We start from the raw sequence: 60,948 nt of genomic DNA, 5'->3' as shown, positions 1-60,948 counted from the left end.
CGTGATAGAATGCTTGGAATTTGGGGTTGTTGAATTGTTTGCCGTTGTGCGAGACGAGGATCGGTGGTACCCGAACTCGTAGATGATGTCGTGCCTCGGGTGCAAGCCGCGCCGGGTGTGGCCACACCTTGGTGGGCTGTGCCTCGTGCCGTCGCGCCTGGGTGAGAGGCCGCCGGGTGTGGCGCGCGTAGCGCTGGGGTGGGGGGGGGGGGGGGGGGGGGGGGGGGGGGGGGGGGGGGGGGGGGGGGGGGGGGGGGGGGGGGGGGGGGGGGGGGGGGGTGAGGCCGCTCTGGGTGCTGGCCGCGCTCGGGTCTTGGGACCCGGTTCGTTCCCCTTGGTTATGGAGCGGGTCACCACGTGACACGTGGCGCCCGATTGATTGGCCGGTGAATATTGGATGTATCGGGAGCTTTTATATTAATAATAGAGGACTTATAAAGGTTACATTCAAATATTTTTTCCCCGCGGCATCATTTCGTATTGACTCATAAAAGTACCGACGCATAAAAGTACCGACGGGAGACTATCAATACATAAAAGGATCTCTTGGGGGTGCCCAAGAAACCCTACCAAAAAATCTGCACAGCAGTTCAGCTCCCGTACATGGTGCGCAAAAGGACAGCTCCTAAAGGAGTCCCGTAGCTCGTGAATGTCATCCACAATGTCCAGAACATGCCAAGGAATCTTATAAACCCCCGTAACCATCTGAATAGCCAGTAAAGAGTCCGACCTCACCTGAACTTGGGCCAAACCCAAAAATTTAGCCCTCACATTTTTCACAATACCTTTCTTGACCAAAGCTGAAGTTGTTCACTCCAATTAATATTTTCTTCATAATCATCACAACCCTCTTTGTTCTTTCTTACACATTCTTAATTTTTGGCCTGGATCAGACTTTGCTGAGTGTAGAGTATTATTCATTTCCCCCCTCTTCTCATGTCTGGAGAGTTTTTTGTTTATTTCAGTGTCTCGTACAATCCAGCATTCCATACATATGTTCCATTTTTGTATATGTCTTTATCCTGATTAGTATGTGACTGCAAGACCAGGGCATTGGACATGGCAATGTTAGTGATCTGGTCTAATTTATGAGTTTATAGACAAGTGCCTTGAACACCACAAACTCATTGGTGTGCAGATTTGATTATAGGGTACCTCATTCCTCCAGAGTTGGTGGATACCCAAAGCACAAATGCCCATCAAAATGGCATGTGGGGGGTGGAGTTTGCAGCCGATGCATTGTGAATTGTCAATTTTCTTTCATTATGCTTGGTGTTCTAGAGTTGCAATGGGCTTTGTGGCACTCGCTAAAGTTCACAGACTTGCATGCTATGCTAAGGGTTCTGCCTTCATTCTTTCCTATTTTGGATATAAATAATTGAAAGTGTTGCTTCTAAATGGTACCTCCGGTGACCTTGCTCATATGGTCAGTTTGTTAACTGGATAAAACCTCCTAAAACTCATTCCCCCTATCTTAGGGTGAATTCACTGAGATAGTATCCACATGACCTGGAAACCAGTGGGGTGAGCCAGACATATCTAGTTCCCTTAGCAGTGTTCAAACATAAATACTTTTACAATCTGTAAAGACAAAGCAAGTCATCATCAGAAGTTTCTGGCATCAATTTCTCAGATTGGGTTATAGTCCTAGTGTGCTCTTCTGTGACTGTCTGAGACAATTAAATAATTTCAGTCAGGCAAGAATTCCAAGGGGGGGAAATTGTAAAATTTTGCTATCGTATATCTGCTAGTCTTACATGATACAAAGTACTCACATGCAAAGCCTGCCTGGTCTCACAAACAAGTATTACACCCATGCATTCATTCTGAGTGCACCTGCCCCTGTATACTATTGAAATCAGACATTGACCCCCAAACAGCACAGCTTTAACATGCCTAAATTTTCATCCACTTTTGCTGACCGAAAAATGCAAAGATCTACAGCGGCTGAGGGAACGATAGGAGCTGTACTCTGTAAGCAGGGGGACTGAGGTAGCATTAAGACTCTTCTGCACCATCCCCAGGCAAGCCAAAGATTCGGAGGTTCCGGTCCATAGATCCCACTGCCATATATTTTGCATCTGAACCAAATTTAACACAAGTTGCTTTCCCTGCATTTAGCATAGGGCAGGTGAGTAGACATGTAAAGAACAGATTTATGATGAATCTACATAATTTCACATAAATAACAATGCTCGGGCACGAGGACTATATTGTCTGAGAGAGACCTGTGCCAGACAAATCTGGGAATGTTTTGATGCAATTCCATTCCGCTTTGACACTTGCAACTTGGTATACTCTGCAACACATGTAGAGAGTTCTTCAGCACCAAAATGTGGAATTACAAGGTCAAGATAAGAACCACTGCCACCGGAGGGCATAAAATATTAAAAAGGTAATGAATAAAAGAACTCTAGAAAGAGCTGCAATATTCCTCTCTCAATCTCGCATGATCAATAAAAGTCAAGTGATTCCGCTTATATATGTTAGGTACTTATGCCTATAACATTGTCAAGCAACTAATCGAAGGATAAGAAACAACGGCTGTGTTCGGTATGCATGCTAGGTCGACAATGCATTAAAAAAGTCATAACAAACACAGCCTTAGTCTTACACGGTTCCACCTATGATCTTAAACATCTGGACCCACTAATTATTTAATGTATATTTGTCATCTCATCTTCTCAACCTCAACATTGTGTGGGTCCTGGGCACCCCAACCCCTGAAGATCTCAACTCTAAATTGTGGTTAAAGAGAATAAACTATACAGCTATACTTTGAAAGCTTTTGGAATCATAAAGTGGACTTTTTGAAATTAAGGCATTGTTTGGTATGATTTCTTGGATAGCATTATCAACCTATAATGCATTCCAAGAATGCATACCAAACGCAGCATAAGAATACAATAAATGGGCATTCTGAAAATATTGCAGGACACTGACCAAAGGGATTAAGAAAAACCCGAGGAGACGGAGCAAGATTAGCTTAAACAAAAAAGTACATGGGCAGTATTTGCCTTTTCTTCCCCCTCTGAAATGCAAACTAATCAGCCAGTACTAAAGGAGTTTTTGAAATCTCACCTTATATCTGAACCAGCAATTGCGAGGTAACATCCACTATGGTCGAATTCCACTGCAAAACCAGAAACAGGGTGATGTATTATATATTGTTTTTGACAAACTGGTTTCATATGACTTTAAAAGGCAATGGAAATAAATAAGCTCCCCTTCCTGGTTTGCACACTTTCTAGGAAGTTAATGCCAGTGAGCTTTACAAATGACTTAGAAAAAAAAAAAATAGATGAAACAAGTTTCCTTAACTTCTGAAACAAGTTAAATTTGAGAAAAGATGCATCTTATTCTAGTAACATAAATCGTGCAGTTTCATACCAGAGCTTGTTGGTGTAACAGAATCATAGGGAGTGAAGGTCCGGAAATTTTTCAATTTACGTAGATCCCAAAGCTTGACACCATCATGAGCTGATGTCTGATCAGTTGAAATACACAGGTTAAAATCAAGCATAGAAAATCACCACCAGGCTTCTTCAGTTTTCTTCTTATCAGCGAGTACAGTTTGTAAGTACACATACCGCCAAGAAGTAGCCATTTTCAGAGAAAGACATGGCAGTTACTGGCCCAATATGCCCATCAAACTTTGCAACATTTGACTGCAAAGTGCCAATATAACATTAATTTAGAAGAATATGAATAAGATGAATAGACACTGGAGGAAATGTTCTTAATGAGGCATACAAAATAAAAGTAGAGTTGTGCTGGCATGACCAGCAGAATGATGGAGATTTTATTCACTTCTGAAGTTGTGAAAACTGGAAACCAACTAATTTCTATTGAACTTTTGGTTTGTAACCTCTTCTGACCAAACTGGTCTAACAAGTTACTCCATTTGCATAAACATATTCATCATCATTTCATTACAAGGATGGAAATATCAACCTCCCATGCATCATAGTACTTTTCTTAATTAAACTGTACCTGACTTTTTACATCCCAAATTCGAACAAGTGAATCCGAAGTTCCAGTCCCAAGGATAAGACCATCGGGATGAAAGGCAGCTGATGTATAGCCGCCCTCTGACCCTGAAGCATCCCCAACCTGCAAAACAATCTCATCAATCAACTAGCTGTGTGTGTGTGTGTGTGTATGTGTGTGAGAGAGAGAGAGAGAGAGATTGATGCAGATTTATCACCAAACTGGGATTCTTTGTTTGGGAATAAGTCTAGGATTGGGATATATATATGTTGGGCCTTTGATCCCATGGGTTTTCTATGTAATAGGCCACTTTTATGGGCATAAAATCTGGGCAATTAGGTTGCATACGAGATTAGCTGTTTGAATTCCATACTTAGTTTTATTTTGGTGTTTTTGTTCTTAAATTGAACTAGTTCAACCAGCAGCCCAATTTAAGAGATTTTAGTAGTTTTTCTTTTGAGTGTTTAGTTGAGCTGGATTAGGACTCTATTTTGAGTCTATTTCAGTTTCCTAGTCAGTTTAGGTTATCTAATAGGTTAAGAATTTGGTTAGGCCTTTCCTTTTTAGTGTAGGAGTCTATTTTTGTGTCTTATACAAGGTTGTAACGGGGGCAAGTATTGGACACGAATTTTGATATTAATGAAAAGTTTTTTTGCTGCTCTTCTTCTCCTTTGAAGATTTGTCATGTTTGATCAAGGCTTGTGGGATCAGTATATGATCCGATTGACACCTTGCAGTGAGAATCTTGGGTGGTTCGTTTTGGTTACTTAGTTTTCTCCATTACTGTTCTATAGTCAAGCTATCTGATCTCAAGGTTTATTCATCATCAACAAGATCAAACCCCCAAACCCTTGAAACTGCAGAAAGATGGAAGGGAATGCTCTTCCCAAAGATGAGAAACTTGAGCAGTACTTATGATTTATTACCCCAAATCCCTAAACTAATATATTTGGGTTCCCAATGTTCTCTTGGTTTCCTCATACGATTTAGTTCCCATTGTTCTCTTGGTTCCCTCATATGATTTCTTGTTTATTAGGGTGTTTTCCCTGACCTAATATTTTTTCATGGTTTTAAACCCTAAATTGAACCTATCCTTTGGAAAAGATCCTGTTTTGGTTCCGAGTTTGAGCAATTCAATTTAGGACTACATTTGAGAGAGAGAGGGGATTCAGCAAACCTGAGTGAGGCATAATCCAGAAGAAAGATCATAAAAGCACCATGTATTATCGAGAGAAGCAGTCACACAGTAATTATGGGTGGCATGGATTGTGATAGCTTGCACCTGGCAGAAACATGAGTGATTATTTCAAATTAATAGCATACATTGCTGAGACTTGAAGAACAGAAAATGTGAACTTTAGTTTACTGTGAGCACCAAAACAAATCTTCCACAAATATCTCAAGAGTACTAACAAATATTTGAGCATCCTAGTTTGACAAAGATGTGAGAATATAAAAAATCAAGAACACAATTCCCCAATGGGAAGCAGGATAAATTAAACCAGGAGAAAGAAGCACTTTTTTTCTCCCTTTCCAATTACATGTTGACATGTTTCTCACTAGTCACAATTTCTTGTAAAAAGGACTACAAAGTTATTGTGATATTCTGCATGAACATTATTAGAGGCCACATTTCCCTTCAACCGAGAGACAGTTAATAAATTCTATGAGAAACAGTAGGAACATCCACAACTGAAAGCAGTCCTGCATGGTACATGATGGAAAACTAATATGCTTACAAAGGGGGAGAATACAACCACCATAGCCAGCATGCTGCTTACGGATTATTATTATTATTACATTATTGTTATTATTGCTATTATTATTATCATCATCATCAGCAGCAGCAGCATCCTCAATTAATAATAATAATAATAAGAAGTGTTAAGAGATATGTAACACGATAGGGGGACTCCCCCTATCGTGGTTTCCTTTATTAGTTTACGTCTTTAGTTGTTAGTTTCCTAGTCTAAGTAAGTTTCTTGTTTTAGGCTGTAGGCTTAATTAGGTAAGAGTTATATTCCTTTTGTAAGTCTGTTTTGGCTTAATATAAATACACGTTGGTTGGTACGATAGAACACACATTCTATCGCACAGCCCTTTTCTCCCATTGTTCTCTCTTCTCTTTGCCAGGCACTGGTTACAGGTTCTGGGATTCTTTACAATAATAATAATTTGAAGCAAAATAAAGTTATTGCTAGGAAAAATGCTAGTCGTGCAACCAACCCCAAAACAGATTGGTAGAAATCCACCCCTTTCAAACCAAACAAGCAGCAAAAAAGAAGTTAAATCATAATTAAGATGTATCTTATTTTGACACTACAACCATATTAATCATGGCATTGGCAACTAGCAGTATCTAACATAGGAATGAGGAAGAAGAAATTCAACCTCTGCTGTATGATCCTTCAATATGTGCCGACAATCATAGTTTCCATTTTCGGATCCTTGCCATACCCGAACCGTCTGCATTGCAGTGAAGAAATAAATCAATAGTAGTTGAGACTAAATAAAGAAACTAAACTTCTGAATAGAAGACAATAAACCATACAGCCAAACATTAAACAACATTTTCTAATATTAACATGAAAATTTCCCACAATAAGAGCTGCCCCGCGGGGGGGGGAGGGATCCATTTGATGACATCAAACATTTTTAACCTCTCATTATATTGTTTGACTATGTTAAATACTAAAGAATAATAAAGTAATTAGAAACATTCCCTTAAATAATAAATTAAAACAAAAAAAAAATCCAAGGGCAATCTAAGACTTTCAAGAACAACCATTTTCATGGTACAACCCCCCCCCCCACCTTACAGGTCGTAGCAAATATGTTTATTTCTAATTTATTGTTTACGGGGATTTCCCTATATTATTAATGGGTAATTCGGCAAGGCTTATTTCATTTTATTGAGTTTTGATGTATTAAGCACAGTTTATCTTCTCTCATTGAGGTAAAATCATCAATGTGGGAGCACTTACGGAATAAGGACTAAGATTATGTACAAGGTGGTAGTGGTGGACGAGGGGGGAAATATCAGGCAAATAGCTTTCAGTTTTTAGGTCTCATATCTTTCACAGTGCAGTTCAATACATATTACTTCAGTTCCTATTAACAGATATATTTCCAACAATAAAAAAATAATTAAAAAAAAGACCATAACAGTAATAGAACAAATTATAACTACTAGTCACTGAATGCTTACTTTATCAGCTGAACCAGTAATAAATAGTTCGTCCCGAGGTACAAACTTGACACTGGTAACCTATAAAAGAAAACAAGACTTGTCAACCTAGAGAATGTGACTGGAAGACAAACTCCAGCAATTAAACCCAGGTGAGAAAGAACACCTTCTTCGAATGGCCACTGAGTGTGGACAATATCTGACCAGATGGATGGTCAAATATAACTGCACTTGTGTCAACACCTCCGGTCGCAATAACGTCCTGTAAACCATCCAAGGAGAGAATACTGATGAGGCTCTGTGCAGCTAAGCACAGAAATTAAATTCAAGATGTGAGTCAGTAAATAGTCTTTAAAAACCAAAACGGGGGTTTACAGAAAATTCCTCACAAAACCTACGTACAGACAATGAAACAAATAAAAAAAAGGCAACTTAAAACTTGATAGATGGACAATATTTTCTGTGGACAACTTATTCCAATGACTATGGACATGGCTACACGCCTACACTGATGCAGCGAAATTTAACAATGTACTAACCTACCTTCAATCTATTTATGCATCTATAAATCACTAATTGTTATAGATGGGAAAAAGTGGCAATTAGATTGCATACTGAAGATGCCTAAACGCATGACTATTGCACAAACATGGTGGATGCATAAACTCATACCTTAGAGGGATGAATATCAACAGATAATATACCCGGCTTGTTAGTTTTGTGAAGAGGATGACTGGAGAGCTGGGTGTACCTCTCCAGTGCATCAACGGGTGCTAATGTCGGAGGAATCTGCGATCAAAGAAAAGCATATACAATTAAGAATGACCAAAAACATATAAGTAACAAATACCCGACTTCATTCCTTTTCTTCCATCAGCAATAAATCAAAAGAAATAAACATCAGATAAGAAAAAATAAAAAGGATCCTTTTCTTTAAACAATATGTAAATATTCAAAACAAGGATATGCTTCATATAATCATACATAAGACCACCCTCAAAAATTTAGATCCAAACAGATATAATAGTGACCTCACCACTTATTCCACTCCGAATTTATTGAAGGGCAGTCAAAATGAGACCAATTTTCCACCAATGCCCCACCTGGTTGAAAATGAGGAAAGGGAAGGAACAATGATTTAGGGCTCAGACCTGAGGATCACATCGGCCACTGCTGATCCCGATACGATCCCAAGTCAACTCAACCATAATTCGGATGACTTGGCCCAAACTTGGACTAATGTAGACCTATGTAAAGCAAGTTATCAAGTGGGATCAGCAAGTCAACTCAGATCGGTCCCAGCTGATACTGAGTAAACTAGGCTGATATGGCCGACTGATCCCCATCCTGGTCCCAATAATTAAATATATGCAAAGCAAAAAGGATTTAAAACAAAAACAAAAACAAAATGGTAATGATTAGATTGTGTAACTAACTCAAAAACTTACCAAATCTAGTAATTAAATTTTGTCTTCACTTTTCAACCAAATCCCCTAGTTTAAATTGGAAATATGATAGGGCAAAGGAATCTCTTTGACAACTTGATTAGCTTGGAATATTTTTAGTTACACAATAATGATTACAAAATGTTCCATTGACTCTTTTCATTTAATTTCAATTCTGTTCAATTCCCTTTACTTGTAACCAGATGAAACTTAACTCTATTTCAAAACAAAACACATCAAAGTAGCCTTCCACCTCCCCCTCTCTCTCTCTCTTTTGGGTTCAAGAGAGCACCTTACAGCAATAAAACAATACTTGCTACTTTTGAAGAAGCCTTCTGTAAGATGATAACATCTACGAAGGTCCATACTCCAGGCACAGGTTCAAAACCCTTCCTCATCTACAATTAAAATTTTACCACCAACCCTCTACCCATTCAAACAATTAATAATAAATAACATACCTGCCGCTTTTTCCGCTCTTGTGAGAGTTTACTGTTGCAGTCGGTCAACTCCACAATGATATCAGCAGAAATACCTGGACGAATTTTCTTTCCGCCAGGGCCGAGCTCCTCATCTTCAGCAGCTGCAAGCATGCATGCACAAAATAATAAAAATTTAACAAAAAAGCAGCAATCTGTATTAGGAAGAAGGGAAAAGAGTATCAAACACATATTAAGATATCAAATTATCTAAGTGCATTTAAAATGATTTAGATGCATCCAAAGCGAAAACCTCTTTTCCCGTTGCTAAGAGCCGAAGCATTTGCTGCGGCAACAGCAGATGCTGACATAGGAATCTGTCTTTCTGCCTGAGACAATAACAATCTTGCTTCATCCCTTTCTTTCTTCAGTCTTGCTATAACACGGCAAGCAGCATCGTGCTGTCAAAACATAACAGACTAATCAATATAGACAAAACTTCTTTCTACCAACAGGCAACAGGATAACCTTAAGGAAGTAAGATTACGAAAGCACACAGGGGTTGACATTCAGAAGGATAAAAATAATAGTAATTCATTATGTTATTGCAGATCCGCAGAAAAGAGCTGAAGTAATAAATAACCATCTCCGTTCTTTGTTACAGATTTAGAATAGCTTTTGCCAATTTCCTGCTCCTTGGAGAATCGATGGGATGATGCTCAGAATCTCAAAACCCTAGTAGATTGTATCCCTCAAAGAACAGGAGCATGTTCCCTATCCATAGTTGTCAAGGTGTCAACGTGCCCAAGCTTTATTTCCCCCCACCTTTTTATCCCATTATCCCATCAATTAGTATGCTATAACATATAATTTATATAATATAAGTTTTTTCATATAAAAAATCTCAGCATTATGCCACATCAACTCATCAAGAATCACTCAGAAAATAAGTGTAAGTGTATAACCACTAACCAAAATACCAGATACAAAGATAGATACAGTCAATCTCAATCATAAAATCATACAACAGTGCAAATTGCAAACCAAGATTATCAGAAGTTGAAATCAAGTAATCATTAATCAACATTCAGGGAGGATGGCCACACACCGGAATGTCGCCGCTCATCGTGGCAGGTCGGAGTTAGGGGTGCAGCGTGCGGTGAAGAATGAACATCGAACAAGTGAACAACAAAACAAGGTACTGTGTACTCTTGGTTTTAATTTCAATCTTGATTCTTCTTTCTAATTTTTTAACTACATATGAATCTGTGCATCCCACCTTAAATATGGTATCAGCACGAACAAATGATATGGTTAGAAAAGGAATCTATCTACTTTTAAAAAAAAAAACATCAAGGTGACTGCCTAGGCACCAAGGCATCCCAAGGCACTCGCCTTTCATGACTATGGTATGGCGACCAACCGCCCAGATGCACCTTGACAACTATGTCCCTATCAGCCCAAATTTTATGCAGAACGATGAAACAAGATGAATGATGCATGCTTCTCATGCCAAAATAAAAGCATCATAATGTAAATACAGAACTTTGGCAGAGGAATATTTGATTTGGTACTAAAAAATGAAGAATGAAATGGCAGTCACCCAAAAATCTCTATTATGGAGCAAAGAACGATAAAGCATAGTTATAGTTTTAGTGAATATATCTGCCAATGGATAGTACCTGGTACAGAGCATGACTTAGCTCTTGCCTTGCCATATGAAGCTGCTGCTCTAATGCAAAAGTGGATAACATCAAGCCATCCCACTCCTATTAATCAAAATAACAATAGTAATTAGAAACATTCTTTAAAATAAAAATAATTAAAAAAAAAAAAAAACAAGGGGACTACTACTAGCATTTACTATCATCACAATGTCACACTTCTTTGCCATGTGTCAGTAAAAGATAGAAGGGTGGGTCCATGTGATGGAGGACCCCAAACCCATCTCACTCAAGAAATTTCAGCCCATTAACAGCCATTAAAAGTGTGTTCAAAAGTGATTTCAAAGCTGTGTAGGATCAAAAGAATGTTGCTTAATAATAAGTTCTGGCTTCCTGCACGGCCCACCTAAGAAGGGCTTCCTGTGCCACCCAAATATCTGCCAGGCAACAGCTCAGTTGAGACCCAAATTTTGTGGACAGACAGACCCCAAGGTCCACTACTCATATATCAAATTTGAGCCCAAAGGGAGTATGCCAAGTGGCAAAATAGAGCTTTGAAAATAAGGACCATGGGAGAGTGCACAATAGTGGTTGGAGTACCAGTAGGCGTGCAATGCATAGACATACATGGGGACACATGCCCATACACAGAGGGTATTTGATTGAGCTAAGTTCTGAAATTTGAAATGTGGATAATCCAGATGATGTCATCTCTATCCAAAGGTCTGAATAGCCACATCACTTGTTCATGCAGCACAATGACAATGGCGGTGCAAGATTCCCTTCCTAAGTGGGTAGCGCAAAGAACCTTTTCTCTTAATAATAATATGGAATCTAATGGCATTTGTCTAACTTCTTGTCATTTAGGACTCTCTCTAGACAACTCTCCACTAAATTGATACAGAAACTTGACCAGCGAATGGGTGTGGAGTGTCCTTTATGACATGGACCTACTAATTTACCAAGTGGAAAATTGTGACAATTAGTAAAACCCAAAAATTAATAATAACTAGAATAATCTCTTTCCAACAATAAACAAACTTTCCTCCAATTTTTTGTCCATCCATAATTGTGTGTCCATTGTACAAATGAAGTATTGGATTTAATAAGCTTGCCGCATCTTCCCGTGTCATTAATTACCGGATTCCAAAATTCAAAAAAAAAGGAGAGGAATATTGGTAAATAACTACGTCTCAACGAACTAATTGAAGTTGGGATTCTCACAGGAACTGTTATTACTACGTCTTTGATGATTGAAGTAAATCTGGGATTTTCACAGCAAACAGTCATTGTAGAGGAAGAAAACTCAAAAAGGGTGTTCACAAACATATCTGAAAAATAAGTGATTTTAAACATTCATAATCTATACTCCATAAAAAACAACCAAGATTAACCATAATTGACACAAACGGAAACAAGAAGAACAAAAATAAAAAATCAAGATCAAATAGATGAGATCATTAAGAATCACACGCTACATGTGCTTCCAAGGGCATATTTATTCATGAAGGAGAGAGACTTCTTTGCAACTACAGAATTTTAACCTAATGTATTGAAGTAGCAATGTACTTAAAAAGTCCGGGGATATGGAAGTAAAATTCGATGGAATATAACTTTGCAAGGCCATTATTCAGGAAATATTGTGGTAGTGATAATGTAGTCCTAGATAGGTAGAGACCTACTAGGAGCCAAGCAACCAGGACCCTGTTGAGCTGCTGGTTCGATGGGGGCAGAATTGAGGTTTTAGGTCAAGTTTAGGGTTAGGGTAAAGGTAATAGGGTAGTGTCTTATATGGTAAAGCTAGGCACATTTAGAGGAGTCTAAAGAGCTAGGTTTAATGATGTTTGAGTAAGAAATTCAAGAACAGAAAATTAGGGTTTTCAGGTTTTGGGTTTTGGGAAAGAGGAGAGTGATGGAATTTAGGGTTTAGAGGTGAGTTAGGGCTAGGGCTTTAGGTTGAGCTCTCTAATGGTAGAGAGGGTCACTCGGCCAAGGTTTGGTGAGTTTTTGATGGTTAGATATGGCTGGACATTAATTTAGGGTTTTAGGGTTTAATGGAGGTTGAGGGGAATTAGGGTTTAGCAGATGGGATGAGCCAGAAGTTAGGGTCGAGTGTAGGGGGTGGTGTAAAGGAGCTAAGGTTAAAATATTGATGGATTTGGGTGGTGGATTAGGGCTGGACAGGATGTAGATGGTCTAGGGTTTGAAGGATCGATTGGGTTTAATGGGGGAATACTAATGGGGATTGATGGGGCTTAGGTTAGAAGATTAGAATAAGAAGAGTAATGGCTAACAATGTCAAGTACTTACTTGGAGTTGCAGGTCTTCAATGGCAGCAGCTTGAAGACTAGAATTAGGTCCTCCCGATCTACAAGATGCAAGGAGTCGATTGGAGATCCACCAAACCCTTCACCTTGATAGGATCCACAAGGCAAACTCATGATGGAGCAAGGCAGCAGCAGAAAAGGCAGCAAGCAGAAAGCTTAGTTTTTTAAATCTGAATTGTGGGGGAGCCTCCCACGATTGTTTTATTTATAACTTGGAGGCCAATGGCTACCTATTCAGCCTAGGAATTTGAATCCTTGGCTGAATGCCTGAATTCCTATTACAAATATAAACCACTCCCTCTATAGAAATCCTGAAGGGGTATGACAACTTAAATAAAAAGCTAAAACAACTTAAATAAAAAGCTAAAACAACTAAAATAAAAAGTTTCCCTAACAACCAATAGAATTAAATCACTTAAATTGGACCATGGTCTGAACCGGTTCAATTTAAGTTTACAATTAGACTGAAAAATATACTAAGTATAGAAACGGCTCCTAACACTTGGCCCTAATGTTAGGGCTGCTGCTTCTCCTTGCGGATGTTTGGATCTGCATCAAGTGACTTACTCTGCCTTGACATGGTTTGAGAAATAATAGACAAAAAAATTAGTTGTAAATTCCATTAGACTGTTCGAAGAACAGAAAGAATACAATATGAATTAGTTTTGGAAAACATCAAGAGTAATGTGTCATTCATTTCATTAGAGGCTTTAAAGTATTTCATAATGTCCCCATATAAAATTTTGGTCTACCACCGGTTTGATCCAAAGTTATCACAGAGAGAAATAAGAAGGAAATGCTTGGACAACCAGAAAGAGAAATGATCATTAAATTGGTGCTCAAGCTTGTTAAGGGGCAAACACCCCTTGAAACGAAATTGGAAATGCTATAAACTAGGTTTCCTTGAAAGTCTATCACTAAAAATACAGGAGTTCTGGTAACTATGTGGTGCAGGGCCAGTGAGAGAAAAGGGAAGATATCTGAGAAGGAACTAAGAGTTGCAGGGGAGAAGGAGAATCACATAACCACACACCCATGTTGAGCAACCCAATCACTTTCTATTTCAGTTCAGTTTCATCATTGGGTACATGGAAATATACAAAGAGGGAAAAAAACAAAGACTCCTAATCATATATCCTAACGCTGAAATAAAATGGAACTCTATCACTAGTAGCATACCCCAAAGTAAAACATGATAAAATAAAAGACATAAAGACTAACTAAACTACTACCAGCTATTATTAGACCAAAAGCCCGGGTTGGGCCGGTTCCATCTGGGTTTGGGCTTCCAAATCCATTCATACTAGTCCAACCAATCGAATGCTATTGCATCAATTCTCCGCCTCTGAAAATAAATCGACTCCGTCGAGTTTAGATAAGGATCAAGGAGGCCATCTGAGGCAACACGCTAGAGGAGGAATGATCCCGCTACCTTCATGTGCTTAATTTCGAGGAGATCTTCAGCGGGAAGAAACTTCATTTCTTCGTTGCCGTGCTTGAAAGAGTAGGTATTTGCATACCCATAATGTCGTGCCTTCTTATCAAACAGCCACGGTTGACCAAAGAGATTATGACACACCTTCAGAGGGATGACGTCACATTATACTGTATCCACGAAAAGAAAAAAAAGAGTGTACCAATGCACGAGGCTCCCGCCATTGCAAGGTCTGAGGAGGGTCATAATGTACGCAGCCTTACCCCTGCTTCCGCAGAGAGGCTGTTTCTAGACTTGAACCCATGACCACTTGGTCACAATGGAGCAACCTTTACCGTTGCAACAAGGCCCACCCTCATACTGTATCCACAAATAAAGTATGTGAGAAAACACCTATCAATAATCTTGAGATTAGTGTTGTTCACCCACGCAACTTTATAGGGATTTGGATGTGGTGTTGAAGGGTCCAACTCAAAACCTTAAGGCATTAGATGGATAGAACTCCTCAAGTATATGAAGGCACCAAGGACCCAACTTAGAGCTGATTTGGTTTGATTTCTATTTCAGATATTGTTTGGTTTGATTTTTGCACCTTATTTCAGTTAAATAGAAATCAGATGGAATAGAAATTCTGAAATAGGTAACGAGTCTTTTCAATTTCAAAATTGAAATCACATTCCATCCTATTTCGCGCTGCTCTTTAATGAGCATGTGGTAAATGTTGGATTGTATGGAATTGTATGGGCTAGAATACCGTGGGGCTATTCTGGATTTTTTACCTCTTTATTGCTCTTTATTATTCATTCTAGTATGTGAGGGCAATTCTGTCCATGTAATGTTTTTTATTATTATAAATATAGAGCTTGGGGTCAGTCTTAGACATCCAAGCATTCAGCTCTAATTCTGATCCTGTTAACAGAGCAGGTTTTGAATTAGGGCTCTCCTCTCCTCCATTCTCAATCTCCTCTTTCTCTTCTCTTTCTCGATCTCCCTTTCCTCTCCTTTTTTTTCTTTTTTTCCTTCTTACTTCATAGGGCAGCACTGATGAGGTGATCCATATGATCTAGTTGCTGCCCTCCATCACCTCAGTCCATGCTATAACAACTTCACTCGATAAGGGCTTGCTCTCTATCTGCGAAGTTTGAAGACTTCATATTTTTGGATTGATTCAATCTCCATTACAAGGAATCTCTCCACCTCTTTGAAGATCAAGAGCTGCGACAGTCTATTAGCCAAGCCTCTATCTCCAGCCAGCACTTCTGAAGATCCCCTCCGTTATCGATTTTTTTCAGGTTTTCTCAAAACCCTGCAAATATCGATCTTAGGGGTACAGCTTTCTGTTGGTGCTGATTTTTGGAAGAGTAATTCAGCAGCCCTACAGGGCCACTTGATCCCAATTTCAGCATCATCCATTGCTTTTTTGACAGCCTTCTCCCAAAAGTCGATCTCAACATCATTAGGCTTCTCTCAAAACCCTGACAAAAATCAATCTCAAGGAATTACTTGTCAGTTGCTGCTGTTTTTTTGAGGCACATCTGATCATCTTTTACAAAGTCTCTCCTCTTTCTGGACATTATATTGGAGTATTTAGTGGGTTTCTCATCACCACAGCCCCTCTCTGCTGCAATTATGGGTGACTCTGTTACTTCCACTACTACTTCTGATAATGATGGCCTAGGCAAAACAGACTATCACACTTTTCCTCCTAATCCCATCAAACTGGATGGCTCAAACTACCTAATGTGGTCTCGGTCTGCCTCCTTTGCTATTGCTGGCCGTGGCCTTACTGGCCATATTGATGGCACCTGTGTTATGCCAACTGAAACTGGTCCTCTTCAAACTAGGTGGCTTGCCAACAATGGGGTTCTTATGTCCTAGCTGATTGGTTCTATGACTTTATACCTTGCCCATGGGTTTCTTCTCCTTAATACTGTTTTTCACATTTGGTCGGCTTGCAAGGAAACAGATGGGCAAGTTGGCAATGATGCCCAAGTTTATAAACTCAGGAAGAAGGTCCTTCATACTACTCAGGGCGAACTATCAGTCTCCAAATATTAAGCTACTTTGTGCAGCCGTTGGCAGCAATTAGACCACTTCTCTAATTACCACTCTACTACAGCTGCTGACATTACTTCATACAAGAAACATGTGGACAAGATCAAAGTTTATGATTTTTTGGCTGGTTTGAATGTGGAGTATGACCAGATTCGTGTTCAAGTGTTGGGCCATAAACCTTTTCCCACACTTGAACAATCCTATGCTTTGGTCTCCTCTGAGGAAAACCGTAGGGCTGCTATGTTACATCCTCCTATCACTGAAAGATCAGCCCTGCAGACTGCTGCCCCGACTCCTACTGCACCTATTGGGAATCTATCTCTTGGTACTCCTACTACAGGCACTGTTACTTGTGAGCATTGTCACAAACCTTACCACACCAAAGATAAGTGTTGGAAAATTCATGGGAAACCAGCTGACTTTGAAGCTAAACGGACTGCCAAGAAGAAGACAAAAAATAAGGCAAACCACTCTGAATCTGTTACTACTGACATTGGTCTATCCCAAGATGATCTACAGGCATTCCTACGTGTGCTAAGGTCTTCCGCTGTTGCTGCCTCTAATACATCTACTGCTACTGCCAATTCCTCTGCTCCTTCAGGTTCACACTTGGCCCGGTCAAGTATTTCATTTGGTGGTCATTATGCTTCTGTAGCTTCCCATCCTTAGATTATAGATTCTGGAGCTACAAATCATATGACCAGTTCCTCTAGCCTATTCCATCGATATTCTTCCGCTTCTGGGAAAGACAAGGTCAAAGTAGCTGATGGTTCCCTTTCTTTCATCTCTGGAAAAGGAATCATCAACTGCACTTCTTCCCTTCCTTTGTCTTCTGTTTTACACATTCCTAATTTTACTACTAACCTTCTTTCAATTAGTAGTATTACTCGTGATCTTAACTGCAAAGTAACATTTTTTCCTTTCCATTGTGTTTTTCAAGATCTGGCATCTAGGAAGAATATTGGATTGGGTAAAGTGCACAGTGGATTGTACTTGCTTGATGATGGTCATCTCTCTCCACCACCATTACCTTCTCCGCTACACCAAAACTCCTTGGTCTCTTCTGAACTTTACCAATGGCACTCTAGATTAGGTCACCCTCCATTAGGAATTTTAGCACATTTATTTCCTGCTTTGGTCACCAAATGTAATAAAGATGACTTTTTTGTGAGGCTTGTATTTTGGCCCATACAATCCAACAAACTACAATCCCTGTGAGTGCATTTTTTCGATGACATAACAAAGAATTTGAGATAAAAATAAGAAGGAGAAGAAGAACAAAGAGATCGTTGAATACCTATGAATGTCAACTTGCAGGAACTTTTCTCAGCTTTTTTGTGCAACTCCTCCTTCATTGATGCACCCACCCTGCAATTGTTTAACCATTTTTAGTGAGGTCAATGGGGAGAGACGACAAAAAGAGAGATTGCAGGGGAAATCCGGTGATGAGAAATTACTACAAACCCTAACCGAATAGAAGATATTTGGTGAGGTCTTCACTGTTCATCTTCATCTTTATATGTGTTCTTTACATAAAGACTCGCTATTTACCCAAAAAGAGTCGTTGTTTTATAAAGTTTACGGAAGTGATTACTTTGCCCATAAAAGAACCGTTGTTTACAGTTAACAGGATCAGAATTAGAGCTGAATGCTTGGATGTCTAAGACCGACCCCAAGCTCTATATTTATAATAATCAAAAACATTATATGGACAAAATTGCCCTTACATACAAGAATGAATAATAAAGAGCAATAAAGAGGTAAAAAGTCCAGAATACCCCCACGGTATTCTAGCCCATACAATCCAACACTCCCCCTCAAGTTGGTGCATAAATATCGCACATGCCCAACTTGACTAGAATAGGATGGAACACCTTGCTACTCAACCCTTTAGTGAACACATCGGCTAGCTGCTCAGCAGACGTCACAAAAGGAACACAGATAAGGCCACCTTCAATCTTCTCCTTGATGAAATGTCGATTAACATCAACATGCTTGGTGTGATCGTGTTGAACAGGGTTGTAAGCAATGCTAATGGCAGCCTTGTTATCACAATACAATAGCATGGGAAGATGAACAACAACACTAATGTCTTGTACCAAACTTTTGAGCCATAATAATTCACATATTCCGTGAGCCATGACACGGTACTCTGCTTCAGCACTGGATCTTGCCTCAACAGTCTACTTTTTGCTATGCCATGTGACAAGATTCTCACCCACAGAAGAGCAATATAGAGGTAAAAAGTCCAGAATACCCCCACGGTATTCTGATACCATGTTAACAGGATCAGAATTAGAGTTGAATGCTTGGATGTCTAAGACTGACCCCAAGCTCTATATTTATAATAATAAAAAACATTACATGGACAGAATTGCCCTTACATACTAGAATGAATAATAAAGAGCAATAAAGAGGTAAAAAGCCCAGAATACCCCCACGGTATTCTGGCCCATACAATTCCATACAATCCAACATAGTTGAAACTTGAGATTTCAAACCTGGACAATGGTCAAGTTCAGACTCCTGATCTGACCACTTTATTTGATCAATTATAAAGAATTGAATATTATTTTAATTTTCTAGTTCAATAGTTTTATAGTTCATACTTTTTTAAAGCACTCATTTTCTATGCTTTGAAAGTTGTACTTATATACATAGTACTAAATCTCGTGAAATCTCGATCGAGATTTCGGAAATTTCGAAAAACTCGAGATGCTCGAGACGAAACATGACTTCGAATAAAAAAAAATACAATATTTCGATCAATATTTCAATCGTCTCGCGAAATTTTGAGCCAATATCTCATCTCGCGAGATATCGACTTAAAGATACATAAACCACTTTATATACACTATTTCGTTGAGACTCGATCGAAATTTCAACCGAGAGCTCACATGTGTCTTCTTTTTTGAGTTTTTGGTCTCCAAAGCCCATTTTTCACTCATTGTTGGTGATTTTGGGTTTGTTCTTCGAATCTTCTCGCCGCATCTATGCCGGAAACACCTTCTTAGCACATCTGTGAAGCCTTTCCACTATTCCAGGTAAAACCATATTCTCAAAATTATTTTTTTTTGGGAAATGCATGATCAATATGTTGGTTTGTGATGAAATTAATATATGTTAGACACCGGAAGCCGATCTACAACTTCACGGTGCCGAAATTTTTTTTTGTATATATATTATTTTTTTTATTTTTCTGCTTCAAAATTTTGATTTTCTTACAACAAAAATAAAAAAATAATAGGGGTTATGTGTATGTATGGTGATCAATTAAATATATGTTAGACACCATTGGCCGATCTACGGCCTCACGGTGTCGAAAATTTTTTCTGCCAATAATTAATTATTTTAATTTTTAAAAATTATAAAAAAAAAATTCAAAAAAATAACAAAAAATATGAGGTTTTTGTTTTAAAATTAATGAAAAATATAAAAGTAAATTGTACATACTTTTTAATTGCTGCCCATTTACATATCTTTTCGATTTTGTTGTGCTAGGCCAATAATTATTTGAAAAATATTTTAAAATTTTATTTTTAAATATGAGAAAAATATAAGGGTTAGGGGAAAAATACAAAATAGCTATAAGTAAATTCTACATGTTGTTTTATTGCTGCCCATTTGCATATAATTTCGGTTTTGTTGTGCTAGGATAATATTTATTTGAAAAATATTTTAAAAAATTGTTTTAAAATATGAGAAAAATATGAGGGTTAAGAGAAAAATACTAAATAGTTATATACTTGTGTTAGTGCTCTTAAACTAAAAGAATTGATGTGCTTCAGTGAATGAATTGTCTTTTATTCATGCAACAGTAAACTAGTCCGATTATGGCGGACCGTGGTAAACGACAGAGCCAGAGGCAGGAGGGGCAGAGGCAGCCGGCCAGGGCCCAGGGCCAAGGGGAGGAGAGAACACCCAGGCGCACTAGGGGTGACATTGCATGGTTGCACGACACTCCAATTGATGGAGATAAAAGAAAAAGACAATGCAATTACTGTCACCAGAAGTTTTTGGGAGGTGGTGCCACTAGACTCGAACAACATTTAGCTGGGAATTCTCCTGAAGTGGTCTCATGTCATATGGTCCCTGTTGAGGTATCTAGGGCTGTCATTGAGTACATGAAGGGAGGGAGTAAGAGGAAGGCTCAGAGGGAGAAGGCAAGAGTAGAACTTGAGAAAGCAGTGAAGTGTACAGCGGAAGGCTATCATGATGATGTTAATCATGGTGATGATGATGATGACAGTGATGATCCTGTCCATGTTCCTGATGATATAGAGACTGAGCGAGAGGCTAGGGATTGGAGACGAGCACAGATGATGAGCAGAGCCAGTTATCATGAAAATCAAGAGAGACAGAGAGTAGGTGGTACTGGAGGAGCTGGTACCTCTACAGCTGGTGCTAGTGGTAGTAGAGGAGCAGGTACATCTAGAGAAGGTGGGTTGCCTAATCCCTTTAAGAGATCACAGAGTACGAGGGCAGCTCCGCCCCACCATCTCCAATAGTACCACCACGAGATGACCCAGCACTTCACCAAGTACCTGGTGTTTATAGAAAGAAAGGCAACAAGCAACCAAAAATCAAGGGAGCATGGAAAAATCTGAAGGGGATGGTGAAGGAATCGATAACTAAGTGGATGTTATACAATACCACCCCAACAAACACAGCACAAGGCCCCTTTTATCAGACTATGATAGATTCCATTACTGAGGCTGGCCCAGGGTATAAGGGGCCCACCCCACATGAGATTATGAATGTGTATTTGCCCCAGCAGAAGAGAGAGCTTGAAGACTACATCAATGAAAAGAGGGGGATGTGGGAGAGCTATGGGTGACCATAATGTGTGATGGTTGGACTGGTCCTACAAGAAAGTCCATCATCAACTTTATGGTGTATTGTGATGGGAGGACAATCTTTCTAAAGTCTGTTGATGCATCCAAGGAGAAAAAGGATGCAAAGTATATCTACAAACTGTTAAAGGAAGTGGTAGAAGATGTAGGAGTGGGGAACGTTGTCCAAATTGTAACGGACAACAGAAGCAACTACAAGAGTGCCGGTGAGAAGTTGATGCAAAACAGTAAGTACCGGTTGTTTTGGACTCCATGTGCTGCCCATTGTATAGACCTCATGTTGAAGGATATGGGAATGATCAAATTGGTACAACACGTTGTGGAAAAGGCAAGGCAAATGACCAACTTTGTCTACAACCATGGGTTTGCATTAAACCTCTTGCGGGAGAAGTGTGGAGGTGACTTAGTGAGGCCAAGCATAATTAGATTCGCCACCAACTACATTGCACTCAAGAGTATAGAGACCAAGAAGTCCGGACTTAGATCTATGTTTGTTTTTGAAGACTGGTTCAACTGGAATAGGTCCAATACCCATGGTGGTTGGGAAGCACAAGCTACCATTTCATCAGATGACTTTTCGTCAAAGTTGCATAAAGTGGTACAACTTCGGACCCGGTGGTCAAGGTTTTGCATACATTTGATTCGCTCATAGGGACCAACCATGCCACATCTATATGTTGCCATAGACTTGATGAATGAAAGTGTTTACAATGCAAATCCACGAGGTAGCAAACACTTTCTCAAAATTATCAAGGAACGCTGGGAAAATCAACTTATGCATCCACTGCATAAGACTGGTGAGTGTAGTTTGTTTTTTATGCAATTACATCTTTTAAAGTTAACTTGAAAGATATATTACTAACTATTAAGGCATTAACAATATGTAATGTCAATTTCAGCATATTATTTGAACCCCAAGTACCAATACAATCATAGGCTTGGGTTGAATAGTAGTCTTATTGACACAATAAAAGAAGTAGTTGCCAAGTTGGAGCCGAATAATAAATTACAAGCTATATGCAACAATGAGATGAGTCTTATAAGTTATAATTCATTTGGAATTACTCAATTCAATACTAAATAGTAATGAGTCATTACTAATTTTAAATATTTTCCAAATGATTATAGTTGAAGACTTTTAGGGATGCATTGGGAAGTTTTGGAACCGATGCTGCAGAGCAAGGCCGGACACGCGGTGATGCCGGTACTCATTAGTCATTACTCAATTCAATATCTTATTCTTTAAATTATGTATGTATTGAAACTTTTGAAATGAAGGTGACATGTCTCTTTTGTTGTAATGCAGCTGAATGGTGGGTATTGTATGAGGGGGTTCGGCAGACAATTTAAGAAAAATAGCAATCAAGGTTCTCTCCCAGACATGTTCAGCATCTAGCTGTGAATGGAATTGAAGTACATTTTCTCTTATCCACTCCAAGAGGAGAAATAGATTAGGTTCTGAACGTCTATCTGACTTGGTGTATATGCATTACAATTTGAGGTTGAAGATGCAACACATACGCATGGGACAAGAGGGTATCAGGGAAAATATTGATCTCGCCAACATTTTCCAGGTGGAGTGAGATGATGAAGATCCTATTGTGGATTGGGTGAGAGATAGAGGTGAGCCAGTGTTAGATCAGCCTGGAGGTAGGCCTGACCCCATAATAGCCGAACATATAGAAGCTGATGTAGATGACTTCATGGCTGCAGAGGGTGAGGTACACGCACGGGACGCGTCACCCATACCGTTCCAGCCTACTGGTGGCAATGTTGATGAGGAGGAAGAAGATTGGTCCGTGTCCTCTGGTGGCAATGGTGGTGGTGGTGGAGATGGTGATGGTGGAGATGGTGATGATGGAGGTAATGATGGACGTGATGATGATGATGATGGTGGTCAAGCATATGAGGGAACTCAAGTCCCGTATGTGGTAGAAGAGCAGCAAGAGGCAATCTGTTCCCCCACACCGGCCACACGGCCCACACTGTCCACCTCGACCTACTCGAGAAAGCATTGTGGCCAGTCCCGTCCTGGTGGCCGTGGTAGTGGTACTAGTAGGCAGGCTGATCTTATGGACATTGATACCCTATTTGGCTCTGTTGGTGGACTGAGTATTGGCGATAGAGACAGCAGATCGAGTGGGCATTTCCGTGCCCCATCTTTTCATATAGAGAGCAGTCCATCTCCAACACAATTAGAGTATGGTTCATCTCATTCACATCCATATAGCGAAGGGCCGGCTGGGCAGTTGACTTGGGGGCGGGAGCCTATATCTTCTCCATCCATTCCCAGTTTTGAGTACGACTCCCATTCACAAGGATGTAGTGGATCATCTTTTGTGGATGACATCTTTTCCTACCTAACCCACCAGCCGTACAGCCCGTACCCGTACATGCTCCCAGAGCCGTCATATGACTCATATCATAGTGGATCAGTGGGTAGTACTTCTTCACAGTTTGGTGACCTATATCCTAGGATAGGTCACCTTCAGCATGTTGATGATGCAGTTTACATGGCCACTGTGGATGACTATACTCATTTCTTCTCCCAGACTATGACGTGGCATTCATTTGTCCTACAGTCAGAGAGCAATACACGTCAGATCCATCGGACCATGAGTGGGGTTGATCCTAGACGGCGGAGTAGTTATTATTAGCAAATTTGTAAACATTTGAGTCACTTGATGATTACTTGACTTGTATTGGACTATTGGGGATATTGTCATTTTGAATTTTTTATATCATCTTCTTAAGTTGTTAACTTGTTATTGACTTAATGTCTTATGTACTTAATATTATGACTTAAGTTATAAGTTATGACTGTATTATGAGTCATTCACTTTATGTTTCCAACTTCCAAGTCAATTTACTTGTTTAATGTACAATGTGTATGTGTAATTAACTAAGTTATACATTAGGGTTCGACCGCACAATGCCAATCAATGGTGCAAATCCAAAACACCATTTTAGGTGACTATTTTTGCAATTTGAACATTTAAATGTGTTTATATAGCCTAAAATAGGGTTTCCATGAAGTTTCAGGCTTTAACTTGGCCTAAAACCCACCGAAATGACCTACCTAAACATACCAGAAAAAATATAAAATTTCGACCGAAATATCCGAACGGTCAGCCCGAAACACCGAAACGAAACGAGTTTTCGAACCATGCTTATATATGTTCAACATGGTATGTTATATTTGGACAGATACTATGGATATGGAACACGATAGGGATTCTAGCAATGACTCCTCATTGATGCCACTTGTTACAATTGGTAATTCGTATCTATATTTGTTGCGGATGGAAAATATTGATGACGACAGTGATGATGAGGTGACCTCTCAAATTACTAGACAACCAATGCACACACACAGACTCACAGGACATGCTTGGATCTTTGAAATGCTACACCCAAATAAACATCCAAAAAGGGTTCATAGACTATTTCGTATGTCTAGGGAGCATTTCTTGAGGTTGGTGTCAATATTGAAAGAAAGAGGTCTATTGTCAAGCATAAAGCACATTTTAGTGAAGGAACAATTAGCAATGGTCATCTTAATGATGTCTCACAATGTTAAGAACCTGGTATTCCATAGTGTATTGGCAATACTACAAATATTTGCTCAAGAGATGATACAACCACCTTCATTTGAGGAGACACCACCAGAGATCAAATCAAATCGAGAAGAATAAGTGAAATAGCGAATAACCATTCTTTGTGAATTGCATTGGAGCATTAGATGGAACACATGTAAGCACATCGCTTCCACTTGACAAACAAGTACCGTATAGATAAGGTAGAAAGAATGAAGTTACCCAAAATGTATGTGTTGCATGTTCATTTGACATATGCTTCACCTTCCTTTGGGCTGTTTAGGAGGATATTGCACATGACAATCGAATACTATGGGAAGCTAGGAACACTCCTCATTTGAAATTCCCCCATCCGCCACCAAGTGACGTTTCATCTGATAATTGTAAAGAAAATTGTTAATTTTTTTTTTATGACTGACACTTGATTTTAACTTTATATGTTTACTTTTGTAGGAAAATACTATCTTGTTGATTCTGGATACAGACAGACGTCTGGGTATATGGCACCTTTTAAGAATATTCGATATCACCAACATGATTTTAGGCATAGACAAACACAAGGAACAGAGGAGTTATATGATTTTAACTTTATATGTTTCCTTTTGTAGGAAAATACTATCTTGTTGATTCTGGATACACACACACGTCTGGGTATATGGCACCTTTCAAGAATATTCGATATCATCAACATGATTTTAGGCGTAGACAATTAGATCAAATTGAGGAAGCGTATCGCGACTGAGGATGAACACAATGTCTGTTGTGTTTTTTATTTTCATGTTAACTTTTGGTATATTTATTAAAAACTATCAAGTATTTGAACAAAAAAAAATTATCATGTATTGCACGCCATTTCACATGGGTATGTTATTATTTTCTCTCTCCTCCCTTGTCCAAAAAAATATTTTCATTCAGAATGATTTTGACAGAATTCGCGCACACTAAATTAAGTTTGGCCGATACATATCTCCTTCAATATAAATGAAAGCTTTCCAACAAATCCAAGATTGCTTAAATCTGATTTATATTGAAAGAGTTATATACCGGCCAAACTTAATTTAGTGTGTGCGAATTCTATCAAAATCACTCTGAATGAAAATATTTTTTTGGACATCAAAACAAATGAATATTTTACAGCACTTTTGGTTTTTAGCAATGTTTTACCATATTAAGATTTATGGAATTTTTAGATTTGAGAAAAACCCTAGCATTAGAAAGTTGAAAATTGCACCTACTACCGAAAATCTAGTTTTTATTCTTGAACTGGGGGGTTGACTTTTTTTTCCTTTTGGAATTTTATTTTTTAACTATTTTTATTGGATTCAAATAGGGATTACTTGCTTAGTTATGAATAATATCTTACATAAAGGCAAAAGCATTTACTTAAATGATATTAGGCATAAATAAGTGTTTGTCCTATGTCTGTCCTGGTTTCTGGCATAAGAATCTGTCCTGGTCTCCCACTAAATGAAACACCTATTTGGACTTTGTTTTTGAAAATCTAATAGTGCCATTGTGTTTAAATCATAGTTGTCACGGCGTCACGGCGATCCAAGTCGGTGGAGGGGTGTCACGTCGATATATCGACATGTCGCCCGCCATGGCGTTGCCATGGCGGATGTCGACCATGTTTTATTTTTATTTTCTCTATTTTTAATGTGTTAATAGATGTATACTCAAGCCATGTTTTATTTTTCTCTATTGTTTCTCAAGTTTTAAGAAGAAAATTCAGAAATCGAAGAAGAAATCGAAGAGGGAAAGAAGAAATCGAAAGAAATCGAAGAGGGAAAGAAGACAGGAAGAAGAAATCGAAGAAGAAATCGAAAAGAAATTAAAGAGGGAAAGAAGAAATCGAAGAGAGAAGAAGAAATCGAAGACAGGGAAGAAGAAATCGAAGAGGGAAAGAGAGTCGGAAGAAGAAATCAAAGAGGGTCGCCATGGCGTAGGTCGCCATGCAGCCCTCTCCAGCGCCAGGACGCCATGGCGTCGCCATGACAACTATGGTTTAAATGGCCTTAAATAGGCTGAGTACCAAGTTTTAGACCAAAACTAGGTCTAAAACCCACCGAAACCAGGTTTCGAGTTGAAAAAAAAAATGCACCAACTCAACTGAGATGTCAATTTTTCCCGAGGTCGATTTGGGGTCGAGTTCCGAGTTTTAGTACCTTGCCTAAAATCTGCATAGATTTATCATATAAACCACATTCTCATTTTTTTTGGTAAATGAATATATTACCGAACCCCAAAAGGGGGAAAGGAAAGGGGAACCAATGTACAAGAAGGAAAGAAAAGAAAGAGAGACAAAAAGGGGGGGGAGGGGGAGGCGGCCAGCCAGCCTACGCAGAGGAGGGGGTCCGCAGAAAGGCTGTATCAAGGCCCCAAAAAATCAAAATGTGTCTATTCCTGAAGTTATCTTTACAATTTCGCTGCTGGATACAGCTAAGCTTGGAAGAAACATCGGAGGAGATGGCTTTCCAAATCGTATCGAAAGATCTAGATTTGGAAGTCCATCTCCTAATATTCCTCTCCAACTAGATATGGTGAACTGCAGCACTAAAAACAAGCTTCCCAATAGTGTCACAAATAGAGTTCCCTGGGAAATTCTTGAGCAACCAAAGCCATTCACGGTCGAAACTCCTAACTCTTCTGGTCCACAGCCAAATAGAAGACAAGGCCTTGTTCCAGATGGTGGAGGTGAAGGGGTAGTCAAAGAAGAGGTGTGTGATGTCTTCTCGGCCAATCCAGCAAAGGTTACAAGAGGGGGAAGCTAGGATGGTGCGGTGGATGAGGAAGGCCACATTCTCATTACCCTACCCTAACCCTAGAAATTGACCTAAAACCCTAATTCTGCCCATTCGAACCAGCAGCCCCCTTTTAGATCTTGTTGTTTGGCCTCTAGTAGGATCCTTCTCCTATCTAGGGCTACATTAAGTGGTATCAGAGCCATGGATCAGCATGGCAACCCAATATTGAATCCACCAACCGAACCTATGGCTGCAATGTTAGAACTGTTTCAGAAGCTTGTTGCTGAACAAAGGGCTGCAACTGAAGCCCAGAAGGCTACAACTGATGCCATCATGGTTAGCTTACAACAATTGGAAGAACAGAGAGTCACCCCTGGCAGAGACAGCAACTTACCTATAGATGAAGACAGGTACCAACTCAATTCGATGGTACAGAGGCTACCTGACAGAGATGGGGATCCCAGAGATGGATACAGAGTTCACAGAGATGAACCTAGAGATCACAGGGATAGACTCAGAGATGACATTACAGAGATCATCGAGACAGAACCAGAGGTATCCATGAACCTTCCCGGGAATACAGAGATCGACACAGAGGCTACAGAGATAGAGAAGACTGGGACAGAAATAGAAGTCGCCAGCCTACTTTTGAGGACTACATGAGATCCTACTTCACTGGAGACCAAGGTCTTAATCGGCGCCACACTGACAATCAGAAGGTGAAGCTTGAGCTGAAAGAATTCGATGGTGATCATGACCCTCAGGTATTTTATGATTGGCTTGCTGCCCTAGATGATTATTTTGACTGGTATGATCTGTCTGAAGAGAGGAAGATGAAGTTAGTCCGTACTAAGCTTGTTGGACCAGCACGTGAGTGGTGGAGGACCACTGAAAGGGAGATGGACTTTGACGGGACTGCACCCCACACTTGGGAAGACATGAAATACGACCTGAGTAAGAAGTACTTGCCAAGGCACTTCAGGTCTCAGTTACAGGATCAATTCAACTCCCTACACCAAGGGACCATGACTGTATCTGAGTATATGAAGAAATTTGATGCACTTTCTTCTCGCACTGGCATTAGAGAGGAGGGCATATAGATGCTTTCACAATTTAGGTTGGGTTTGACAAGTAAGATAAACAGAGCAATTGGTGTGGTTGAAGTTATAGACATTTGGGATTGCTTTGAGAAGGCCTTGAAGGCAGAGGAGCTATTGGCTTCAAGTAAACAGCTGAGTTCTACTTCCAAGCAGATCTACACCGGCGCTAGCACCTCACGACAGGGTCCCTCTATAGGCAGCACCTTTCATTCTACTGCTCCCCCACGTGTTGATGATAAAGGCAAAGCTCCTATGGGACGTAATGAAACCTTCACTTGTTTTTACTGTCAGGAAAAGGACATATTGCCAAGGACTGTCCACACAAGAAGAAGACCATCAATGTGGTTGCAAAGGTAAGCACATGATGATGATGAAGAAGAGGGCCTAGAAGCCTATCCACCCGATGATGATGATGATGATGATGATGTGGCTAATTACTACGAAGGTTTGGATAATGATACAAGAGGCATTCATGTGATGATTCAAGAGGCTGCTACCCAGCCGGAAGTCCAGCCTTCTCCACCCCTCAAGGAGCTGCTACCCGCCTACAAGTTCGAGCCACCTGCGGAGGATGCTCTTAAGAAGCCTGATCCCGATTTGAATGACCATTCCATGACCTCCAACCATTCATCGGAGACGAATGTTTTTAAGTCGGGGAGAGTTGATGCAGCACCAAGTGCCCACACCCGAAGGAAGAAGAAGAAGAAGCAGCCCTGATATTAGGGCTTAGTTTGGAAGCCGTAGCTTAGGATTTGCATTTTAGTATTTTCCATACTTAGTTTTTATATCAGCTTATTTGTAAACTTAAATTGAACCGGTTCAAACCATGGTTCAATTTAAGTGATTTAATTAAGTCTTTAAGTTGTTAGGGACAATTAGGTCTTTTCTTATTTTTAAGCTTTAAGTTGTTTTATTAGGTCCCCACCCCTCCACGATTTAGTGAGGGAGTGTTTTGCTTAGACTAGGATTTGGTCATTGGCCTTTTATTATAAAAGTAAATTTCGTGGGAGGTTCCCCACAGTTTGAATAATTAAAAAAAATAAAGAACTTGTGCTGCCGCCATTGTTGCTGTTGCTGCTCCTTGTGGGATTGCATCCTTGTGGTTCTATCAAGGGGGAAAGGGTAGGTGGATTTCCTATGACTCCTTGCGCCGTGACGGCCCGGAGGATCCCTAAGTTTGAAGGTGGTTCTATCCTTCTAAGTTCTCAGTTGCTGCCATTGAAGACCTGCAACTTCCAGTAGTTCACCCCTGTCCAGCCTTGTTTCTTCATTAATTTTCATTCAAACATTGTCTACAGCCTCCCCCCCCCCCCGCCAACTCCCTTCACTCGATCCAAACCTCAGTCCCTTCCTTCTATCCGAAACCCTAATTCCCTAACCTCCATTAAAGCCCCACAAACCCTAAAATTTCCACAGCCTAATCTATCCATCAAAACCAGCCCAAACTTGGTTCGAACCTCCCTCCCACTGTCCCCTACACTTGATCCAAAGCCCTGCCCCAAAATCCCATCCCAAACCCTAATTTCATTCCCTTTTCTATCTCCCAAAACCCGAAACCCTAACCCTAAATTTTCTGAAATTTAAAATCTGACTCAAACCTAGCTCATTAAACTCCATAAAACCTGCCTAGTTTTATCCTATAAACTACATTCTCATTACCCTAACTTAACCCTAGAAATTGACCTGAAACCCTAATTCTGCCCTTTCGAACCAGCAGCCCCCTTTTAGATCCTGTTGCTTGGCCTCTAGTAGGATCATTCTCCTATCTAGAGCTACATTAATGGGACTCTTCCCTTTATCTGAATCCACTAGTCAGTCTATGGAATCTTGCATAGATTCCAGCATAGTCTGACTGGAAGTGACAGCTGCTGTTAGGGTATCGATGCGTTCATTGAGAGTGTCAATTTTTGTATCAGTTTCACCTTTATAGGAATTGAGCTGTTGGAGAATCTCACTATTGGCCACTATGGTTTAGGATATGGATAGAATCTCTAAATTGGTGGTAATCCCGGGGTTCGGAAACCCTTTCGGAATAACTATGGGCCCACACAAAGAATAGAAAACTCAAATTTCATTATGATTGAACATTTAAGCATAATCTGAACCTCAATTATGTGAATCAGCATATAACTGTGGCAGACCATCTCCAGTAACAATTTTCAGCCTCTGAATCATCAAAGGAATTAAGTCCTTATGCTAATGAGAAAGCTATCTGAAATAATTAAGTGAAATCCTTATGCTAAAGTTATATGTTTTTACACATGGGAGTAATGCATTACTACAACAATAAAATATTTCTTTGTAATCCTGTTTTAAATTTAAATAGTTCTAGTTATAATTATACTAGTAGGCTCAGGTTGACCGTTTTTTGGATGAGATGGGATCAGTTATAGGGATCCTAGGAAGGCTACTTAGCTTCACAAGGATTTCACTTATTTATATCAGATAGCTTTCTCATTAGCATAAGAAATTATTTATTTCACATAAGTCTGAATGGCAGTGCGAAGGTGGACTTATACGTATCATTGTAATCAGAATTTTGTATTCAATTTTTGAAATGGAGTTACACAATGAGAGGGAATGAGTCACTCCTTTTTGTGGACTAATGCTTGATGATCAAACCTTTAAAATGTTCATGGTAGATGGAATTCTCTATCTCCTCTTTTTATCAATTCCTTGTGAGAAACACAAAAAGAAAATCATCTCCCTTAGTTAACATTATACTCACCACTTTTACATAAATCAAGTTGCGCATTTATTTTTTATCTATCAAATTCCGATTTACATTTCACTTTTCCCAATTCAGATTTCCCACCTAGTGTTTTTATATTTAAAATGTGATTTAAGTAATTGTTTTCTGATATAAAGGTCCTCATTCATGATTATTCCGGTTTTAGTCCATGTGCCGTATTTGGTAGGGCCAATACCTGCAAGCTATGTAGTTTTCCAGCACTAATAGTTCTCGCAATTGATCTTGCTTTCCTATTCCCAATGGTTGCGAATTTTAGTATAATGATTATCAACTGTGTCCCAGTAAATGTTATATTCCAATGTTAATTCTATTTTATATTTTCCAAAGGAGATTGGATATGGTAAGACATCAAAATTTTAAACTCAGTAATCAATGCAAGGATACAGAAAGCCTAGAGTGTGAGATTTTCATCGTATCTAAAAAGAATATGCAATTGTGGATTAAATTTTCAACCGTTTGCACTCATTTTAAATAGCTCAATAACGGAATAGGAGGGGAGGGGGACTGATGTAGGACAAAATATGAAGAAGAGGAGGCCAAAACACTGTTCACGTGAACAGTGTCACAGCCCGTTGATTTGGCTTGGTGAGAATATTCCTAGAAGAATTGTGGGGCAGAATAGTCTTTTGTTTTTTAGAGAATTCAAGTCTTTAAGTGAAGGGCATAAATGTCCATTTATATTGACAAATTTTGAAGTGCACTGCTGGCCAATATTACCTGATGGTGGGTACCACATGAAGATTTCGGCTGCACCTTTAGGCGTGTTAAGATTTAATTATGTTGCTATTTTTATTTCAGTCCTAGTTATTTAGGAAAGTTTATATTTTCATGTTACTAATTTATTAAGTTAAGTTTCTATTTTTTTTCTAACTTGAGGTGCAAGTATTGCACTCTTTATAATGTAAAGGCTGCTCAAGGCAACCCCACGATTTATTGAATGAATGAAGATTGCTTGGCAAATTTGTTTCCTTTCTCAAGTGTTAAACATGACTTGAAGGGTTGAGAAACCTGGGAGAGAGAGCCGAAGCATCTTTATCCACCTTGTATCTATTTCTTCCACCTTTCTTCTCCTATCCTACTCGATCCTTTTTGCTGCTGCTCTGTGACTAATAATTAGCTGCTGGAGAATTCTTTGAAGACCATATCCAACCCCCAATCCCTTTCATGTATTGTTGCTGCTGCACACAACAGAAGGCTGAAGCACCCCTGCGGCTCTGTTTTCTCCATCAGAACCTGCTGTAATCTCAAGGCTCCAGAACTCAGCAACCTGTGACCCTACTGAGATCATATTCAAAGCATATCAGGGACATCTCCTGCCCTCCACTCGATAGTGCTTGGCTTCCCCAACTGCTGCCCAGATTGATCTCTTCATTAACCTTCTATTTTGAATGCTAGTTTCTATTTTCTGGCCCTCTTCATATCTCAACATCCAACCATCACAATTGGATGAATTTTGGAGCACATCTCCACCCCATCATCCACTCCACTCGACCTTACTTCCATTCCATTCCAGTGGCTGGATTGGCCTGCACCATAAAACCTTCTATTTTCATACTCTCTTGCTTATCTCCACTTTTATCCATCAATATTGATCCAGACTTGCAGGATAAGCTACAATCATCAAGACCTACACTTGGTTACTGTTGGAGTTCCTAAAACAGCACTATTTGAAGGTTTCTCTTTTTCTCTTAACTTTCTGCTTTGGTGTTTCTCTGATAATTCAGCATCCATCCATCAGAGCTGAACCAAATTTTGAGCCAAGGATATTTTTAGCAACCCCTACACTCGACCCAAGTTTGATCACCATCACATGGCTGGTTTGGCTATAAACCCTTCAATTTTCTGTGGGTTTTTTGGGACTAGTCTTGTAGTCTTACATTATTTGGAACAATCGTACTGTAGAATGGTTCTTAATTGAACCCCTTCTACATTAGGGCAGTCATCAATATCAATTTTACAAAATGGAGTTCAGAAAAATTCTTCAGATGAAACAAATGGAGTCATTTTCTAAATAATATATTGAAGCAGATAAATGAAAGTATCCATGCAAACATAAACCACAATGTTCAATAAAACTAAATGCCATAAAATACATGAGCTAAAACAAAATCAGCAACACATACATTCTGGAAAATTCCTAGCAATCCTGGTATACTAGCTGCCTGTGACGATCTGGGCTTCACTATCTGCACGTCACAAGAACAACAATTGCAATAAACAAGTAAAACAACAGTAAGAAAGTCGGGAAATCATTTTTTCTGACTAAACTTACCTCACTTGTTTTCACTAAGACAATGTCATCCATAGTGAGTGGCTCTTGAGTCACAGGGCATTTCCCGTAATCCTAATAAAATCCCAAATAAAATGAGAGATAGCATCAATAACAGAATTCATAATCGGAAAGGGAGAAAGCACAAAACCCACGACAGCAATTCAATAAAATTGTAATCATGCTTAACCTACTGAAACAAAAACAACGAACAATCAAAAGAACAAAGAGAAGCAAACGATTAAACATACGCACCGATATATGTCGTTCAATCAATCTCCTCTCAAAGAGCAGTCCGGATTTCTTAGAAACCACCGGCTCTTCCGGCACTACGCCGGAGACTACAAAAGCAAAGTAGAAAGGAACACAGATCAAACTACACGTACAAATCCACAACTTTAAAACGAAAAGCAATAACACTGAAGAGACAGAATAAAAAGACAGAGAGATACTTGAACAGAACATTGTAACGAAAGGTAGGGTTTCTTGCGAGCTCCCCTCGCACTAGAACGAAGCTGCTGAAATCTGATGAGAGACGAGAAAAGACAGGTTTTGGGAGGGTTAGGGCGGTGAGGGTCAGTGAGGAGTGGGAACTAGAGAGGCGGAGGGGAAGAGAGACTCGGCTCCCAACTCATAATCCAATTGGCCTCTCAAAGTTTCCCAAAACCTGCATTGAGGTTGCTCGTGCATCCGCTTTAGTTTAGGGATTTTACCCTCAAGTGTCTAATAATTTGAAATCTTACTCTCTTCTTTTTTATTTTTTTAAATCTTACCCTTATTACCTTTTACTATAACATACAATTTCTTCCAATCTCGTATCAAAAAAAAAAAAATAATCAGGGTAAACATTGTCATTTTACATGTATATTCAAAAAAAATGCATAACAATAATAACATTTTAGGGGGGTAAATAATGACATGTAATGATAGTGTAATGATAGGTCATTTTTAAATTATTTTTAAAAATCTTATTTTACTTTTAATTTAATATTTTTTAAGAATAAAAAAAACAACAATTAAAAACAATGATTTTTTTTTTTTTTTGTACAACAAAAAAAGATGCATCTTATTGTAACCAAAATGGTGAAGTGAGAAATTGTAACGCTTATTACTAAAAAAGATAAATTTAACCTTCTTTTGATTGCCCCTTATTTTGTACGTAAAAATTATTTAATGTAGGGATTAAAAAAGAATAATTATCTCCTCCAATTTGCAGGCACCTCCAATTCCTCTAATAGGAGGGAGTGGAACCCACCTTGGGGCTTGGGCAGTGTTTTCCGACAAGGGGTAGGATGGTCATTCTTGCCCCCATGTGAGGAATTGGAGGAATTAGAGGGGACAAAGATTCATTAAAAAAGGATTTTCAAATTAATTTGAATGTGGCTTGTCATTACATAATTATTAAAAGCTAAACATTCTTTTGAGTAAACATGAAATAACAAAAATTTACCCTCCTTTAGGAAAAAAAAAATATGTGTTATAATATTTGCAAAAACACAAGGTTGCAACTTTTTTTTGATCACTTTTGATTACAACAAGATTTTCCCTTTTTTTTTTTTATGAAATAAAATACTTGAATTAAAACATAATAGGAGTAACAAATGACATACATGATGATGAAATATGTTCAGTCCTAGCATAGTTGGCCAGATTATGAGCTAGCTGTACTAAATGTCTGAATTGTTTAAGAATATTTACAGAGAATAAGGAATTCATAAAACCTTTAACATCTAACAAGATTTTCCCTTTGTTATTACATAAAATAGTCAGTTGATGTGTTATTGTGTTACGTAAGAGTTTACAATAGTAATCCTCCCACCTTCCATCAAACAAAGAATGTGAAGGATTGAACATGAGGAGCTTTATCCATAGGCCATGCCCAAGCAATCCGAAAATGTTTATACTAAAAATAGAATTACAACAATTAATTAGTTTGTCAAATATCATCCTCCACATAAGGGTGTCAATTGGTGCAGTTATGGTTATTTGGACTGGTTGCGGTGCAGTTTACATTTTGATAAGAAAAAATCAAAATCGAACCGAATGAAAATCAGTCAAAATCAGAATCGTTTTGCATACGATCCGGTTTTACCAATTTCTATTCGATTTTCATTATCCAATTCACAATCAGTTTACATGCAATTTGTATAGTGTTGGTTTTGGGAAACAATAATAAAAACAATCTCCGTTTTCAAAGCTTTTATATATCTCGTGTTTCCCCATTATCTCTCTCTCATCATATTTCTCATGTTTACGTGATAAAAAAGAAACTTCCCATCTTCACCGGTCTTTCTTTTCTTTTCCTAAATTTTGTTTTTCCATTTTTTTCTTCTCTACTCTCACATTAAAAACATACTATTTCTTCTGTTAGTAAGTAGGGTTTTGTTAATCCATTTTAACTCATCCATTATTTTCAACTCACCCTTGAACAAATATAAATATAGTTAACCCAAGACATTTTATTTATTTTATGTTCCAAGTATGATGCAATAAATATTTGGGTTATTTCCAAATACCCACCTGAAAATGGCCAAACTTACAGTTGCCCCCTAAACTTTCACTAACTCCACGTGCACCCCTGCTTTCCAAACTAAGTAACAATATAGTCCCTCCCGTTAGTCAGAGACGTTATGTTATAACAGATCCTAGTTTTTGAAAATTTTTGGACCATTATGCCCCTTGATAGGGTAGAATGACAAAAATACCCTTATTTTAAAGAAAAAAAAAAACCCTGCAATTCATCTTCCCCAAATCGTTTAGGGTTTGGGGAAGATGAATTTTTTAATCTGAAATGGAACAATTTCCTGCACACTCATCGTCCCGAACAAAAAGAAACAAAGCGATCTACTTGGAAGAAGCAAAGAAATGGATAGAAGAGCGTGGGCGGAGATGCTTAAATCAAGATATCCTGTACCTAATGCTTAACGGTCTCCAGATCGTACATGCCCAAAGGGGTTCCATGCTCTTCAATTACATCCTTCACAAAGAATTAGCTGTAACTCACTCATCATCTCAGCCTTTTTTTTTATAATTTTCTCTTATTGTATTCTTCTTCTCTTCCTCTGTGATTTTTTTTTTTTCCAGGTCTCAAAACGATGGTCAATGTGACAATCAAGGATACCATAACCAAGAGATGGGCATAAACAAAGCATCGAGGTCGTCCTGTGATGGCGATCCTCCCTATTGTTGATGTTGATGGGCTCACCAAATCACTGAACCAATATTAGAGATGAAATTCACAGGATATAGCAGACAGGACACGAGCAGGTAGCAAGCACGATAGTGGCGATGAGTTACGTTTTCCCCTCGTCCTTGCAATTGCAGGTTGAAAACAAGATAGTGGAGATGGGTTATCATTTTTCCCTCTTCCTTACAAACACCGGATTGAAAAAGACGTTTGAGAAACATTCCATTCTCAAATCCTTGGATCATGCTCATGAATGCAGTCCATTCTGGAATGCAATTTTTTCCCATTCCATGTACTCGTTCTCTAGCTCGAATCTCGAGTTGCCATCGTTTATGCATTTGCATTGCAATTGATGCTCAAAATTCCCTTCTGTTGCGATTTGGTTGTAATTCTTATTCTTTAAAGAAATTTCAATTTATTTTTTCAAGCCCCAATCGTATGACTCTTTCCATTATTTGCTAAGCATTTGATGTACTGGTGAAAAAAAAAAATCACTTCTTTCTTTAGGGTGTGCAGGAAATTGTTCCATTTTAGATTCAAAAACTCATCTTCCCCAAACCCTAAACGATTTGGGGAAGATGAGTTGTAGGTTTTTTTTTTTTTCTTTCAAATAAGGGTATTTTTGTCACTCTACCCCATCAAGGGGTAGAATGGTCCATAAATTTTTAAAAACTAGGATCCGTTATAACATAACGTCTCTGATTAACGAGAGGGACTATATTGGTACTTAGTTTGGAAAGCAGGGGTGCATGTGGAATTAGTGAAAGTTTAGGGGTGCAACTGTAAGTTTGGCCATTTTCAGGGGGCATTTGGAAATAACCCTAATTATTTTTTATTAAATCAATTATTATGTTAGTATTCGAGTGAGAGGTACTGGTTTCTATTAAGTTTTTCCGGTTCCTATTCGATTTAGAACCGCGATTTTACGATACAAATCAAAATCGAATCGGAAAGAGAACCTATAAAACCAAAACTAGATCATTTTTCTGCGTTGCAATTCTGTTCGATTGTAAACGATCAGTTCTGGTTCTAATATTCGGTTTCATTTTGACACTCTTACCTCCTCATGGATAACAAAGGCCAAATTGTTAAGTATAATGATAAGTCTATATTTGTATTTTAAGGTTGGGGTTTAATTAATACATAATTTATTTCCTTTCGAAAAAGGGAACAAAAAAAAAGAGGCTATGTTGATATATAATATAGGACCAAGTTTTCCTCCACCAACGATGAATGAGATCTCATTCACCACGGAGCAAGAGAGGGCGGGATTGGATATCGGGAGGATATTTTGGAACATACCAAAATTATAGGAGGGGTTTGTGAACCCTAGGATGGTGGGTGAACGTGAACCGTCCTCTATGGATGGAGGAAACTTTGTCCGATAATATATCTTTGGGTAAATTACACGTCACCCTCTGGTTTTCAAACGAAACTCATAATCACCCCCTAGTTTTTTAAAAAAACTAAAATCACCCCCTCTACAACAACGATGTTAGTCTACTGTTAGTTATTGGTGTGAAAAGATTATTTTACCCTTGTACTAAAACATTAGAATTAAATTTATAATACGCTGCTAAAGGGTAGTTTAAGGATTTAAATTTATTTAACTGGGTGACATCATCACTTAACGGCATAAAACTAACGTGAAGAACTAATTTGTCAAATTGGGGTCTAAACCAGGGGGTGATTTGAGTTTCATTTGAAAATCGGGGGGTGACTTATAATTTGTCTGTTTGTTTTTAGGTTAAAGCCACTTCCAAGGAAAATTTTCAAATAACATCTTTACCTTTTTATGTGGATCGATTATGGGAAACAAAGCAAACTATCTCTGTTTCAGCAAAAAAAGAAAAAAAATAAAAAAAGGTAAATTACACATCACCCTCTAGTTTTCAAACGAAACTCAGATCACCCCTTGATTTTTGAAAAAACTTAAATCACCCCCTAATTTAGACCCCAATGTGACAAATTAGTCCCTACCGTTAGTTTGATGTTGTTAAGTGATGATGTCAGCCAGATAAATAAATTTAAGTCTCTAAACTACCCTTGACCAATGTTGAAGATGAAGGAAGGGTAGTCTTGTAAATTTAATTCTAATATTTTAGTACAAGGGTAAAATAGTCCTTTCACACCAATAACTAATAGCAAACTAACACCGTTACTGTAGAGGGGGTGATTTGAGTTTTTTCAAAAACCAGGGGGTGATCTGAGTTTCATTTGAAAACTAGGGGGTGGCGTGTAATTTATCCAATAAAAAAGATATCTTTGATCAGCACTTAAATTACCTTCTGGGTGGGCCTAAAATGGGCCAATTTGGATCCTATCAGATTGAGAATTACACTGGGCTTGGACCAGACTCAAGCTGCTCAGTCCTGAGTCCTGACTACCAAGAATGATTAGGAACTTGGTTTAAGTATAAACCCAGCCCATTTAATTTTACATTGGTCTGGGAAACAACAAACAGGGGTTGGGCCTAAAGCTTAGATGTTCAAAAAGCATTATCAAACCCCAGCCTGGCCCAGTCACAGACAATGAACCGGTTGGTGCTAAGGCGACGGATTTGGTTCAACCAGCTGGTTTCTTTATGACTTTCAAAACTCTGCTTTAGAATACATCTAATGATACTTGATTCCTACATCCTCAATTCGGTATAAATGCCACCATGTGTGGTGAGGACCGGGGTTCACCTAGAAAGTGTATTCTAAATGAACCGATTGGTGCCAAGGCGACGGGTTTTGGTTCAACCAGCTGGTTTCTTTATGACTTTCAAAACTGTACTATAGAATACATCTAATGATACTTGATTCCTACATCCTCAATTCGGTATAAATGCCACCATGTGTGGTGAAGTTCATCTAGAAAGTGTATAACTCTATTGGTCTCCTCAGTCCTTGGAATATAAGTTTCAATCTCTATTCGCACTACTGTAGAATATAATCCTTTGGTTCAAAGCAAGATGATTTTCTTTTTTTTTCAGGCGAGATAAAACCGATAATTATATTTATGCGGCCGAATTTTTCCAAAACAAGGACGATGCTAACCGTTCCCTACCGAACAATACAAGTAATTATGTTAAGAAAAGAACTTCTATGAGATAACTTTAACCATATTTAGCCAAACAAGAGCAAAAATAATCTAAGTGGAGCCATGAAGGAAACTTTGTAAAGCTTTATCAATGCCGTAAGAACCCGTATCAAACCAGGATTTGGCATGGACAAGCTTCGGGGCAATGAAAGCGATGATTCGTAAACAGATCTGAAAGGAATTTTCAATCGATGTCGAAGAAGTACTCCATGCCATGGCTACTTGTGGCCTAATCCATAGATACTTGAGGGGGGGGGGGGACCTTGAGAGGCTTTTTAAAGGGATGCAAATGAAGTTTGGTCATGGAGTTTGGCATTCCATTAAGAGTAATTTGGAAACAAAGTTGTGGGGCTCTTGAGCTTATAACTTTGTTGTATAAAGCTTTGTGAAGCTTCTTGCTTTTATTTAACTTCTTCTTTAAACCGTGCACACACACTGGACATATCCCATTTAACGATTCTCTAAACATAAAAAGGTTTGCCATGTTAAGTAAGTCGTTACAACATGTAACACTTTGATAGAAACACATACACATGTAGTGATATTTATTGCTAGACATATGTGACAACAAAGAAGAAGAAGAAAAAAATAAAAAGATCTAGTCTAAGATATCCGGCTGATGTTGATTATTAGGTTACCATCATGGTCTAAAACTTGGATGGGAATTGGCCCATTCAACTCAGAATTGATCGGGCCCGATTTCTCACGGGTCAGACTAAGTTTCGGCAATTCTGGTCAATTCCCTGTTGATTCCAGAAGCGATTCAAATAAGACTCGATGGAAATTGATTCCGTAGTCGATTCCAAGTTATTGAACATCGTAATTGCAAGCATTAGTATGACCAAATTCGCCGGTAGCTTGCCAGTTGAGTGCATGCCCTCAGGAGGTCAAGGGATCAACTCTTGTGGATTGCATATTGTACTAAGGCACCCCTCTCTCCCCTCCGTCCTCTGGTAGTTGTAGATTGTTGGTTGGTCTTAGCCTTCCCCCTTAGCTTATAGTTGGTCTATGGACCCTTGAGTAGGATAGACCAAAACACAAAAAGTTAATAATATATATATTTTTGTAAAGAAAGTTATGGAAAAAGAAGGTTGCCAACAAGGTTGCATGGCGCCTACATCTAGATTGAAGAAGGGGGAAATGATCGCACCGCCCCCGTGGAATGAAAAAATTCCAACCTTGTTGGATGCATTTGTACATGCTCTCATTGGCCCCGAGCTAGTGCATGGGCCAAACAACCTGGCAACGATCCCCCTCCCAAAAAGTCAGGGCTAGTGATCGCTGCTTGGTTGTGTAGTCCTTGCACCAGTGTGGGGGCCAATGAGAGTACGTCCAAAGGCATGAACATAGATGAGATTTTTTTATTTCATAGGAGTTGGACGGTATTTTCGTGCACTCTTGTGTTTGGGAGCAGGGACCACACGACCAGACAACGTTCTTTTTCTCCAAAAGTTAAACCAGGCTTTCCCATAAGGTGGAAGTATTACACAGTGATTATATTTGTGTGTTTATGGGCTTGGGCCAATTTTGCTTAAAAAGCTTTTTAATTTTTGTGAGGCATGTATTTGTAATTACAAGAGCCCTAATTATGAGTATTTTTGGTAATTTGTTATGGGTAGCCCATTTGAGCCCAATTATTCCATCACTTCAGGGCCCAAATAGGACAGCATCAGACCATCAGTTTCCATAGTGGGAGGACTCGATGGTCCGAAACACATATTTCGGGGTGGGGGGCTATTTTGAGGAATCCATATTATCCTGAAAGAAAACGAGTTGGTTTCGTCAAGGGCTTGGTCAATACATTTTCTTGTGGACAAAAGTTTGTTAGAATGACAAGTCAGCATATGCCACGTCATATAATATAACACGTGTCAACATCTCTATGGTTGTGTATAGTTCAAGCCACGCTGGCTAGAAAAAGAAGAGACTTAACTCAGAGGTTCACCGTTAACTTCGGTATCACCTTATGGGGTTACAGGCTGACGGCGAACTACGGTAAGTCAAAATCCTATATAAAAAACCAAACCCCTCTCCCTTATCTTCGCTAACGTCCGAAAACCTATTTGAAACCAAAAAAACAAAAAACCAAAAAACTTAAAAAAAACAAAAAATACCCTTCTTATCCCTCCTCCTCCTCCTCCTTCTTCTTCTTCTTCTTCTTTCCTTCTCTATCTCTCTAGCTGATTCTTTTCTTTGGTTTTGGTTTGAGCCAGGGATTTGGAGCTGGCTTTTATATTTAGAACTTGAAAATCAAATCCCTGTTCTTGAACTACTTCTTTATAGGAATTTTGAGAGTTTGGGAGTTTCGTGAATCCTCTTCAATAAAAATCGACGAAGAAGAAGAAGAAGAAGAAGACGATCACGACGACCATGTTACAGGATATGATCCATCCACCAGAACAACAACAACAACAACTTCCCATTGTAAACTTCCAAACCCCTCAGACTTTGTTTCTTGGAACTATGGTTTTTTGTTTTGTTTTGGTTTTTCTTCTTTAAGAATAAAAACTAACTTTCATGGTCTAATTCTTTCCATCTTTCTTTATTTTAATTATCAACAACAAACAAGACCTTGAGTTTTAGAGAATACAGTTTGTATGTTTCATATGAATTTCTTCTCTTTTTAAAAAAAAATTATAAAAAATATGTGTGGAATATAAATAGTTTTCAAAAATATTTCTTAGCTTTCAAGCATTTTATTCTCTAAAATGCAAATGCTAAACATGCATTTAGAGCTAGAGTCCTAGGCTTGATTGGAACAAGAAATAATAGAGAGTTTTCCTTCTTTTGAATCCTCATATGAGATAGTCTTTCAAAAATATATGAGCTCTGTTGTTTTCAATGAAACAAATGATCTGACTCAGTTGTGAGCCTGTTTGGGTTCCACGCAGAAGATAGAAGTAATAATCTCATATCGGATGTGAGTAGCCCAATGTAAAGACTTGTAGGTACGTATGCCTCCTTTTCTTAACGGTTAGCTTTTAAGGATGAGTTCTACTCAAGACCCTAACCAAAACTACTCACTCAAGTCATACTTGTTTAATTAATGGCTTTCGGCACTACCTAATTAGAACATGTCGATGGGATTCGACATAACCCATGTTAGAGAATTGAGTCCCAATTAAACCTAGCTACTCACCAAAGTTTATTTCCTTAGGAGTTAATCAATTTGTCATTCTCTAAGGGCACTATCATCATACTCATAGTGTCTAAATCTCAATAGTCCTTGTTTATGATGAAAGTTCATTCCAATAACTCATGAAGGAAGGAAGCTTTCGTGTACTCCAATTTGATTCTTTTAGAATTTGTGGCTTTTAAAATATCTCTTTCAAGTTTCTAATTATGATCCTTTTTAATAAATTGTATCATTAAAGATTTCCAAAGCATTGCACATGTTTTATTTAAATTCCAATATTTTCTTAACAAGAAGAAACACATTCCATCTACCCCTTCTTGCTATTGCATTGTTTATTGTTACTAATAGTTAGGGTTCCTAACTTCCTTAAAATTTCACATGGTGTGTTGGAATCATCTTTTACCCTAATGGAATGTATTTGTCCAAAATATGCACGAATCAGACCATTCTACTTTGGAGAATTTTAACCTTTTAAGCTTGTTGCCTAGTAAGTTAGAATGTCTACATGAACTTGTCTTTTTACTACCTTTTAAATAAAGTTGTTAAACTGTTTGATAGTCTTTGTTATTCCTTCTAAGTGCCTATTGAAAACTACATTGGCCCATTTAGTTCAATTGAGGGAATGAGGTTCTATGTAGAAAGGAAACTTTAATCCTATATGTTTATTTGAAGACATGCCTAGGGGAGAAAGTTTGGCCCACTAAACCCAAGCCCAAGCCCACCGGCCGGGCCCTACTATATAGATATTTGTAAATATATTTATGGGAACGGGTTCGCTAGTCGGCGCTCCATTCACTTTTAGAAGCATTTTAGAAACACAAATCGATCAGGGGGTTGTTTCGACGATTCTTCAAATAGGGGGTTTAATTCCATTTCCGTGCTCTAGACCGTGGATTCCCCTATCTAGTCAGTGGAACAGAAAACTTTTCTCCGAAGTATAGATTTATGCAAAATAAAGGCCATGAATATGCATAATTGATTTAATATATTAAACATATAAATATTTAGGTTAACATTTATTTTTTCTATTTTTGTAAAATAGGAAAAAAATAGAGCCCAGCAAGGCCAGGCCTAGAAGTGCTGCCCAGCCCGACCTCAGGTCGGACCAGACTTGGGTTAACAAAAACCCGGCCCGGCCCTACCCGGTTGCACCACTAGACATAAACCCCATCAGTTACTTTCTCTGGATTGGTTCAAAACATGGAAACTTGAATACCTAGGAACTTCGAAGACCACTCATGAGTCCATATCCGAGTCAACTCGGTGATTCTAGAGGTTTGGAAAAGGTGGGGAAGGGGGGAGGGGAGGTATCTGTAAGAACTAAAAACTTTATTGTACTTGGAATTTTTGGATGCTTGAAAACATAGATGAAAAAATGTGAACATATGAAAGTAATTTGAATGGAACCTTGTACTAAGCAATAATTTCCTCAAACTATCCTTTATACCACCTTGACCCAAATTATGACCAACCTCCATTAATAATGGATGTTATCCTCCTATCAAATCTACTTTTGATTGTGTTTTGTTCTTGATTCACTAGTACTCTTGATTCTTGACAACTGAGTGAAATAAAAGGCAGTACTTTAAGTAATATCATTTAAAAGATAACATTTTAATATTCTTGACGAGGGTGGGCCCTGGTGCAACGATAAGGTTGCACCATTGTGACTAAGTGGTCACGGGTTGTGAAAGCAGGGATAAGGTTGCGTACGTTATGACCCTTCCCAGACCGTATTAAAATCCTCTGCAGTACCGGCGGGGAGACGGTGCACATCCGATGGTACAACAGAGGTCATGTGTGTCATGTGTGCCACCTGACCTTTGTTGTGCAGTCAGATATGCACCACCGCCCCACCGGTACTGCAGAGGATCCTGATCCCCCCAGACCCTATAGTGATGAGAGCCTTGTGCACTGGGTACTCCCTCACTATTCCAATATTCTTGACTCTCCATGATTGTTTTGTTAAAGTTTTCATGTGATAGTTTTATCTTGATCTGATTAGGGTATTTTAAATGTGTTTTTTCAGAAGGATATTGCAAGTCCCATAAGCACTGATCAACTATTTGAACTTTGTGATCAAGAATTATTCCCTGAAACTCTACAAAATTCTGAAGTCTCTTCTTGCTCAAACTGTTGTTATGAAGAGAATTCTTACACTACTAATCTCTCCTTCTCTTCTTTCTCTTCATTCCCTTCTGATAGAGGAAAATCCAATAATAATAATAATAATAACAGTAACACCAACAGTAGTAGTACCTTAACACCAACCAACACCAACAATAATCTCTCTATCATCTTTGATTGCAGTACTCAAGATGAGAATGATAATGATATTTCAGCTTCCATAGATTTTTCTCCACAATCAACATTTTCAAATGTCCCTTCACTGTTAACAACACAACAAGACCACCAATCAATAGATCTCTCTTCACTTCAATGTCAAATTCCATTAACAGATGTTGGTAATGGGTTCTCATCTTACTGTACTGACCCAGTTGTTTCTCTTAAAGGACCACCTTCATTACCTTCTGTTTTTGAAGATGATTGCTTATCTCCATTACCTTCGTATGTTCGTTTGGATCCATCTTCTCCTTCATGTTCTTTCCTTGATCAAACTTTAGGATCTTTCTTGCCTGGGAGTTTGAGTACAAGAATTACTGGTGATGCATCTGGGGTTTTTGCTGGAAATATTCTTTTGGGTTCAGATTTGCATCCACAAGAATTGGAATTTCAAGGTGATAACTGTGGAGTTTATGGTTCTGATCCATTGCAACAGGTTTACAACTCTGGAGATATACAGGTATTAATTAGTGACTTTGCATTAATTCTTCTATAATTTTACCATTATTAATGGAAAAGAATTTTTTTTAAAATTTTTTTTAACCTGCCCTTGTTTTTTGTTCTATTCAAAAGGCCCTTCATAATGATAGCTCCCAATTGGTTAATGGTGGTGGGACTTCTACTCTAACATCAGAAATCTCCACTTTGGAAGAATCCACTTATAAAGTTGGAAAACTCTCTGTTGAAGAAAGGAAGGAGAAGATTCATAGATACATGAAGAAGAGAAATGAGCGGAACTTCAGTAAGAAAATCAAGGTTTTCTCTCTCTGTCTCTCTCTCTCTCTCATATACACATACATATCTCTCTCTCTCTCTCACACACACATACACATCTCTCTCTCTCTCACTTACATCTGTATCTCTCTCTCTCTCTCTCTCACACACACACACTCACACACAAATATCTCTCTCTCTCTCTCTCTCACACACACACACACACACACTCACACACAAATGTCTCTCTCACACACACACACACATCTCTCTCTCTCTCTCTCTCTCTCTCTCTCTCTCACACACACACACACACACACAAATCTCTCTCTCTCTCTCTCTCTCTCTCTCTCTCTCTATCACACACCCACACATACATCTCTCTCTCTCTCACACAGCTCTCTTTCTCTCTCTCTCTCTCTCACACACACACCTACACATATCTCTCTCTCTCTCTCTCACTCACTCACACACACACACATACGCAGATACAGTTTCATTACTTTAAATTTTTGGTCATTAATATTTCATGCAGTAGTGATTAGTGTGGGTTAAAAAAGCACTAGTTTATGTACTGAAGTACTTGTCTTTTTAATCAAATTATCATACATCAGAGTTCATGAACCTAACAACCGAATACCACAAAGTAAACATCTTCTTTTAACTACTCCTACTGATGAGTGAATCTGCAGTATGCATGCCGCAAGACACTTGCGGATAGCCGTCCTCGTGTTAGAGGAAGATTTGCAAAGAACGATGATTTCGGAGAGGCTGTGAGACCTAGTTGCAGCAATCATGAAGATGAAGATGATGAAGAAGTAAGATCTGTTCCCTCTATGCTACTATAGAAATTTTAGAGTTACTTGGTTATCTATTTTCTATGTTTGGATGTCAAGAAAAGAAAAGAAACAATAGAATGAGACAAAAATCATGATATGCAATGATTGATTTATGTCTATCTCCTCAAATTCAAAATTTTTCGAATTTTACTTTTCTTTTCTTGGCATCCAAACATAAGCCATGTTTGATAGAAAAAAAAAATACGTCTAGAAAACCTATAGTTGCTACAGTTACTAATTACTTGCCTATCAACAAATTAAGCTGAATTGGTGATCAAGAGGCCCAGTCTAAGACCTAAGCTTGGTTCATTATATGGTTAGGATTGACACTTATATATGTGTATTTAGAACTTGACACCTTATTTTAAGCCCAAAAGTTTTTTAAGATAAGGGTATAAAAGGATTTTAAAAATATAATTTGAAAGTGATATTATCATTATGTCATTATCAAAAGTTGTGATTGCCTTGCATATTTTTCGAATAAACATGTGAAATGACAAAATTTACCATTATTGACATAAAATTCCATCGATTTTCTCTTTTAGGTTTGAGTTTGGTATCTTAACTAATTCTTGTTCTTATTAATTTCTATTTTGAAATTTTATCTATAGGTGGGAATGAAAGAAGAGGAAATGGTTGATCATTCAGATATTTTTGCTCATATAAGTGGGGTGAATTCCTTCAAATGCAACTTTCCAATCCAATCCTGGATATGAAGAAGATCGATCGTCTTCACGGTGAGATCGTGTGGCTACAATTTTGCAAGATCCCCTCATCTCAATGGAGCTGATAATTGTTCCTTCCAATTACAATAAAATGATGGGGTTGGATAATTGTTACTTCTCTATATTAACAATAATTGAGATTTTATATATTAAGGAAATACCATTTTTATTTTTGTAGATATTATTCCCATTTCCATGAAATTTTTTGCTGAATTTCCCATTCTCATGAATATTTAAGGGTACACACCCGTAGAGAGAGAGAGAGAGAGAGAGAGAGAGAGAGAGAGAGAGAGAGAGAGTGTTATGTTTGTGTAAAGCTAAAGTAAAAAAGCCAACCCTTTTATTTTCTTTTCTTTTCTTGGCTTCCAAACATAGCCTTAAGGGTTTGAGGAAAATAATTTTTATTTAGCCATCAATTTTGTACTTGAACAAGAGCAATGCTACATGCTACATTGCTAACTACTATGTTTTACAGCAGGACATTTTCATGCTTCAATCTGGGCTCTGGCCCATGGGTCTTAGTTCAACCAAACCCAGTGCTTCTGTAAACAAATGATGGGCTTGTCGGATGCAGACCAAGTAGGGAGGGTGAGGAATGGGCAGGAGAGGTCATAGCGAGGGTGTTTTGGGAAAATACTAAAACTCTATATAGATTTGTGAACCCTTAGTGGGTTAGTGATCTGTCCTCTATGGGTGGAGGAAAACTTTCTCCATTCTACAATATTATCCATAGAATTACTTGGTATTTTCTTACTCTTAGAGTCTTAGCCTTAACAACTAAATTATGAGCTAAACTAATAACCGGTCTGTCCATCTTCTTAATATCAGAAGCGCCTCTTGACATGGTGGTGGTTGCTAGTCGTAGTTAATCGTTGTCTTAAGTCCTGGGAGAGTTCTCTTGTTCGACTCTCTCTCTCTCTACTCCCATCGAATGCTTGACATCTTATTATTGCCTTTGTCCCCCCCCCCCCCACACACACACCCTGAGGGGACCCCACATTCTGGTGGTGGTTGGACTTGACAATAAGAAAAAAAAATCAAAACAAAAGAAAATTCTTCTTAATACAAAAATGATTTAAATCATTCCAGGCCACCGAACTTTTTTCATTTACTTTTTGACATTAAAGCTAATCTTAATTTGTTTAGTACGTAATTGTAACTATTATGAAGCAGCCAAGACAATTTATCCAACTGGCTCATAACTTAGCATATCAGACTAGAATTAAGAACTTCTCTTCAAATGCTCTAGAGGATATTGTACAATTTATGTTTTCTTCTCATAAAAAAAATGATTCATAACGTTCAAAGATGAGTGGATATCAAAGTGAATAAAAAAGTTCTCCCATGGACAAGGATGTTCTTCTGGTTGCATTTTCAAAATGTGTTCATTATAGTTAGCTAAGAATCGAGTTTTCCGTCACCACAATAAAGACTTCACTCATGGGTTCTGACACTCATATGAGATTCGTAGAACAATGTAAAGGATAGTTTGGACATTTATCCACGGGATTTTATCATTGACACCCCCTAAACCTTGATCCCAAAAGTTATTTAATGCAATCTTTAATACATGGGTAAAAAAATGAGTTTTTTAAAAAGTTGAAAATCATCTACTGCAGTTTCTAAGATGTCAACAGATTTGTAACTTTTTTTTTTTTTTTTGCCCCTTGTTTTATTCTAAAGTTATTTAATGTATTTGTAACCCAAAAAAAAAAAAAAAATTTTCAAAAAATTGAAAGTCTAACATTTATTGTAATTCCAATGTGAAATGACAGATTTACCTTCATTGAAAAAATTACATTAAATGCTTTTAAATTAAGATCAGGACAATTAAATGAAGGTGTCTAAGTTTTAAGTACAACAACAGAGGTGATATGTCATGTTGGATTAAAATCCTCTGCAGTGCGGGCATCTGGTGGTGCACTGCAGTGCGGTCCTCAGAACTCAACACTTAGAAGAAGCTTCATCCAACAATGTGAGTTTTATGCAAGAAAGTTTTTTTTTTTTTTTTTGTATTCTCGAGCTCGGCACCGTTGGATGTCACAGCTTTCACATGTTGAGCTCTTTTGCCTGCACTGCAGTGCACCGTGAGATTAGGACATTGGAGATGATTTTTTTTCCATGTCGTTATAGCATCTCAATGGTAGGGTTACCATCACCTACATTAACCTACGTTTAAGAAAAACTTTTGCCAATCAAAATCAACTTAGCACCTGTAGTACCAAGGTCTCCAAAGTCCAAAGGGGTTAGGCCGTCTCACTCTTGCTTCACAAGAATTTCGCTTTCAAAGGCTGTCTAAAGTCAATCAACCCATTGAAATATGGTTGTCTTAGTGTCCCTAACCTTTCGACAAAGGGACTTTAATTTATAGCTTTTTAAGATTTTGGAACCAACTAACTAACGCACTTTAACTGGTTATGGTTAGAGGAGGAGGAGGGTTCAGTGAATGAATGTGTGTCTCATGTGCCCATTGTGCCTATTGTCCATTATCTTCTGGCGTCTTGTGACCAACTACCTAATTCAATGTTTCTTTCTTCTATCATCTTGACTTTCAACTTTTTTATCATGCCTATCTAATCTGGTAGATCCACATCGAAGCAGTAGCCAAGGGGTCTCAGCTATATATGTGTAGGCACTAAGTAGGCATCAGGAAATCAATCAAGCTCGGTAGGGTCAGGCAATCTACCCTCCAAAATTCAGGATCCCGTGAGGGAGGTTCCATGAATCATAGTCAACTATGCAATCATCATTATTAGCACAAATCTGTTTTCATTTGGTAATAAGTTTGGTGGGTGGGAAGGGTTTTCTGTCCGGAGCATGGCCCCAATGCCAATGGGAGGACCGATGGAAATGTACATGAAAGCATTAATTAACGAGGGTAAGACCGATTTCTACCTTCCATGAGGGGCGGATAGTTATTTCGACCCATCATATGTCTGGGTGCAGGAGCTATGCTATCGGGGAGAGTCCTTTTGCCCATGCTTGTAGTACATGAGTAGATTGTCATACTTTCAAAATTTTAGACAATAATATATCATTCATTTTGTTTTTTTTATTTTTTTTTTTAAGGAGAAAAGTTCAATGCATGGGACGCATGGACCACGCCCAAACACATTGGGGGTAGAAATGATCGTCCTACCCCCATGAATGGTGGAACTTTTGCCTTTCACTGTGCCAATGCACGTGATCTCATTGGCTGTTGCACACGCGTAGCTCTTGCGTTCCCATGCAAAGAATGGTTCCCCTTTTTTTTAAATACGATTGAATTATAGAATACTAATATAATTCCTTCAATATCTATCAAAGAGCTTCTTTAATTTCCTTGTTATAATAAAATATTAGGAGAATGAGTGTTATCGGGCTGGGTAGCGTATTAGTAAGGGTGTCAAAATGAAACTGAAACGGATCGTTTACGATCTCACCGAATCGGGCCGTGAAAAAATGGTGTGATTTTGATTTCATATGTTCCATTCCCAGTTCGATTTAGAACAGAAAAACCGTCGATTTTGAACCAAACCGAAACTGAATAGAAATCCAATGGCAAGAACCCATAATTTTCTAATCCCTTTTCCTTTTAGGCTTTTACCCTCTAGTTTTTATTACTTTAGTAGTTAGTTACGTAGATTAGAAGATTTTATTACCACGGCTAAAAAATAGGAAATCCTAGATTAGAAGATTTTATTTTCTTCTCTCATTCTCATCTCTCAAGGCGGTTTCCAGTTGTAGAGTTGCAGTAGAGTCCCTTACAAATTACAATCAGTTTTTGTTTTTTCCAATCGGCTAGTTCCTCATCAGCCCTCATTTGCTCACTTCTCCCTTCGTCTTCTCTGTCTCATCTCTCACGGTGGTTTACAGCTTTAGAATTGCAAAGTGGCGGTGGAGTTCCATAAACAAAATTTATTTTTAAAAGGTAAAATCTATATCCTACTGTAATCATTGATGTGTTTCAATAGTTTATTGTTTTAGCTTGTTATGTTTCTGGTTTTGATAATTAATTTATGGAATTTAGATGATAGTGCTTGTTGTTTGTACCATTCTAGCCATAGACCTCTAGCTTCACCCACCAACAATGGATGAGATAACAAGTGACTACTGTTGAGCCATAGGCTACCTGTGCTTATTCATCTTACTGTTGCTATCTCGTGGTCTTTGGCCAGCCACTAGATTGCTTGTTCCCTCCCCCCCCCCCTTTGCTTTCTTACTGTTCAGATAGACTCAAGTGCTTATTCATCTTAGTTCTCATGGTTTTGGCCATGGCCGTCACTAGATTGCGATTTTTTTTTCATTTTTACTGTTCAATTAGACTTTATTCCCTTTTTGGGGTTTTGATTTCTTTATACTCTTTTTGTATTGTTTGTTTTGCTTGATTTTTGTGGTGTTGGAAACCTTATGGAATCATCTTTTGAACAAAATCAATATCTTTAATTTACTAGATTGGTGTTAGTTTGTGATCGGATTTTATATTAATTATATTTTGATTTGTTTAAGAAATGGGTTAATTGAAATAAAGGGTACAAAGATGAAAGGTTGTGTGTGTTAATCATTTATTAATGAAACAAAATAATTTCTCCCACATAACAAGAAAATGGATAACAAATTTGAATGTTATAAAGTTAAAACTTGATGTGAACGGGTATTAAAAATCGCATGTAAACCGGTTGTTAACCATATAACAAAAATCGAATAGAAACCGCTAAAACCATATCACACATAAAACGATTCTGATTTTAGGTGATTCTTACGCGGTGCGGTTTTGGTTTTTACCTTGCAAAATGTGTACCGAACTGAAACCACACCGTATAACCAAAACCGCACCGTTTGACACCCTTTATGTTAGTGTGTCCATGCATCTATATCTCTCCTCTCACAATAGAGGCAAATATGCCATTTTAGAGGAGGGGAGGAGAGAGATAGACACTGGGAGGAGGCATTAGTGTACGCTATGCATCCTGGTTGCATTCTTTCTCCCTAAAATATTGTTAAGGAAGAAGAATGTAGCCTGGTCAATTGGCCCCTACATCAGTACGGGGGCCAATGGGAGTGTGTGCAAGCATATCAACCAAGGGGATTTTTCATTTTGTAGGGGACGAGATGGTCATTTTAGAGGAGGCTGTGTCTGGGCCCAGGCTGCATGTGTCCAAGCAATGTTCTTTTTCCTAATATTATACATGGTTTTTGGTATAGGGTTCCCCAAAGGCCATGATGATAGTGTAGGGGGAATTTCCCACAACACAACATTCATGGTTCGAAAAACAATTTTGTCAACAATGAGCCCAGCCCACATGATTATGGAGGAGAGAGTATAAGTGCATGGTCCACATGGTCAGCGTGAGGATATTTTTCTTATGGATTTTTTTTATACAATATATTTTTGAGTTTGATCTACCAAATAATTTTTTTTGTAACTGTCAAAAGAGGAAAAGGGATCCATGCGAGTTGTCGTAATCTCTCTCTTCCCTTATACCAGCCCAGGTGGGCCCCTTATTAGCAAAGCCATTCCCCACCTACCCATTGGTGTGGTGTGAGAAATTCTTTCCACACCAAGCAGAGGGGGGGGGGTCGGATTCCTCTATTGCCGAGCTGCCCGTACTGTGCCCTACTGCATAGACACAGTAAGACATGCAATGACCACATTACCCCTGCCCGAGCACCTTGCCCAAATGGGGGTAAGGCGGTCATTTCATGCCCTACTATGTCTATGCAATAGGGAAGTTGGAGCAGTTCGACAGTGGAGGATCCGGATCCCACCACGGGGTAGGGAACCCTCTCCTAATTTTTTTTTTAAAATACCAATGATTTTAAGAATTTAGGTAATACATCATTTCATTTTCTTTTCTATTTTTTTTATTTATGTAAGATTGATTTTCGAAGGATATGAAAGTGCACATCTCTTAGGCCTTAATTGTATAATATTAAAACAATTTCTTTTGAACTATAAAAAAAAAAATCTATAATTCCCTTGTTATAATCAAGTATTGTATATGGATTTGTTATACAATATATGTATGACAAGGATCAGCCAGATAATTTCTTCTATAATTATAAAAAGAAAAGACATATTTGATTTCCAGTCGTTCATTGTTCATGCCAAAAATGCAACATGTTAGGATGATTAATTTCTAGTTGGTTTGTTTAGATGGAGAGTGCAATTCAATTGAGCTGAATCGGGTCTCATATTCGGGTCCTACTTTTCTTTCTTAAGGTGGTGGATTGGGAGTTAAAAAAATGCAAAAATAAGTGAATAATATAATAAAAAATAAACCAAACAGATTTTTCATTTATATTGCCAACCGTATAGTCTAAGTCTAAACTATCTAATGCTCTATCCCATCAGATGCTGTATCTTGGCGTGTATCTGCACCCAGGCACAATTGTATACAAAATGATTGGTGCAACCCCTAGGAAGGCGGAAAGGACCAAGGGTGTACCATTCATTTCTGTGTGCGAGTGTGCCTAGCTACAAGTACATGCCGAGGCGTTCCTTTTCCTTTTCTTTTGTTTTTTTTTTCTTTTTAACATTTATCTTTAAGATATTGTATGCAAGATTAATCTACATCCATCAAAATCTAAAGAAAATGCCTTCAGATCATGATTTCAAAACTCAAATTGAATCAGGTGAATCAGTCAATTCCAGTTGGAATCCGTTGGTCTCGATCTTAATTTCATCCAATTTCTGCATTTCTCAATTTGAATAGTACATAAATATACTTGGATCTTCATTTTTCCCCCTATTTTTCTTTTAGTAAGTAAATTAATAGCAACAATCAATGAAACTTGCCTCTTATAACAAAATCTACAAGTGATTTTTGAATACAAATTTTAAAAAATCAAGGAAAATCTTTGTTTTGTTTTTGTTTTTTATTTTGTTTGTTTTGCAAAATCCAATTTATAGGGTTTAGGTTGTTTCTGGTCAATTCTTTGCCAATTTCAATTCCAATGAAGTCGATGCCTCGATGGAGCCTACAACACCCAGGGATGTAAACGAATTGGATTCGGATCGGTTATGGATCGAATTCGGATTGGTTACGGATCGGATGTGATTGGAGCCGGATATTCCCTGGCCGAATACGGATACCTTTGAATGGATTCGGATGCGGATCGGATTTAGATTTTCGTTCATTTATTTACATCTCTGCCTTGTGTAACCCGAACCTTTCTCCCCCTAATGAATACAATTCACTCTCAATCCATATCTCTTGGATCATGATTCTCTTTTCATCATATTCTAGAACATGTTGAATCTTAAAAAACCCTCAAAATTATTATTTATTTAATTTTTTATTATTAAGTATTCAAAATTTTTTTTAGACGGATTTTTATTAGAATATTCGGATATTTTTTCGGATCTCTAAATGAATACGAATGTCCCTAAACGGATACAAATGCGGATTCCGATTCGGATTTCGATTATCCACTTACATCCCTAACCACCCCCACCGCCACACACCTCCACGCCCCCCAAAAAAAAAAAAAAAATTTCCTGAATGATTTACTTAGGAATGCATTACTTTAAGACTCTGTCACACAATAAGCCAAATGGACCAATATTTGTGAATTGGTTATGGTTAACATCTCATTTTCACATTGTCATATCAAGTTGAGACAAAATGGTTGAAAACAAATAAATAACCGAAAATACAAGAGAAAAATAGTGGTACAGTTGTACAGACCATGCCCTAGCCATGCAATTGTCGAAATAACTATAGCACATTTTCATATGAAACAATTAAGTGGACAATTAAGCGAGCCCAGTCCGTGACGGGTAGGATTGTCTGACCTAATTCCGAACCTTATTTCACAATATATTTTATAATACTGGAGACAATGTGTAATTCGTTTCTTTCTAGATTACAAAAAAAATTTAGGCGGACTACTTGTTAATAACCCATTGCTTCAATGTCCGGGCGAGTGTATACATGGGTCTTGGGCTATGGTATAGTTGTAACAAAATCTTGTTCTCAATTCCAACACGGTGATGGAAGTTGCTAGCCAGTGGTTGATGAAATGGAGTTGTCGGTTGTTCTCTTCTCACTTTCTTATCCTTGCATCCTTATAGTTCTGTTACTTCTGTATCCCTCTGTTGCCCTGTAGTCTTCTAGTATAATGTAATTCCTATTTGATGTCCAAAAATAATAATAATAAGGAACAATTATACGTCACCCCCTGATTTTCAAACGAAACTCAGATCACCCCTTGGTTTAGAGCCCAATATGACAAATTAGTCCCTATCGTTAGTTTTATATTTAAGTGATGAGGTCAGCCAATTAAATAAATTTAAATCCTTAAACTACCCTTGATCAATGTTGAAGATGAAGGAAGGGTAGTATTATAAATTTAATTCTAATGTTTTAATATAAGGGTAAAATAGTCATTCCACAACAGTAACTAACAGTAGACTAACCCTGTTACTGTAGAGGAGGTGATTTGAATTTTTTCAAAAAACCAGAAGATTATCTGAATTTCGTTTGAAAACCAAGAAATGACGTGTAATTTACCATAATAATAATAATTAAGCGGACCACATCCATGTGCAAAAAGAACCTTTTTCCTTAAAAAACAGATACAATCCATCCCGTGGTGAAGATGAGCAGAGGAAGACAAAGTCTTTGTCTTTGAACATGGGAAAGGTAAGAGAGGAGCGGCTAATGTTTGTCTCCACTCTCCATGGGTATTTCTTTTTAATAACTTAACAGTGGAGGTCATTTTCTTCCACAACTAGAACCAATAATTATGGGAGGAAAGAACAATCTTTTAAATCAATTTTAGGCATTTGGAGTTATCACTTTCATGTTCCCATGTTCTTCTCAACTTTGAATTGGAATCACATGATTTTTAAGTAATGGGAACAAAAAATTTGAGAATCATGACATAAAAGTGGGCCCTTTAGCCCACATGAAAACAGTAAAAATAAAAGAAAAAAAAATAAAACTAAAATAGATCATAAAAAAGATTGTCTTTTCTTTTCTTTTGTTTTTTTAAATAGTGGATGAGTTGGATTATTCAACCAACCTCATTGACTTTAGCAGATTAGACTTCTCAATCCTTGGAAGTTTGAATTGAAACCCCCTTCTAAGAAATGTTAGAATTGAATAAAAATTAGGTTTTACAAAATATGAAAATTTGAATTGAAACCACTTCCTTATTCCCTCTTCTAAAATAATGCCAAATTAAGTAAAGGAAATGGTTGTGTGGATGGCCCACCTAACTAAGCCTGATTAGATGTATTATTTTCATGCCTTGGTATAATGATTTGAGAACTAAAATAGGTGTCTTTCATTGAGAGAGACAAATTTTCTCATCGTGGGAGATTTGATCTCGTGATTGGACTCTGTCTATATCATTATAAGTTTTCATCTTAATAATATCAGGTCAAAAAACACTGTTTTCTTGATCTAATTAAACAAGATGGTAATGGTGAGGGAATTCCTTCTTTATTGAGGGTGAAAGAAAAATCTATCCAAAAAAATATTTATAGCTAATGACGTTGATCAATAAGACAATGCACAATCATATAATGGAAAAATCTTGTCACAACAAAGATTGGTGAAAAAGAAAATGTAGCTTTATATTTTTACCCTCATATAATCTGATAAGTCATATCATTTTCACCCTTTACTTTATAATCAATGCAAAAAAAAATCAATAACTAAGGAAAAGAAAACGCTACTGGGTCGCATGGCTTCTACACCCAGACAAAGGATGGTGTAAAATTATTCATTGACCCGTATTGAAATAAAAAATCCCATCCGTGTTGATGCTCTTATGTGCTCTCATTGGCCCCATGCTTCTACAAGGGGCTACACGACAAGCAGCGATCTCTTGCCTACACATGTGATTTTGTAATCGTGTGATGCCAATCAGACAGCCAGCACTTAGAATAAGTCTTTCTGTCCATCGATTCATATGGAGAATCCGGATTAGGATCATCTCCAGGGAGGTGAGCGTCCAGAGTGCTGCCAGGGGGCATCCAACGACTGAGCTGTGCCGCACACATCTCAACGCATGCCTAGGAATGTGTGCGACACAGCTCAATGGTTGGTAACACCCTAGGCGTACTGGGCTCCCTAGAGACGAGCTAAATTCTCCATAAGATTGTTGGCGATCCAATTATTTTAGGACAGGTAAACATGAAGCATCATCAATGAACCAATCCACAAAGGTTCGACCATTTTACTCTCTCTCTCTCTCTCTCTCTCTCTCTCTCATAGCAACAAATTCATGTGTACGACACAGGACTACAGGAGTAAAGAATCCCCAGATCACCCTATGGTGTACTTCACTCATGTCAATTTACCAGAATGCCTACCTGAAAGAGAAATATCGTCAACTGACTGAGCATTTACGATGCCCAAGATATCCTGTTGTTTCCTAGGAATTAAATGAGGTTAATTTCGTAATTACGACCCTATCTCGCCTGTTGCGTATTAACGAGTGAAGTAAATTGTCCATTAAATAATGTAACAGTACAACGGTATAATTGTCCAATGAATGTTTTATTAAAAATAAAAATAAAAAAATTTGCCGAATGAATGTTACTGAGACTCTCTCTCTCTCTCTCTCTGACAAGGTCTTTTTATTTTAAAAAGGGAAGGATAGGAAAGTGACGTGGTACAATTGCGTCGGGAGGTGGTGGTGGTGGACCGGTGGTGGTAGTGGCGGAGGTGGTGGCGAAGCCGCGGAGATGACGAGTGACGATTGTGCGAAACAGCTCATTCCCACAACAGTGTCCACTCGGAGTTTCAAAAATCTAATCATAAGGTGTTAGGGTTTGCGTCTGGAGATGCATAACAAGAGGGCCCCACGCGAACCCGCATCTTGGCTTCCTTTCGTTCTCTTTTTTCCTTCTTTTCTTGTCTGCTTTTTCCAAGTAAGAAGAGAAAGACAGAGAGAGAGGATTTGAAAACCGCTAGTTGTGGAGGTAAGAAGTTAGGGGAGCTGAGTTTCTGAAAACGTGGCTTGCGATCACCTTTCATCTCTTACGCGGTTACGAAACCACTTCTCTTCGGTTAGTCTCTCTCTCTCTAGTAATAGTGACTACTAGTTCCCGCTTCTGAAGTTGGATAAAAATGGGAATTTACTACTTATTAAATTGGTGTTATCTCTCCATTTGCTACCCTCTGTAACTGTTTTCTTCTTTGCTTCTCTCTCTCTCTCTCTCTGTTACTTACTTCTGGGGAGATAGGGAGATACACCTGATGGGTTTTTGTTTCGATTGAGTTGGAGTTAGTTTGATGGATCCGATTTTTCAGGTGAGAAAGGTTGAATTTTCTTGAGCTTATCTGGAGTGATTGTTGATGAATCACCAAAGTGAGCAGGGGGAGGTGTGCTAAAGAGAAAATAGAAAAGGTTTTCTTTTCCTATAAATAAAAAAATGTTTTCTTTTTCAAATTATCTTTTGAAGTTTTCCTAGAAGTAAAGGATATTATTGTATCATGTTGCTTTTTACTTTCTGATTCAATCATTTCTTCTTTAAATTTTATTTGTTTGTTCAAGGTAGAACTTCTGCTGCGGATTTGTGTGACTTTGTACGTTTTTTTGTTGTTTGATTGGTTCTTCTTTTCAGAGCTTTTGTGTTATTCGTTTGATTCCTATGCTGGCTTTAATTCTACCTCTGTGGTAAAAATGAACTGACAGAGGTGTTTCCGATCCAAGTTGGATTCAATATTGGGTTTTTAGATTGCTGCTATAGTTCTTAGATTGATTGATAAAAGATACTTTTTAAGTTTTCTTTAAATCTTTCTTTCGTCTGTTGCAAGTATAGAAGAAAGAAGAACATGAGGATCAGATGCTTGATTAGATTTCGTGAGTTTTCTCATTTATGAAGTCTTGAGGACACACACCCCCTCCTTTTTTTTTTTCTGGGGAGTATTATCTTTCATTTGATTTTTTCAGAGAAACAGGGGAAATCTTAAAGATGCTACCATAACTTGTCTGAGTTGTTTCACACCCGAAGCTTTAACTCCATTACATTTAATTGGAATTTGTTTTTGCCATGTCATAGGATCTAGTTGCTTACTATTTTCTTTTCCTACTTGATTTTTTCTCTTCTTGTTCTTTTGATGAACAGTGTCTGGAATGAATCACCACAACCAGTGGTTGTTATCTTTTGTGGAGTTACTAATGTCCTTTGGATAACCAAAGTGCTCTTTTCTAGTACCTATGTGACTCAATCAGAACAGATTGTGGAATGTCGTTATAATGATTACTTTTCCCTTATGAGCCATGGGAGGCTCTTGTATTTCTATTCAATAAGTTTAGCATCTATTCATTTTTTACTTGCTTGCCAGCATCAGAAATAAATAATCCAACTTTTATGGGGCTTATTTAGATTAAAATACATACTCTCTCTGGGTGGTTGTGTTTCTGTTTTTTTTTTGTTGAAATTTTTTCCGAGTCGGTTCTTATTACTGTAACATTTGATTAACCTCAGGATAGATCCTAACTTTTCATAATATTTCACAGAGGCATTGTGTTCTGATCAATCTAGCCAAAATTCTGGTATATCCAGACTGCCAATATGTGCCTTATTCAGTAAGAGTGCAAAGATGGAAGAGACGTTCGTCAATTCCACGAAAGATGATCAAGGGAATGAAGATTCACCTGTTAGATTGAGAAAGGATAGGGAATTGGTAGAAGACAATGGGTCAGAGTTTACTGAATCGAAATCCAAAGGGTCATTAGGAAGAGAAGAATCAAAGGAGTTAACATCAGATGTCAAGCAATCACGTATAGGTGGAATATGCATTCAGGAATCATTTTTTCAAAGTAAACATGTTACTGATGTTAAGAAACTGAAGTGTATGCATTTTGGAAGTCTCAATGAGAAACATCTCTTGCAGCATTACTTGGATTTGGTTAAAGTTAGACCATCTGACTCTTTAGCTATAGCCTATAGTCCATCCTCCCCGTGCAATATTGCTGTGAAGTTAAGGTCCTCAAAAATGGAGATTCTATTTGACCGCTTAAATCCAATTAAAAATAGAAGAAGAAATACATGTGATCTGAGTAGTTTTGTGATTGATGGCCCGTCAGCAGCTGGACAAGGGAATTTAGTTATCAGCCCTGTCAGACAGTTTATTGTAGG

General features: G+C 38.2%; 3 protein-coding genes across 6 annotated transcripts in view; 2 read left to right on the top strand and 1 right to left on the bottom strand.

The window, feature by feature from the left end:
* Positions 1–1,891: 1,891 nt before the first annotated feature.
* LOC122656340 (pre-mRNA-processing factor 19-like) lies at positions 1,892–34,402 on the bottom strand. The gene is made up of 18 exons (XM_043850817.1): positions 34,289–34,402; positions 34,092–34,177; positions 33,840–33,911; positions 33,691–33,753; positions 10,724–10,810; positions 9,355–9,502; positions 9,084–9,205; positions 7,850–7,966; positions 7,344–7,439; positions 7,199–7,258; positions 6,382–6,456; positions 5,168–5,272; positions 3,994–4,113; positions 3,591–3,668; positions 3,391–3,487; positions 3,082–3,133; positions 2,229–2,299; positions 1,892–2,111 (listed from the first exon to the last, which is right to left on the bottom strand). Exons 1-18 carry the CDS (start codon positions 34,299–34,301, stop codon positions 1,999–2,001), a joined length of 1,575 nt encoding a protein of 524 aa, XP_043706752.1. The 5' UTR covers positions 34,302–34,402; the 3' UTR covers positions 1,892–1,998.
* Positions 34,403–42,485: 8,083 nt separating this feature from the next.
* Positions 42,486–48,077, top strand: LOC122655754 (histone-lysine N-methyltransferase, H3 lysine-79 specific-like). Its single transcript, XM_043850072.1, has 5 exons — positions 42,486–42,531; positions 45,273–46,046; positions 46,160–46,342; positions 46,993–47,118; positions 47,751–48,077. Exons 1-5 carry the CDS (start codon positions 42,490–42,492, stop codon positions 47,853–47,855), a joined length of 1,230 nt encoding a protein of 409 aa, XP_043706007.1. The 5' UTR covers positions 42,486–42,489; the 3' UTR covers positions 47,856–48,077.
* Positions 48,078–58,801: 10,724 nt separating this feature from the next.
* The window catches only part of LOC122655753, a 4,690-nt gene continuing 2,543 nt past the window's right edge, over positions 58,802–60,948 (top strand). Inside the window, exons 1-3 of one of the 4 annotated variants that reach the window (XM_043850069.1) lie at positions 59,061–59,113; positions 60,329–60,593; positions 60,639–60,948. The exon at positions 60,639–60,948 is cut by the window's right edge and continues 1,240 nt beyond it. In XM_043850069.1, coding sequence (XP_043706004.1) covers positions 59,096–59,113; positions 60,329–60,593; positions 60,639–60,948 — 593 coding nt within the window. In that variant the 5' untranslated portion in view covers positions 59,061–59,095. Of the gene's footprint in view, positions 58,870–59,049; positions 59,123–60,326 lie in introns of those variants that run through there. The other 3 variants (XM_043850071.1, XM_043850070.1, XM_043850068.1) reach the window with 3 other exon arrangements.

The sequence above is a fragment of the Telopea speciosissima genome, chromosome 3 (genome assembly GCF_018873765.1).
Source record: "Telopea speciosissima isolate NSW1024214 ecotype Mountain lineage chromosome 3, Tspe_v1, whole genome shotgun sequence".
In the NCBI taxonomy this organism is placed as follows: domain Eukaryota; kingdom Viridiplantae; phylum Streptophyta; class Magnoliopsida; order Proteales; family Proteaceae; genus Telopea; species Telopea speciosissima.
This window is presented reverse-complemented; position numbering and strand designations above follow the sequence as displayed.

What these genes read in the sequence shown, in the direction of transcription:
- LOC122655754 (XM_043850072.1), top strand. Translation starts at nt 42,490, where the DNA reads ATGATCCATCCACCAGAACAACAACAACAACAACTTCCCATT. An exon ending in ACAACTCTGGAGATATACAG is followed by an intron (nt 46,047 to 46,159) that starts GTATTAATTAGT and finishes TCTATTCAAAAG; the next exon opens with GCCCTTCATAATGATAGCTC. An exon ending in AAGATGAAGATGATGAAGAA is followed by an intron (nt 47,119 to 47,750) that starts GTAAGATCTGTT and finishes TTTTATCTATAG; the next exon opens with GTGGGAATGAAAGAAGAGGA.
- LOC122656340 (XM_043850817.1), bottom strand. An exon ending in TCTTAGTGAAAACAAGTGAG is followed by an intron (nt 33,754 to 33,839) that starts GTAAGTTTAGTC and finishes TGTGACGTGCAG; the next exon opens with ATAGTGAAGCCCAGATCGTC. An exon ending in TAAGTCATGCTCTGTACCAG is followed by an intron (nt 9,503 to 10,723) that starts GTACTATCCATT and finishes ATGTTTTGACAG; the next exon opens with CACGATGCTGCTTGCCGTGT.